The sequence below is a fragment of the Rana temporaria genome, chromosome 10 (genome assembly GCF_905171775.1).
Source record: "Rana temporaria chromosome 10, aRanTem1.1, whole genome shotgun sequence".
In the NCBI taxonomy this organism is placed as follows: domain Eukaryota; kingdom Metazoa; phylum Chordata; class Amphibia; order Anura; family Ranidae; genus Rana; species Rana temporaria.
Window position 1 is genome coordinate 7,736,505 of NC_053498.1, and position 65,604 is coordinate 7,802,108.

Below are 65,604 nucleotides of genomic sequence, written 5' to 3' on the forward strand. Positions count from 1 at the left end.
GCATAGCTACGACTGGCGAAACTCAGACATACGACGGCGTATCAGGAGATACGCCGTCGTATCTCTTTTGTGAATCTGGCCCATAGTTCCCTTGTTTGGGTGGAACTCCGCCTTAAGGCATAGAATGCGCCTTCTGCCTTTACAACCAACCACTTTAATCTCATGTCTGAACAAATTTTTAACAAAAATGCTACGTTGTATGTTTCCATCTCCGTTCTGATCATTGTTTATAAACAATGTAACTTTGTATCTTTCCATCTCCAGACTGATCAATGTTTCTGTTTAGTAAACAAACCCCATTGTTACTTTGTAGCTTTCGGCTGATCATAGTTTATAAACAATGTTACTTTCTTATCTCTCTGGAGTGTGAACAGTGTTTAACTGCTTTCTGCTTTACAGTAGTTGTAGTGTGGGCAAGCGGCCGCTCCAGGCTGGGTGACGTACCTGTACGTCAAAAACGTTCTCTCAGATCCAGGGCATGCATGCGTCCCCTACCTACCTGTGCTGTGATTTGACACAGCGGGGTGGATTCACGTACCTGCACTTTAGCTTACGGCGGCGCAGCGTATGGTATTTACGCTACGCCGCCGTAACTTACAGGAGCAAGTGCAGTATTCACAAAGCACTTGCTCCGTAAGTCGCGGCGGCGTAGCGTAAATGGGGCCGGCGTGAGCGCGCGTAATTTAAATGGGGAAGGGCGGCGTGTTTTATGCTAATATGTGATGACCTGACGTGATTGACGTGATTTACGAACGGCGCATGCGCTGTCCGTGTACATATGCCTGTGTGCATTGCTTCCAAGTACGGCGCAACAAAGTATTGGTTTCGACGTGAACGTAAATTACGTCCAGCCCTATTCGCGAACGACTTACGCAAACAACGTAAAAAATTCAAATTTCGAAGCGGGAACGACATCCAAACTTAACATTGGCTGCGCCTCCTAATAGCAGGAGCAACGTTACGACGAAAACGACTTACGCAAACGACGTAAAAAACTACCGCCGGGCGCACGTACGTTTGTGAATCGGCGTAACTAGGTAATTTGCATACTCTACGCTGAAAACGATGGGAGCGCCACCTAGCGGCCAGCGTGAGAATGCACCCTAAGATACGACGGCGTAAGAGACTTATGGCAGTCGTATCTTAGGCTAATGTCGGCGTATCTTGCTTTCTGAATACAGAAAGTAGATACGCCGGCGCAGATTTGAATTTACGCGGCGTATCTATGGATACGCCGGCGTAAATTCTCTCTGAATCTACCCCACCGTGTGTTTGACAGCTGATTTCAGCCAATTATTTTCAATGCCAATGATAATCTTGCATTACATTGTACTTGCCGACTGTCCCAGATTTGCCGGGACAGTCACTCTTTCTACTAAGCTGTCCTGGGATGACTGTGTCCGTGGAACCTGTACTGTGCCCTCCTGATCCCAATATTGTGCCCGCCTGACCCCCGCATCGTTCCCTTCTGCCTCCCTACCAGTACTGTGCCCTCCTGATCCCAATATGGTGCCTCAGGGTCCCTGGAAAGGTGGAAATACCGGTTCTTCTCTTGCCGCGACCTTCAGTTAGGATTTCCTTTAAAGACTTGCAAGCTCACGTGAAATGTATATCTACGTTTTAATTTTTTTTTTTCAGCTCAGCATTTAAAGATCTCATTCTGTTTTACAGACACGTTCCGCTAAAAGGCGCCGGGACTGGGATTTGGCGATGGAAAAATCCCACAAAGCTTTTCGCTTCAACGTGGCCGCCATCACTTTTACATGTTGCCTTGCTGCTTCTATCATACCTGCTGTGTACCGCCTAAACTACTACTCTTACACAAGTTACCATGGATAACTGCGCACTGATCTACACGAGGGCGACGCGCTCTTTGGGGGTTACAGGGTGAAAGGTTTTCCTTTTGTAGTATTTGGTGGATTAGGGAAGGGTTAAAACCTCCGTCAAGTTTTCTTCCCCTTTGAGATATCCTCTCGCTATCTGTTCTGGTAAGGCCCCAGTCACATCAGCGCGTCTCCAAAGTCGCGTGATTTCCAGTGCGACTTTGATGCCACTTTTGGTGCAACTTTGATGTGACTTTACACTCTCTGGATCAGTCGCATCAAAAGTCGCACCACAATATGCAGCATTTTTGAGCTTTGGCGGGTTTTTTTTATTAGCCAATAGGAAAAAAAACATCTGTTGCATCATTTGTTGCTAGGGTTTTAAGCTTTTTTATAGCTTTTCCATCAGCATTCATTTCTTGTTTTTAATTATTATTCATTTATTATAAAAAAAAATCCCCCGTTGGTGTAAGAGGAGTTAAAGTTAGATTAGGGTTAGGATTAGGGGTTAAGGTTTGGGTTAGGGGTTAATATTTTATTTTATGTATTATTATTATTATTATTATTATTATTATTATTATTATTATTATTTTTAAGAAAAATAACGCTTTGGCGTTTTTTTTTATTTGCCAATAGAAAAAAAAAATCCGTGGAGTTAAAGAGGAGTTAAAGTTAGATTAGGGGTTAAGGTTTGGGTTAGGGGTCAATATTTTATTTTATGTATTATTATTATTATGTATTATTATGTATTATTATTATTATTATTATTATTATTATTATTATTTTTGAAAATAATATTATTATTTTTTTGCTAGGGTAAGGGTGTTATTACTACTATTACTACTACTACTACTACTACTACTACTACTACTACTACTACTACTAATAATAATAATAAATGAATAAATAAACATAAAATAAATCCTCCATAAATGTAATGATAAATAAATAAAATAAATTAATGAATACTATGTAATAATATATAGATAGATAAACACATAAATAACACCTAGGATTAGGGGTTAAGGTTTGGGTTAGGGGTTAATATTTTATTTTTTATTATTTTTTATTATTATTATTTATTATTATTATTGTTATTTTTTGCTAGGGTAAGGGTGTTATTACTACTACTATTACTACTACTACTACTACTACTACTACTACTACTACTAATAATAATAATAATAATAATAATAATAATAATAATAATAAATTAATAAATAAACATAAAATAAGTCCTTTAAAAATGTTTATGATAAATAAATAAATAAATTAATACTATGTTATAATATATAGATAGATAGATAAATAAATAAATAAATAAATAACACCTAAGATTAGGGGTTAAGGTTTGGGTTATGGGATAATATATTATTTTATGTCTTATTAGTATTTATTATTATAATTATATTTTGCTAGGGTAAGGGTGTTATTACTACTAGTACTACTACTACTACTAATAATAATAATAATTAATAAATAAACGTAAAATAAATCCTCAATAACATTTATGATAAATGAATAATAAAATAAATGAATACTATGTAATCAATATATATATATATATATATATATATATATATATATATATATATATATATATATATATATATATATATATATATATATATAACCCCTAGGATTAGGGGTTATGGTTTGGGGTTAATATTTAATTCTATGTTTTATTATTATTTATTATTATTATTATTATTAATTTTTTTGTTAGGGGTAGGGGTGTTATTACTGCTATTACTACTATTACTAATAAATGAATAAATAAACATAAAATGAATCCACAAAAAAAAGTAATGATAAATAAATAATAAAATAAATGAATACTATGTAATAATATATAGATAGATAAATAAATAACCCTAACCGTAACCCTTAATCCTTTAAAAAAAATCTAATCAAATTATTAATAATGATAATAATAATCAAAATAATAATAAAATAATAATAAATAAAAATAACTAAAAATAAATAAATATATTTTTATTATTAATAATAATAATAATAATAATAATAATAATTATTATTATTTTTGTTATTATCATAATAATAATTATTATTATAGATAAAGAGAAGTTTTTTGGGGGGATTTTCTGGGTGCCAGCAAGTATTGAAGACGAAAATATATATGTAAAAATACAATTAGTTTTATTAATACAAAAAAAAAACAGTTAAAAAGTTTTTTGTAATTTTTAACAAACATAAACATTAAATACAGCTTGTCATGAAATGATCCATCAAAAGAAAGAACTGCTTTTATGATGAGAATGTTTTGATATTATTATTATTATTATTATTATGGCTATTTGTTTTCATGAACTGTTTCCTTTTTATATCTCTTTTCTGTTTTTGAAATGCATCCTGTTGATGTAAATCTTATGTTTTTGTTTCTGCCTTTTAAACCAATAAAAATTACAATTTAAAAAAAAAAAAAGAAAGAGTTGTCTTGTTACATAGAAGGTGACAGTTTGAAGGTTATCCCGACATGTTTCGCCACCATGGGCTTCCTCAGGGGATATATTATTGACAAGAAGTATGTCACTATATAAAAGATAGAAAAATTGTTTTAAGACATCTACATTGACAATTCACAGAACAAACATAGTGACATAAAAAGATAATATTTATAACAATTTATATAGTTATTATTACTATTATCTATATATTTTTTGGTCGGGTTTGGGTGTTTATTATTATTTTATTATTATTATTATTGAACTAATTCAGAAGCGCTGACATTAGACACCGCTCAAACCTGCCCAAGCTAATTAATGTAATCGGAATGTTGGAATCAGCCTCCAGTCCAGCCATGCTCCTTGACGCATTTCACCCCCGCCCAACAGGGCTTGGTCACAGAGGTCCTCTGTGACCAAGCCCCAGTGTCCGTGGGGTGAAACGCGTTGGGGACATTGGCTGGAGTGGCAGCTGAGGCCAACACCGATACTTTGCTTGGACTGGTTTGAGTGACGTCTATTTTTCTACAGAAAACGAAGGAGACATGGTCCCGGCAGAAACCCCGAAAGTGAAAATACCTGCCAGGGGCCGTCTCTCTTCTTTGCTTCATCCAGAATTTTAAAATTCGTGTTTAATGTTTATATATTTATATTTAATATGTAAGTTTCACAAATCTGAGTTTTTGTTGTTGTATATTTAATGGGGAATAACTGCATGTACTTTGGGCCAGATTCAGGTACAATAGCGCAGGTGTAACGTAAGCCATTTACGTTACACCGCCGCAAGTTTTCAGTTTTAGTGCCCGATCCACAAAGCACTTACCTGGAAACTTGCGGCGGTGTATCGTAAATACGTCCGGCGCAAGGCGGGCCAATTCAAATGGGCGTGTGCCATTTAAATTAGGCGCCGGACCTTAGGCTCCCGCGCCGGACCTACTGCACATGCTCCGTTTCGCAATTCCCGTCGTGCTTTGCACGCAGTGACGTCATTTTTTCGAACGGCGACGCACGTAGCGTAATTCCGTATTCCCGGACGGCTTACGCAAACGACGTTCATTTTTAAATTTCGACGCGGGAACGACGGCCATACTTTAGACAGCAATACGTTTGCTGACTAAAGTTAGGGCACCAAAAACGACGACTAACTTTGCGATGGGAAACTAGACTAGCGGCGATGTAGCGAACACGAAAATCCATCGTGGATCGCCGTAACTCCTAATTTGCATACCCGACGCTGGTTTACGACGCGAACTCCCCCCAGCCGTGGCCGCGGTATTGCATCCTAAGATCCGACTGTGTAAAACAATTACACCTGTCGGATCTTAGGGCTATCTATGCGTAACTGATTCTATGAATCAGTCGCATAGATAGGAACAGAGATACGACGGCGTATCACCGTCGTATCCCTTTTGTGAATCTGGCCCTTTGTGTCTTATCCTGTAATTCATTTTCTTACAGCCATCATTCAGCAAGAATGCTGCTTTCAAAATCTCCAATCACGTCACTTCCGGTGACTCTTCAGTAGCTGTAATTGGAGATTTTGACGAGTTACCTGTTTTCACAAAACACCGGCAGCGTATATACACTCTGGTACCCAACGAGCCGGCCATCTTGACAGAACACCAGGTAAGGAGGAAAAAATTTGTCGCCACCTTGGAGGCGGCCATTTTGTTGGTTATAAGCGGCCGAGGCTTAAAATGTTTACTCGCCGACGGTGGTTTGTGAAAATCTCAAAAATTTTGAAATCTCCAATTATTGATGCTGGAGAGTAACCGGAAGTGACATGGTTGGAGATTTTTGATGAGCTCTTTCGAGAGAACACCGGACACATTCACCCCCTTCCTGCCCAGGAAAATTTTCAGCTTTCAGCGCTGTCACACTTTGAATGACAATTGCGCGGTCATGCAACACTGCACCCATACGACATTTTCATTTCTAGAGGCCATAAAATGCCTAAAAACCTTAATAAATACATTTTAATAGGATAAGGTCACTTATTGAACTCAAACATATTTGATAAAGTAACATTTTAGAGAGTGGAGCTCTTCACCCATATTTGATGCGGGAAATGCTCTCAAGTTAACCTATGCTGGAAAGTTTTGGAACCCCCCCTACCCGATTCAGGGAAACTGCTCCATGAATTTGGTCATGTGCCATCGAGTGGCGGCTGGTGGTTTTTTATTTTAGGGGGCTGCAAACAACCACCTCCCGGCGGCTTCTGCCTTGCGTCTCCTCCCACCTCCTCTTTAGGTGTCCAAAAGGATTGCCTGTCCTTTCAGCCAATCGGGTGATGGGTCTCACGACCCCGCTTCCTGATTGGCCCAGGAGGAGAATCAGTGTGACAATAGTGAATATTGTCAGATATTTGTGAAGCTCTAGACTTTGGTCTTCAAGACAATCTCACACCATCCTTCCACATTGCCGAATTATGCCGAGAAGGCCCTTCCAGGGATGGACACCACACAGCCAACGTTCTTGAGATGCTTGATCGACATATTTTTTGTGCAACAATGATTTTCAGAAGGTGGAACAATTCCTTCGCTGTTCATCAACATTTTTTCACTGTGTGTGACGGGTGAGGAATGTATTCTTTACTGGAAATAAGGTGGCTGGGTCCGCCCAGTTCTCTCTTTAGGGAAGTTTATCGTAAATTATAAACTTCTGAGGGAAAATCACACAACTGGTTAAAAAGCCGAGGTGAAGTACCTGAAGAAGAAAGGAAGGGTGCCGGCAAATTTGTTGAACCCAATAGTCTTCAGAGGTCCATGGAGGGCGATTTTTGTGAAGCTCTAAACTTTGGTCTTCAAGACAATCTCACACCATCCTTCGTCATTGCCGAATTATGCCAAGAACAGGCCCTTCCGGGTATGGACACCTCAACATATTTTTGTGCAACAATAACTTTCAGAAGGTAGAACAATTCCTTTGCTGTTCATCAACATTTTTTCACTGTAAGTGACGGGTGAGAAATGTATTGTTTACTGGAAATAAGGGAAAATAAAGTTTCAGGTGGCTGGGTCCGCCCAGTTCTCTCTTTAGGGAAGTTTATCGTAAATTATAAACTGGCCAACTTCTGAGGGAAAGCCACACAACTGGTTACAAAGCCGTGGTGAAGTACCTGAAGAAAGTCAGGGTGCCAGAAAATTTGTTGAACCCAATAATATTCAAAGGGCGTCATGTCCTTAGAGGACAATTTGTATGAAGCTCCAGACTTTGGTCATCAGGACAATCCCCCATCATGCTACGAACAGGCCATTCCAGTGATGGACACCCAACAGCCAACATTCTACCCAGGTCCACCGGAATATGTTGAAGTACTTCCAGACTTGCCACCAAGAGGTATCGTCAATCCTCCTCCAAATCTAATCAACAACCCCAGTGAAGGAGCTTTCTCTAAGCCTACGGTGATCCCTTCTCAAAGATGGACTTATCCGCAAGAAGTGGGCATATCTCGTCAACAACCCAACAACAACCAGCAAATAATTCAAAGGCCTCCTCCAATGCATAACCCAGAATTCTTAACACAAACAGTGCCCAGGACGGTCTTTCTTCAACCCATGGTGTATCCTTCACCCCAATCTGCCATGACTCCCGGAATGATGCCACTACAGCAGTACCCTCAGAACTGTGCAGTTCCAGGCACAATGGTCATTAATACTGTCCAACCAACGATGGTGACCACACAAACTACAATGATCTCTACTCAAGGACAGGCACCCCCTTGCCGGGACTATTTGCCGTGGTCCATCGTGAACCTTATATTTTGTTGTTTAATTTTTGGGATAGTGGCTCTTGTCTTCAGCCTCCAGGTAAGAAGTGTTGGTGGGTTTGGTTACTGTTGACCTTAAATGTCCTTCAGTACTTATGAACATTAGTGCTATAGCATTCTCTTTGCTCATGACGTAGATTTCCACTGGTTGTTCACACGGCAGTGGAGAGCCAGCACCGTAACATCAATGCCAACAGGACCAGGTTGTGCCCATTTTAGCATGTGGCAGTAAGCAGATATTCAGTTGTTGTTTGTATGGAGCAAGGCCGCCATCAGGAATTATGGGGCCCCTTACACAGCTTCAGGCATGGGCCCACCTGGAGCGGAGAACCGGGGGGGGGGGGGGGGGTGTGCTGCCGCCTGAAATTGAGAAGCGGGGGGGGGGCCTTTACAAAAAAAGAAGAAATAAAAAATGGGGGGTAGCCATCCGGGGCCCTGGGGTCCTTTGGGCCCTTTAATAAAAAGAAATAAAAAAAAATATATTTTTTTTTAAAAAGGGGGTTGCCATCTGGGGCCCTGGGGACCCTTTAAAAAAAAAAAAAAGAAGAAATAAAGAAAAATATATATAAAAAAAAGGGGGGTAACCGTCCGGGGCCGTGGAGACCTCTGGGCCCTTTAATAATAATAATAAAAAAAAAAACTGGGCCCTTTAATAAAAAATAAATAATATATATATATATATATATATATATATATATATATATATATATATATATATATATATATATATATATATTTATATATATATATATAAAAAATAAACATTTATAAAAAATTTAATAAAAAGGGGGTTGTCATCCAGGGCCCTGGGGACCTCTGGGCCCTTTAATAAAATAAAATAAAATAAAAAAATAAAATATATAAACAAAAATTTAAAAAATAAACATTTATAAAAAAAGGGGGGTTTGCCACATGGGGCCCTGGGGACCTCAGAGCCCTTTAATAATAAAAAAAAAATATATATATATATATATATATATATATATATATATATATATATATATATATATATATATAAAAAGAAATAAAAAAAGGAAATAAAATAAAAAAAATATATATTTTTTTATAAAAAAAAGGGGGGTTGCCATCCGGGCCCCTGGGGACCTCTGGGCCCTTTAATAATAATAATAATAATAATAATAATATATATATATATATATATATATATATATATATATATATATGTGTGTGTGTGTATATATATATATATATATATATATATATATATATATACACACACACATATATATATATATATATATATATATATATATATATAAAAGAAATAAAAAAATATATAAAAAATGAATAAAAAAAGGGGGGGTTGCCATCTGGGGCCCTGGGGACCTCCGGGCCCCTTACAGGTGTACTGCCTGTACCCCCCTCCTGTTACTCTCTAATTACCATAGATAGATTCATGCATTCATGCAGGTGTCCGTCCCCTTTTCTGGGCACCTGAATTTTTTTTTCTGTTTTTGGAAGCACCTGATTAAAACCTTTGGCTCTAATAGGCATCCAAAAAAAGTCAGAAGCAGGGGTTGCCTTTTCACTCAGCTCAATGTTAGCAAAGCCGAAGGAATTCGATCTTAGCCAGCTGGAGTTGTCTGGGCGGGGGGGGGGGGGGGCTGTCTCCTTGGATTGTTTGGTGTCAGGATAAATGATCAGAATCGACTCATGCAGATAGCAGAGGGAGATAAGGAGATCTAGAAATCACGCCCAGTGCTCTGGATTGAGGCAAGCACACACTATAGAAGGAGGTGCCTTTTTTTTTTTCATTTTTCATTTCAAAGGTTTACAAAGACTTTAATTAACCACTTCAATACCGGGGGGCACTTACGCACCTTCCTGCCCAGGCCAGTTTTCAGCTTTTAACGCTGTCGCAATTTGAATGACAATTGCGCGGTCGTGCAACGCTGTACAAAACACATTTTTTAACATTTTTTTCCCACACATAGAGCTTTCTTTTGGTGGTGTTTGATCACCTCTGCGCTTTTTATTTTTTTGCGCAACAAATCAAAAAAGACAGATTTAAAAAAAAAAAAACGTTTTTATTTGTTTCTGTAATTTTTTTTGTAAATAAATGTTTTCTTCTTCAATGACGGGCACTGATATGGCTGCACTGATGGGCACTGATGAGGTGGCACTGATGGGCACTGATGAGGTGGCACTGATAAGCACTGATGATGGGCACTGATAGGTGGCACTGATGGGCACTGATAGGTGGCACTGGTATGCAGCACTGATGGGCACTCATAGGCAGCACTGATGGGTACTTATGAGTGGCACTAATGGTTACATATAGGTGGCACAGATGGGCACTGATAGGTGGGCACTGATGGCTGGCACTGAGGGACACTAATGAGTGGCACTGATTACTCTTGTGTGGCATTGCTGGGCATCCCTTTTTTATGTACTATTATGGTGCCAGTCAGTGCCCATTTGTGGGCACTGATTGGCATATGTTGGGCATGTTTTGGAACATGTGGATGGCCATGGGGGATGTACCTGGCCATCCACACGTTGAAGGCTTCCCTGGTGGTCCAGTGTGGGCATCCGAAGGGGGGCTGCTGATGAACAATCAGCACAGACCCCCCCCCATCAGGAGAGCCGCCGATTGGCTCTCCTCTACTAGCGTCTGTCAGACGCAAGTGAGGAAGTGCCGATCAACGGCTCTTTAGGGTGACCACATTTCCAAATTACCATTCAGGGACACCCTCCCTTCCAAAAAATCAGCTAGTGGTGTAACGAATCACAGCACAGTGATTGGACACAAGAGGCGGGATTTATGATTTCTCCAATCACAAGCAGGGGGCGGGGACTGTGCTCCTCCAGGCATTCCCTGCCAGGACAAGTACTGTCATTGAGTAAAGCGGTGATGGGGCGGCCTTTTTTGGGGCATTCGTTTGGCTTGGGGTGGTGGCTGTGTCAGTTTCATTTCATTGTCCTGGAATGAAGGTGCCCGGGACAGACCTGCAAAATGCGGGACTGTCCCGGGCAATCCGGGACACGTGGTCACCCTACGGCTCTTCCTGTTTACATCCTGATCAGCCGTGATTGGTCACGGCTGATCACATGGTAAAGAACCTCCGTCAGAGTAGAGGTGTGTCAGGCTGACACGCTGCACCACCGATCGCCGCGATGCGCGCCCCCCACGGGTGCGCGGCGGCTTGTTTCCTGGATAACAGAACCACTTCCCGGAAGTCAATTTGCTGTTGACTGGGCGAGAAGTGGTTAAAGACTGACAGGTTCTCTTTAACTGAATCTAAATTCTTACAGCATTGCAGCTCCACATTACAGACCTCATTCTGTTTTACAGACACGTTCCGCTAAGAAGTATCAGGACTGGGAATCAGCGCAGAGGAAATCCCGCGCCGCTCTCGGCTTCAACTTGGCCGCCATGTTGCTGGGAATTGCCTTGATTATTATTGTGCCTGCCGTGTACTTCACCCGCCCATACTACTACTACTATTACTATGGCTAACTGCACACCCATCTACACAAGGGTGGGGGCAATACTAACGCCAATTGGAATTTAACCACTTCAGCCCCGGAAGAATTTACCCCCTTCCTGACCAGGCCATTTTTTTTTGCGATTCGGCACTGCGTCGCTTTAACTGACAATTGCGCGGTCATGCGACGTGGCTCCCAAACAAAATTGACGTCCTTTTTTCCCCACAAATAAAGATTTCTTTTGGTGGTATTTGATCGCCTCTGCGGTTTTTATTTTTTTGCGCTATAAACAAACAAAAAAAAAAGCCGTACATTTTGGAAAAAAAGATTTTTTACTTTTTGCTATAATAAATATCCCCAAAAAATATATAAAAAAATAGTTTTTTCCTCAGTTTAGGCCGATACGTATTCTTCTGGTAAAAAAAAATCGCAGTAAGCGTTTATTGATTGGTTTGCGCAAAATTTATCGTGTCTACAAAATAGGGGATAGTTTTATGGAATTTTTATATATTTTTCTTCTTTTTACTAGTAATGGCGGCGATCTGTGATTTTTATCAGGAATGCGACATTGCGGCGGACACATCGGAAACTTTTGACAAATTTTTGAGACCATTTATACAGCGATCAGAGCTACAAATTGCCACTGATTACTGTATAAATGTCACTGCCAGGAAAGGGGTTAACACTAGGGGGCGATCAAGAGGATGAGTGTTTCTTAGGGAGGTGTTTCTAACTGTAGGGGGAGGGGACTGCCTGGGGGAGGAGACCGATCGTTGTTCCTATATACTAGAAACACACAATCTGTCTCCTCTCCCCTGCCAGAACGGGGATGTGTGTTCTGGCTCTGTCAGGAGTGATCGCGGGTGCCCGGCGGACAGGGCCGCCATCAGGGGGGTACAGGCATTACACCTGTAAGGGGCCCGATGGTCCCCAGGGGCCCGACCGCCCCCCGCTTTAAATTTGTTTTAATTAATTTTTTTCCGTTTGACCCTGCACCTTTAGAAACTTGCAAGAGGGGTCCACTCCCCCCCCCCCCGTTTTGTTTTTACAATTTTTTTGTCTGACCCCCCCCACCTTTAGCAACTCAACTCGCGGGAGGGATGTCGCCTCCTTTTTTTTTTTCGTCTGGCAACTCGCAACGGGAGAGAGAAGAGAAGACTTGACTTGACTATGTTTTGTTCGTTACTACAACCCCCCCCCCCCCCCCCCCGTTTTGTTTTTACAATTTTTTTTGTCTGACCCCCCCACCTTTAGCAACTCAACTCGCGTCAGGGATGCCGCCGCCCCCCTTTTTTTTCATCTGGCAACTTGTGTGGGAGAGAGAAGAGAAGATTTGACTTTGTTTTGGTCATTACCACAAACCCAAACCCCGTTTTGTTTTTACAATTTTTTTTTGTCTGCCCCCCCCACCTTTAGTGACTCAACTCGCGGCAGAGATGCCGCCGCCCCCTTTTTTCATCTGTCAACTCGCGGCAGGAGAGAGAAGAGAAGACTTGACTTTGTTTTGGTTCGTCAGCACAAACCCCCGTCCTGCTTATCATCTCGCGGCAGGAGAGAGGAGGGCCCCCCCCACACGTTCTCAGCTCCGGGGGCCCTGCCTAAAGCTGTGTAAGGGGCCCCAAAATTTGTGATGGCTGCCCTGCTGGTGGACATGCCCCCTATACCCCTTAAAGTGGCCGCCGTACAGCTACGGCGATTTACACAGGGCAGCCATTCTGCCACCGTGAAACCGTTTTACGGCGGTCGGCAAGAGGTTAATACATTTTTGAAGAATCTCTCTGTCAGTGTACTCATCTGAGTTCCCAACTCTGACTTTGTAGCATTGGGTGGAATAGGGGAGGAGCCACCGACCCACCGATCTACACAAGGGTGGTGGTGGTGGGGGGGGGGGAGAAACAATACTAACTTCAAATGTAATTTAATAAATTTTTTGAAGAATCTCTCTGTCAATATAAACAAAGTTCCCAACTCCGACTAGAGTTTTTTCTTTTTGTAGTTTTGGGTGGAATAGGGGAGGAGCCACCGTCCCGGCAGAACCTCAAACTGCAATAAATACCTGCCAGGGGTTCTCACTCTTTTCTGCTTCATCCATAATAAAAATTAAAAAAATAGCCGGGCTTTGTCAATAATCTTGTTTAATTTGTAAATAAAAATTATCTATTTAATTATTGTTTTTTTTATTGTATATTTAATGGGGAAATCACGTACTTTGTACTTAGTAAATTGTGCTCTCGTTGTGATAATTCTGCGGTCTGTCAATAAACTGAACACAATACGGTGTCTATGGGCCAGATTCACAGCAGAAATACGCCGGCGTATCTACTGATACGCCGGCGTATTTTCAAATTTGCCGCGTCGTATCTTTAGTTTGAATCCTCAAACCAAAATACGACGGCTTTTGGCATCGATCCGACAGGCGTACGCCTTCGGATCGTAGGTGTAATACTCCGGCGCCCGCTGGGTGGAGTTCGCGTCGTTTTCCGCGTCGGGTATGCTAATTAGCTGTTTACGGCGATCCACGGCGGTACGCGCATCCGTCGCATTCTCTTACGTCGTCACTAGTCGGCTTTTCCCGTCGTAAAGTTACACCTTCTATTTAGGTGGTGTAAAATTAGACTAGCCATGTTAAAGTATGGCCGTCGTTCCCGCGTCGAATTTCAAATTTTTTTTTTTTGCGTAAGTCGTCCGGGAATACGAAAGGACGTAACGCACGTCGCCGTTCAAAAAACACGTCGGGGCGCCGTAATTTCGCGCAAAGCACGGCAGGAAATTTCAAAACGGGAGCGCGCCTAATTTAAATGATACACGCCCCATTTGAATTAGGCGGGCTTGCGCCGGACGGATTTACGCTACGCCGCCGCAAGTTTACAGGCAAGTGCTTTGTGAATCAAGCACTTGCGCTTAAAACTTGCGGCGGTGTAACGTAAATGAGATACGTTACGCCGCCGCGCAGCTACGTGAATCTGGCCCTATGTGTCTTATCCTGTAATTCATTTTCTTACAGCAGTCATTCAGTAAGAATGCAGCTTTCACTATCTGAGAGTCAGATTACCAAGAGAAAGAACAATGACAACATTTCCAGAAACAGTGTAACATATTACATAGTTGTATAGTTACATATTGTTACATAGTTGGCAAGGCTGAAAAAAGACACAAGACAATCAAGTCCAACCTACTGTATATGTGTGATTATCTGTCAGTATTACATTGTATATCCTGCTGCAGTATTTGTAGCTGCTGACTTAAAAAAGAAAAGAAAAGAAAAAACAGTGGAGCTCCGCTTTAAGCAAACAAGTTGTAGTGGCTCTAAACCACCAGTAGGTGTCAGAATTCCTACAGAACAAGAATAACCTAATGCTGTTGAATACAACACAACACAAATACATAAAGGGGCAGATCCAGGTAGCTTTTACGGCGGCGTATCTCCAGATACGCCGCCGTCATTTGAAATCTGATACGCTAAAAAAATAGGCTTCCTCCGCCGACGTAACTTGAATGCGGCGGCGTATAATTGTGTGCAATATTACGTTGACCGCTAGGGGCGCTTCCGTTATTTTCGGCGTAGAATATGCAAATTACCTAGTTACGTCGATTCAGGAACGTACGTGCGCCCGGCGGTAGTTTTTTAGGTTGTTTGCGTTAAGGCATAACGTTGCTCCTGCTATTAGGAGGCGCAGCCAATGTTAAGTATGGACGCGTTCCCGCCTCGAAAATTTGAATTTTTTTTACGTCGTTTGCGTAAGTCGTTCGTGAATAGGGCTGGACGTAATTTACGTTCACGTCAAAAAACCAATACGTCGCTGCGGCGTACTTGAGAGCAATGCACACTGGGATATGTACACGGACGGCGCATGCGCCGTTCGTAAAACACGTCAATCACGTCAGGTCATCACACATTAGCATAAAACACGCCCCCCCTTCCACATTTGAATTACGCGGGCTAACGCCGGTCCCATTTACGCTACGCAGCCGAACCTTTACAACCCCTTTAAAGCCTTAACCACTTCAGCCCCGGACCATTTGGCTGGCCAGAGACCAGGCCACTTTTTGCGATTCGGCGCTGCTTCGCTTTAACTGACAATTGTGCGGTCGTGCGACGTGGCTCCCAAACACGTGGCGTCTTTATTTTCCCACAAGTAGAGCTTTTTCTTTTGGTGGTATTTGATCACCTCTGCGGTTTTAATTTTTGCGCTATAAACAAAAATAGAGCGACAATTTTTATAAAAATTCAATATTTTTTACTTTTTGCTATATTAAATATCCCCAAAAAATATATATAAACATATTTATTTTTCCTCAGTTTAGGCCGATACGTATTCTTCTACATATTTTTGTTAAAAAAAATCGCAATAAGCGTTTATTGATTGGTTTGCGCGAAAGTTATAGCGTTTACAAAATAGGGGATAGTTTTATAAAATTTTTACTACAAATTTTTTTTTTTTTACTAGTAATGGCGGCGATCAGCGATTTTTATCCTGACTGCGACATTATGACGGACACATCGGACACTTTTGACACCACTTTGGGGCCATTGTCATTTTTACAGCGAACAGGGCTATAAAAATGCACTGATTCCTGTAAAAATTACACTGGCAGCGAACGGTTAATCTGTAGGGGGTTCTGAAGGGGGCTAAGTGTGTCCTAGAGAGTGATTCTTACTGTTAGGGGGCTTGGCTTGCCGTGACATGTCACTAATCACTACTCCAGATGAGAGGGAGCAGACCTGTCACTAGGAAGAACGGGAAGATGCTGTGTTTACACTGAAATTTCACCGTTCTCCAGCTCCGTGACACGATCACGGGACACCGGCGGACATCGAGCCCGCGGGTCCCGCAGGCATGGTCACAGAGCTTGCGACGGGGTCGCGAGCACGCCCACAGGGCGGGCAAATTAAAGGGGAAGTACCTGTACGCCCATTTGCCTGTCCGTGCCGTTCTGTCGACGTAAATCTGCGTGCGGCGGTCCTTAACCACTTGGCGACCGCCGCATGTATATGTATGTCCACAGAATGGCACGTACAGGCATATGGGCGTACCTGTACGTCCCTGCCTAGACGTGGGTCGGGGGTCCAATCGGGACACCCCCTCTACATGCAGCGGTCGGATACCCACAGGGAGTGATCTGGGACGACGGCGCGGCTATTCGTTTATAGCCGCTCCGTCGCGATCGCTCCCCGGAGCTGAAGAACGGGGAGAGCCGTATGTAAACACTGTGGCGGCTGCATCGATCGAGTGATCCCTTTTATAGGGGGACTCGATCGATGACGTCAGACCTACAGCCACACCCCCTACAGTTGTAAACACACACTAGGTGAACCCTAACTCCTACAGCGCCCCCTGTGGTTAACTCCCAAACTGCAACTGTCATTTTCACAATAAACAATGCAATTTAAATGCATTTTTTGCTGTGAAAATGACAATGGTCCCAAAAATGTGTCAAAATTGTCCGACGTGTCCGCCATAATGTCGCAGTCACGAAAAAAATCGCTGATCGCCACCATTAGTAGTAAAAAAAAAAAATATTAATAAAAATGCAATAAAACTACCCCCTATTTTGTAAACGCTATAAATTTTACGCAAACCAATCGATAAACGCTTATTGCGATTTTTTTTTACCAAAAATAGGTAGAAGAATACGTATCGGCCTAAACTGAGGAAAAGAAATGTTATATATGTTTTTGGGGGATATTTATTATAGCAAAAACTAAAAAATTTTGCATTTTTTTCAAAATTGTCGCTCTATTTTTGTTTATAGCGCAAAAAATAAAAACCGCAGAGGTGATCAAATACCACCAAAAGAAAGCTCTATTTGTGGGGAAAAAAGGACGCCAATTTTGTTTGGGAGCCACGTCGCACGACCGCGCAATTGTCTGTTAAAGCGACGCAGTGCCGAATTGTAAAAACCCCTTGGATCATTTAGCAGCATATTGGTCCGGTCCTTAAGTGGTTAAGCGGTTAACCGGAAAAAGGAAACTTTAATCGTATATTTGAACCCAAACATGTTTGATAAAGTAGCATTTTAGAGAGTGGATATCTCTCCACCCACAATTGATGTGAAGAAAAGCTGCCAAGTTAATCTATGCTGGAAAGTTAGGGCCTCCTCCCCTATTCAAGGAATCTGCTCCAAGTGTTCCCGGGAATTTACCTTGGTCATGTGCCAAAACTCATCATCCGTTGTGCAACTATTTAACCACTTCCATACCGCGCCTATTCTGGCACTTCTCTCCTACATGTAAAAATCATAATTTTTTTTGCTAGAAAATTACTCAGAACCCCCAAACACTATATATGTTTTTTTTTTAGCAGACACCCTAGGGAATAAAGTGGCGGTCATTGCAACTTTTTATCTCGCACGGTATTTGCGCAATCATTTTTCAAACGCCTTTTTTTTGGGGGGGGGGGGACGGTTAAATGAATTAAAAAAATAACAAAACAGTAAAGTTAGACCATTTTTTTTGCATAATGTGAAAGATTATGTTGCGCCGAGTAAATGGATACCTAACTCGTCACGCTTTAAAATTGCGCACACTCATGGAATGGCGCCAAACTTCGTTACTTAAAAATCTCCATAGCCGACGCTTTAATTTTTTTCACAGGTTACCAGTTTAGAGTTACAGAGGAGGTCTAGTGTGGGGGGGGGGGGGGGGGGGCTGCCGCAAATTGAGAAGCGGGGGGCCCTTTACAAAAAAAAGAAGAAATAAAGAAAAATATATATTAAAAAAGGGGGTTAACCATCTGGGGCCCTGGGGACCTCTGGGCCCTTTAATAATAATAAAAAAAAGAAACCTCTGGGCCCTTTAATAAAAAAAAAAAAAAATATTTAAAAAAATAAATTAACATTTATAAAAAAAAAGGGGGTTGCCATCCAAGGCCCTGGGGACCTCTGGGCCCTTTAATAATAATAAAAAAAAATAATAATATATATACAAAAATTAAAAAAATAAAACATTTATGAAAAAAAAGGGGGTTTGCCACATGAACACAAAAAGAAATAAAAAAAATATATATAAAATAAAAAAATATTTTTTTTTTTTATAAAAAAAGGGGGGTTGCCATGCGGGGCCGTGGGGACCTCTGGGCCCTTTATTAATAATAATAATAATAATAATAATAATAATAATAATATAAATATATATATATATATATATATATATATATATATATATATATATATATATATATATATATATAAATAAATAAAAAATAAAATAAATATATTTTTTTTAAAAAATAAATAAAAAAAGGGGGTTGCCATCTGGGGCCCTGTGAACCTCTGGGCCCCTGGGAACCTCCGGACCCCTAAAAAATATATATATATATCTTTTTTTTAAAAGGGGTTGCCATCCGGGCCCCTCCGGGCCCCTTACAGGTGTTCTGCCTGCACCCCCTGATGACGGCCCTGGGTAGGGAAGTGGTTACATTTCCTCTCCATGTGGTCCATTCTGCATAATTGTTCATTATTTGCACTAGGGATAAGGCCGATGTTTGCGTCAAACATACGTTCGACTCGAACATCGGGTGTTCACCCGTTTGCCGAATAGCGAACAATTTGGGGTGTTTGCGGCAAATACGAAAGCCCCGGAACACCCTCTAAAAGTCTATGGGAGAAATTAAAAGGGCTAATTTTAAAGGCTTGCGTGCAAATTATTCTCTTAAAAAGTGTTTGGGGGGCCCGGGCCCTGCCCCAGGGGACATGTATCAAATTTTGCACTAATGATATGTGGAAGGGCAGGTTAAGGAACTAGTCCTAACGCCCCCGAGGAGCAGACACGCCATCGGTGGTCTCAATGCCAACTTGTACTTCTCCAAGATGCTTGACCACCATTTTTTATTGTGCAACACAAGTTTTAAGAAGTTAAAAAAGTCAAAAAATTCCTTCCTGTTCATCAACATTTTTCACCGTGAGGAATACATCCAAAAAAAAAAAAAAGGGAAGACAAAAAAAAAAGTTACAGGTGGCCGGTTCCGCCTAGTTCTATATTTAGGGAAATTAATTGTAAAGAAAACTGGACTACTCCTAAGGAAGAAAGTCACACAGCTGGTTACAAAGCGGAGGAGAAGTAGCTGCAGAAGAGTTCCCAGCACATTCACGGAACACAGTAATATTCAAAGGGCGTCATGTACGAAGAGGATAATTCGTATGAAACTCTAGACTTGGGTCATTGGGACAACCCCACACCATGCTACGACAACCCCACACCATGCTACGACCTGGCCCTTCCGGAGATGGACACCACAGAGCGAACATTCTACCCACCTGCACTGGAATATGTCGAAGTACTTCCAGACTTGCAACCAGGAGGGATGGTCAATCCTACTCCATATCACATCAACAACCCCAGTGAAGGAACTTTCTCTATGCCTACGGTGACCCCTTCTCCAGGACGGAGGCATCCGCAAGACGTGCGCCTTCCTTTTCGCCAACACAACAATAGCCATCAAATAATTCAGAAGCCTCCTCCAATGTATAACCCAGGATACTTACCACCACAGCAGTACCCTCAGAACTTTCCAGTTCCAGGCACAATGATGGGTAATACTGTCCAACCGACGGTGGTGACCACACAAACTACCGTGAGCTCTACTCCAACACCCCCTTGCCGGGACTATTTGCCGTGGTCCATCTTTAACCTTTTATGTTGTTGTTGTTGTTTCGGGATAGTGGCGCTTTTCTTCAGCCTTCAGGTAAGAAATGTCGGGGGGGACTTGGTTGCTGTTGACTTTAACCACTTCCATACAGGGCACCACTTCCATACAGGGCACCTTCCCGCCCAAGCCAATTTTCAGCTTTCAGCACTGTCGCACTTTGAATGGCAATTGCGCGGTCATGCTACACTGTACCCAAACAAAATTGGCGTCCTTTTTTTCCCCACAAATAGAGCTTTCTTTTGGTGGTATTTGATCACCTCTGCGATTTTTTTTTTTTGCGCAACAACTAAAAAAAGACTGAAAATTTTGAAAAAAAATACGTTTTTATTTTTTTCTGTTAATTTTTTTGTAAATAAGTACGTTTTCTCTTTCAATTACGGGCACTGATATGGCGGCACTGATGGGCACCGATGAGATGGCACTGATGGACATCGATGAGGTAGTACTGACGGGCACAGATGAGGTGGCACTGATTGGCGGCGCTTGTATGCGGCACTGATGGGCACACATAGGCGGCACTGATGGGCACACATAGGCGGCACTGATGGGCACACATAGGCGGCACTGATGGGCACACATAGGCGGCACTGATGGACACTCATGGGCGGCACTGATGGGCACTCATGGGTGGCACTGGGCACTCATAGGCGGCACAGATGGGCACTCATGGGCGGCACTTATGGGTGGCACTGATGGCTTCTTATGGGTGGCACAGATGGGCACTGATAGGTGGGCACTGGGCATTGATGGGCACTGTGGGGTGGCACTGATGTACACTGTAGGGTGGCACTGATGGACAATGTGGGGTGGCACTGATGGACACTGGGGCGGCACTGATTTAGCTATGTTGCCAGTCAGTGCCCATTTGTGGGCACTGATTGGCATCTTTTTTTTTTTTAAATGCTTTTTTTTTTTTTTTTACAGACTTTTTTTTTTTTTTTCAGACTTTTTTTTTTTTATCTGCCCTACCCTGGTCCAGGGTGGGCTTCCCTGGTGGTCCATGTGGCGATCCAAGGGGGGGGCTGCGCTGATAAACAATCAGCGCGAACCCCCCCCTGTCAGGAGAGCCGCTGATCGGCTCTCCTATACTCGCGTCTGTCAGACGCGAGTGAGGAAGAGCCATCAACGGCTCTTCCTGTTTACATCGTGAACAGCCGTGATTCGACACGGCTGATCACGTGGTAAAGAGTCTCCGTGAGAGACTCTTTACCGAGATCGGTGTTGCGGGGTGTCAGACTGACACCCCGCAACAACGATCGCCGCGATGCGCGCCCCCGGGGGCGCGCAGCGGCTCAGAATCCTGAGGACGTCATATGACGTCCAGTCAGGATTCTACAACCACTTTGCCGCCGTCAATATGTCATTGGCGGGCGGCAAGTGGTTAAACGTCATTCAGGGTTTATTTTTTATTTTTTTAATTTCTTTATTAATTTTTTTTCCCCAACTTTACAAACAAATAAATACATAAAAACACATTATTTAAAAAACACACATTATACAAACATACATACACGGTCTCAATATAACCCCTTCATAAAATCTAACTAACATTTATTGTATATTAATTATTATTCTCATAGGCGTGCGCACAGGGTGTGCCAGGTGTGCCTGGGCACACCCTAATCACCCTGTGTGGTGCAGATTCCCCCGAAATATACTGCGTTAAACCTGCACTAATGCACAGAAATATACTGCATTAAACGGCACATAACACACTGAAATATACAACGTTAAACGTGCACTAACGCACAGAAATATGCTGCATTAAACGTGCAGTAACACACTGGAATATACTGCGTTAAAAATGCAGTAATGCACAGAAATATACTGCGTTAAGCGTGCAGTAACGCACAGAAATAGACCCCTGATATTTCACCAAAGCTCCCTAATGGGGCTCCTAAAATAAAGTAAATATATAATAAAAATAAAAAACTACTGACACTGCCCACTGCCCTACTGACACCATCAGTATAGTAGGATACTATGGAAAGAGGGAACTGGATGAAAAAATGCCTGGTGGGAGAGACCTATCCCCCTCAAGATAGAAAAAAAAATGGAATAAGTGTTATTTACTTTGGGGAGGTTTTCCCTCCTAAACCTATTTTCTATCTCTCTATATATATATATATATATATATATATATATATATATATATATATATATATATAAAATATCTCGAGTGCCGAAATATAAGAAGGAAGTGAGTAAAGTAGAGGGGAGACATAAAACCCTTTGGGGGGGCTTTCCCTCCCAAACCTATATATATATATATATATATATATATATATATAAAGAAAATTCTCAATAAGAGTGCCGAAATATAAGAAGGAAGGGCCAGATTCACGTAGAAGTGCGGCGGTGTAACGTAACGTTACACCGCCGCAAGTTTTCATCGCAAGTGCCTGATTCACAAAGCACTTGCAATGAAAACCTACGCCGGCGGCCTCCGGCGTAAGCCCGCGTAATTCAAAGGGGCGTGTGCCATTTAAATTAAGCGCGCTCGCCCGCGCCGGACCTACTGCGCATGCTCACTTTTGAATTTCCCGCCGTGCTTTGCGCGAAGTGACGTCATTTTTTCGAACGGCGACGTGCGTAGCGTACTTTCGTATTCCCGGACGTCTTACGCAAGAAAAAAAAAATTTGAATTTCGACGCGGGAACGACGGCCATACTTTAGCTGTGTAAAGTTAGGGCAGCTAAAACGACGACTAACTTTGCTACGGGAAACTAGACTAGCAGCGACGTAGCGAACGCCAAAAAACGTCCGTGGATCGCCGTAAGTACTAATTTGCATACCCGACGCTGGTTTACGACGCAAACTCCCCCCAGCGGCGGCCGAAGTATTGCATCCTAAGATCCGATAGTGTAATTCAATTACACCTGTCGGATCTTAGGGCAAACTATGCGTAACTGATTCTATGAATCAGTCGCATAGTTAGGAAGCCCCTAAAACAGAGATACGACGGCGTATCAGGAGATATGCCATTGTATCTCTTTTGTGAATCTGGCCCGAATGTGAGTAAAGTAGAGGGGAGACATACAGCCCTCTAAAAGATTCCTATCAAGTCAACTCTATAATGTGTTAAAGAGAAAAAAAAAAAGAAAACATTTTTAGAGGGGGGCATTTGCTCCCCTCTGGTAACATCCTAGCCAAGTGTACACTCTAAGGCCGCGTACACACGATCGGTCAAACCGATGAGAACGGTCTGATGGACCGTTTTCATCAGACCAAACCGATCGTGTGTGGGCGCCATCGGTTATTTATCCATCGGTTAAAAAAATTTAAACTTGGCGATACCTCACATGTGGGGTTTGAACGGCGTTTACCTATGTGGGCGGGACTTACATGCATGTTCGCTTCTGAGCGCAAGCTACCTGGAACAGGGGCGTAAACATCCCTTGTAATAGGAATGGTGTGTGACAGGTCCTCTTTATGGAGAGATGCGGGGTCAATAAGACCTCACATCTCTCCTCCAGGCTTGAAAGCATGAGATTGTAAAAAAAAAAAAATTCACTGATCTCATGCCGACAGTCGCGATTGCGGCTTTGTTTACTTCCGGGTACCCGGGCGTGACGTCCCAACGTCGCGCCTGGGCCTCCGATGGTCATAGAGATGACGTATCTCTATGCCTCCCATCCGGCGCCGGCCGTTTCGTTCTCCGGGCCCCCGATGGTTCCTGGAGAGCCCGGAGAAGCACCGGATGGCGGCAGAACTGCCGCTATGATCATTCTTATGGTGCACAGGATCGCCGGCAGAAGACGGTGATATCTGAATGATGCCTGTAGCTGCACCAATCATTCAGATATCACCGCACAAAGTCGAGGACGTCATATGACGTCCTCGGTTGCCAAGTGGTTAAATGTATCAAAATGTTTATAACATTGCGGCTCAGCATTTTAAGATCTCATTCTGTTTTACAGACACAATCCGCTAAGAAGAACCGGGACTTGGAATCAGCGCAGAGGAAATCCCGCGTCGCTCTCGGCTTCAACTTGGCCGCCATGTTGCTGGGAATTTCATTGATTATTATCGTGCCGTCCGTGTACTACTCCTTGTACCGCTCCTCCTACTACTACCCTTCCTATTACTATGGCTAACTGCGCACAGATCTACACCAGGGGGACGAGCTCCATTGGGGGAACTCCAAGTGTAATTTATACATTTTTTAAAGTTCTCTGGCCCAGATTCTCAAAAGAGATACGACGGCGTATCTCCAGATACGCCGTCGTATCTCTGAGTCACGCCGTCGTATCTCTGAGTCACGCCGTCGTATCTATGCTCCTGATTCTTAGAATCAGTTACGCATAGATATCTATTCGATCCAACAGGCGTAAGTCTCTTACGCCGTCGGATCTAAACTGCATTTTTTTGACCGCTAGGTGGCGCTTCCGTCGAATTCCGCGTAGAGTATGCAAATTAGCTAGATACGCGAATTCCCGAACGTACGCGCGGCCGACGCAGTAAAGTTACAACGTTTACGTTAGGCTTTTCCCGGCGTATAGTTGCCCCTGCTATATGGTGGCAAAAGTGCAGCGTAACAATGTTAAGTATGGCCGTCGTTCCCGCGTCGAAATTAGAAAATTTCGCGTCTTTTGCGTAACTCGTCCGTAAATGGGGCTGGACGTAATTTACGTCCACGTCAAAACCAATACGTCCTTGCGGCGTATTAGGAGCAATGCACACTGGGAGATTTCCACGGACGGCGCATGCGCCGTTCGTGAAAAACGTCAATCACGTCGGGTCACAGTATATTTACATAAAACACGCCCCCCTGATCCAAATTTGAATTAGGCGGGCTTGCGCCGGCCGATTTACGCTACGCCGTCGCAACTTACGGAGCAAGTGCTTTGAGAATACAGCACTTGCCCGTCTAAGTTGCAGCGGCGTAACGTAAATTGGATACGTTACGCCGCCGCAGAGATGCGCCGATCTACGTGAATCTGGGCCTCTATGTCAATGTCTTACTTCCTGACTTCCGACTAGAGGGTTTTCCTTTTGTAGTTTTGGGTGGGATAGGCAAAGAGGTGACCACCTCGGAAGTAACCCAATCTGCAATAAATACCTGCCAGGGGCTCTCAATCTTCCAAAAAAAAAATTCTTTAAAAATGTTTTGCAAATAAATATGTGAAAAGTGTGTGTGTGTGTGTGGGGGAGGGGGGGAATTTGTATGTAGCCCCCTTTACTCCGAAACCCCTAACTAAAATCTAGTGGAACCAATTGCCTTCAGAAGTCACCTAATTAGTAAATAGAGTCCACTTGTGTGTAATTTAATCTCAGTATAAGTACAGCTGTTCTGTGAAGCCTTCAGAGGTTTGTTAGAGACCCTTAGTGAACAAACCGCAACATGAAGGTCCAAGGAACACACCAGACAGGTCAGGGATAAAGTTGTGGAGAAGTATAAAGCAGGGTTAGGTTATAAAAAAAAATCTCCCAAGCTTTGAACATCTCACGGAGCTTCTGTTCAATCCATCATCGGAAAATGGAAAGAGTATGGCACAACTGCAAACCTACCAAGACATGGCCGTCCACCTAAACTGACCGGGCCGGGCAAGGAGAGCATTCATCAGAGAAGCAGCCAAGAGGCCCGTGGTAACTCTGGAGGAGCTGCCGAGATCCACAGCTCAGGGGGGAGAATCTGTCCACAGGACAACTATTAGTGGTCTCTCCACAAATCTGCCCTTTATGGAAGAGTGACGAGAAGAAAGACATTGGTGAAAGAAAAACATAAGAAATCCTGTTTGCAGTTTGTGAGAAGCCATGTGGGGGAGGGGACACAGCAAACGTGGAAGAAGGTGCTCTGGTCACATGACACCGAAATTGATCTTTTTGGCCTAAAAGCAAAACGCTAAGGCCCAGATCCACAAAGAACTTACGCCGGCGTATCTATTGATACGCCGCGTAAGTTCTAGGATGCCCCGGCGTATCTTTGTTTTGTATCCACAAAACAAGATACGACTGAATGGGGGCTAGATCTGACTGGCGTACGTCTTAGTACGCCAACGGATCTTAGGTGCATATTTCCGCTGGCCGCTAGGTGGCACGTCCGTTGATTTCAGCGTAGAGTATGCAAATTAGCTAGATACGGCAATCCTCAAACGTACGTCCGCCCGGCGCATTTTTTTACGTTGTTTACGTAAGGCTTTTTTCGGCGTAACGTTACCCCTGGGTCTATGAGGCGTACGCAATGTTAAGTATGGATGTCGGGACAGCGTTGAAAATTTCCGTCGTTTACGTTGTTTGCGTAAAACGTTCGCGAATAGAGCTTTGCGTAAATTCCGTTCACGTCGAAAGCATTGACTATTTGCGACGTGATTTCGAGCATGCACACTGGGATACCCCCACAGACGGCGCATGCGCCGTTAAAAAAACCCGTAATTTACGTGGGGTCAAGTAGAATTAACATAAAACACGCCCACATCTTATCCATTTGAATTGCGCGCCCTTATGCCGACACAGTTACACTACGCCGCCGTAACTTACGGCGCAAATTCTTTCAGGATACGGAAACGACGCTCTAAGTTACGGCGGCGTAGTGTATCTTAGATACACTACGCCTGCCTAAAGATAGGCAGATCTTTTTGGATCTGGCCCTATGTGTGGGGTAAACTAACACTGCACATCACCCTGAACACACCATCCCCACTGTGAAACATGGTGGTGGCAGCTTCATGCTGGGGAGGGATGCTTTTCTTCAGCAGCTACAGGGAAGCTGGTCAGAGAATCTGTGGCAAGACTTGAGAATTGCTGATCACAGACGCTCTCCATCCAATCAGACAGAGCTTGAGATATTTTACAAAGAAGAAGAATGGGCAGAAATGTCCCTCTCTAGATGTGCAAAGCTGGTAGAGACACCCCCAAAAAGACTTGCAGCTGTAATTGCAGTGAAAGGAGGTTCTACAAAGTATTGACTCCGGGGGGCGCCATACAAATGTACCCCCCCCACACTTTTCACAGATTTATTTGTAAAAAGAAAAAAAATGGTCCATCACATAAAATCCCAATAAAATGGGCCAGATCCACAGACGAAGTACGCCGGCGTATCTACTGATACGCCGGCGTACTTTCAAATTTCCTGCGTCGTATCTTTAGTTTGAATCCTCAAACCAAGATACGACGGCATCTGGGTAAGATCCGACAGGCGTACGCCTTCGGATCTAAGATGCAATACTTCGACGCCCACTGGGTGGAGTTCGCGTCGTTTTCCGCGTCGGGTATGCAAATTTGCGATTTACGACGATCCACGATCGTACGCGCGGCCGTCGCATTTTCTAACATCGTCTGTAGTCGGCTTTTTCCGGCGTATAGTTAAAGCTGGTATTTTGCGGCGTATAGATAGACTTGCCATGTTAAGTATGGCCGTCGTTCCCACGTCGAAATTTTAAGTTTTTTTTTTGCGTCAGTCGTCCGTGAATAGGGATGGACGTAACTCACGTCTAAGTTAAAAAAAAATGATGTCCTAGCGACGTCATTTAGCACAATGCACGGCGGGAAATTTCGGGACGACGCATGCGCAGTTCATTCGGCACGGGGACGCGCTTCATTTAAATGAAACCCGCCCCCAACCCGCCCAATTTGAAATCCGCCGCCAGAAATACACTACGCCGCCGTAACTTACGGCGCGAACTCGCTGAGGATTCGAATATTCGCCAGGTAAGGTACGGCGGCGTAGTGTATCTCTGATACCCTGCGCCGATCGAAATGTATGTGGATCTGGCCCGATACATTTATGTTTTTTGGATGTAACATGACAACATGTGGAAAACTTCAAGGGGTATGAATACTTTTTCAAGTCACTGTATATATAAGTTAAAATGTAACCATTTTTAAATTTATGTTCAATAAAAAATATTTATTAAAACCATAACTCTCAAAAACTTTGTGTCCTCCCTGTGGTCACCTATTCAGCGGCCCTCGCCATCGGGCTCCAGTTTTTGCTATAAACATTGCCATTATTTAATTCAGAATTTTTTTATGATCCATCAGGTATGTAATTCAATTTTAGAAAGAGCCAGCATGTTACTAGATGTGTAGCACAAGTGTAAAAAATGCAGACTATTTTTATGAGACGGCTACAGCGTGGATCTGCTTTGCCGGGAGGCTCTCAATAGACATCCTCCCCTCCTTCGCACGCTCCCCGCGGCACCTTACCACGTGATCAGCTGTCAGCCAATGACAGCTGATCACGTGATGTAAGCAAAAGCTTTTTTTTATATATATCCCCAGGACTCTGCATTCACTATATCTGGTCTCCCCAGGACTCTGCATTCACTATATCTGATCTCCCCAAGAACCTGCATTCACTAAATCTGGTCTCCCCAGGAGCCTGAATCACTATATCTGGTCTCCCCAGTAGGGTTGAGCGAACCCGAACTGTAAAGTTCGGGTTCGGTACGGACTTTGGGTTTTTCCCGAACCCGGACCCGAACCCGAATAATTGAAAAAAGTTCGGGTCCGGGATCGGAGTTCGGGAAAAAAAAATGTGCGGAGGTCCCCGCAAATTCAATAACCAGACCCTTTAGGTCTGGTATGGATATTAAGGGGAACCCCGCCGTCAATTAAAAAAAAAATGACGTGCGGTTCCCCCCAAATATCCATAACCAGACCCATTATCCGAGCACGTTGACCTGGCCGGCCGCAGAAAAGAGGGGGGGACAGAGTGCGCCCCCCCCCTCTCCTGAACCGCACCAGGCCACATGCCCTCAACATGGGGAGGATGTCCCCATGTTGATGGGGACAAGGGTCTCATCCCCACAACCCTTGCCCGGTGGTTGTGGGGGTCTGCGGGCGGGAGGTTTATCAGAATCTGGAAGACCCCTTTAACAAAGGGGACCCCCAGATCCTGACCCCCCCCCGTGTGAAATGGTAATGGGGTACATTGTACCTCTACCATTTCACGAAGGTAGAATTTCCTGCCTAAGTGCCCGATCCACAAAGTACTTACCTGGAAATTTGCAGCGGTGTAACTTAAATCCATCCGGCGCAAGGCGGGCCCAATCGAATGGGGCGAGTCCCATTTAAATTAGGCACGCTCCCGCGCCGGACGTACTGCGCATGCTCCGTCGGGTAAATTACCCAAAGTGCATTGCGCTAACTGACGTCGCACCGACGTCATTTGCTTAGACGTTAACGTAAATGGCGTCCATTTACGTTAATACGCTGAATTTGTAAATACGTTGTGACCCGACGTAAACTACGTTTTTTTTGAACGGCGCATGCGCCGTCCGTGGGGGTATCCCAGTGCGCATGCTCGAAATTAAACCGGAACAAGCCAATGCTTACGACGGTGCTGTCATTCTACGCAAATCCCTATTCGCGAACGACTTACGCAAACGACGTAAAAAATTCAAAATTCGACGCGGGAACGACGGCCATACTTAACATTGAGTACGCCTCATAATAGCAGCTTTAACGATACGCCGGAAAAAGCCGAACGCAAACTAAGTAAAAAAATGCGCCGGCCGGACGGACGTTCGTGGATCGCCGTAACTAGCTAATTTGCTTACTTGACTCTGAATTTGACGGAGACGCCACCTAGCGGCCGGCGGAAAAATGCACTTAAGATCCGACGGCGTACTAAGACGTACGCCTGTCGGATCGATCCCAGATGCAGTCGTATCTTTGTTTTGCGGATACAAAACAAAGATACGACGCGGGAACTTTAAAATTACGCGGCGTATCAATAGATACGCCGGCGTAATTCTTTTGTGGATCTGCCCCAGTATTGTTATAATATCTTTATAACCTGTTTGGTCACAATTGATACTTTATTATTTGCATAAATTCTACACAAAGCCTTGAAGTGGGTGGCTCTGCCGAGCTTTCAGATGTCAACTCCTAAGGTCAAAGTGGAAAGTCCCCGCTGGTAACCCAACAACACGGGTCATTAGAGGACTGCAGGTGACTAGTTATGTCCCGAAAACAAAAAAATGTACTGAAAATATTTATTTTTTTCCTGGTTTCTTAGCTTAGGTATTTGAAGAAATAGCTGTTTGTTTCACGATGTCCTGTGCGGACTGATTCTAAATGGGGGGGGGGGGGGGGAGTCTGGTTCATTATAATCACCTGGTTCTACTAAGTACATCTGCATCCCTTTAGAAGTATTTAAAGAAAGGGGGAAATATATCACCATAAATGAAATGCTCCCCATTGCAGGGTGTGCCTAAACGGATATCTTAGTGGGGACTTCTGGGCAAAGCAGGGAGTCATTCACACACTGGAAATTCAATTTTTGGACAAATTCTGCACATCGAATGTACAAAAACTTTATTGTTATAATATCTTTATAACCTGTTCTACACAACACATTGGAGTGGTTGGCTCTGCCGGGCTTTCAGATGTCAATTCCTGAGGTCAAAGTCGTTCGCTTCAAAGTGGAAAGTCCCTGCTGGTAACCCAACACCGGTCATTAGAGGACTGTAGGTGACTATCCCGGAAACAAAAAAATTTACTGAAAATATTTTTTTTTTCCTGTTTTTTTTAGCTTAGGTATTTAAAAGCAAAATGTAAGAAACAATTAAAAGATAGATAGATAGATAATTATACACATATATATATATATATATATATATATATATATATATATATATATATATATATATATATATATATATATATATATATATATATATATAAAAGATAAATAAAGACAGATCACTAAGGATATTACATTGAAAGCATATCTCAAAAAAATAAAATAAACAAAGATACTTTTAGAAAACAAATAAATAAAGACAGATATCTAAGGACGTGTTACGCAAACAACGTTAAATTTTAAATTTCGTCGCGGGAACGACGGCCATACTTTATACAGCAATACGATTGCTGTGTAAAGTTAAGGCACCAAAAAAAACGACTAACTTTGCGACGGGTAACTAGACTAGCGGCGACGTAGCGAACGCGAAAAACCGTTGTGGATCGCCGTAACTCCTAATTTGCATACCCGACGCTGGTTTACGACGCAAACTCCCCCCAGCGGCGGCCGCGGTATTGCATCTTAAGATCCGACGGTGTAAAACAATTACACCTGTCGGATTTTATGGCTATCTATGCGTAACTGATTCTATGAATCAGTCGCATAGATAGAAACAGAGATACGACGGCGTATCAGGAGATACGCTGTCGTATCTGCTCTGTGAATCTGGCCCACAATGTCTGGTTCTAAATGGGGGGGAGACTGGTTCATTATAATCACCTCGTGCACTCTCAGTGTTCTACTAAGAAAATCTGCATCCCCTGAAGCCTCGTACACACGTCCGAGGAACTGGACGGGCGAAACACATCGTTTTGCTCGTCGAGTTCCTTGTGAAGCCGCCGAGGATCTCGGCGAGCCGAATTTTCCCATTCCCGTCGAGGAAAAAGAAGACATGCTTTCTTTTTGGCCCGACGAGATCCTCGTCGAAAAGTGTACACACGACCGGTTTCCTCGGCCTCGTGTGTACGAGGCCTCAGTATTTAACCCAGGGGGAAATATCTCACCGTAAATGAAACACCCATTGCAGGGTGTGCCTAAATGTATATCTTATTGCAGACTTCTGGGCAAAGCAGAGAGACATTCACACACTGGAAATTACATTTTTGGACAAATTCTGCACACCTGGAATGTACAAAAACGCAATTGTTATAATATCTTTATAACCTGTTTGGTCACAAATTCACAATTGATACTTTATTATTTGCATAAATTCTACACAACGCCTTGGATTGGTTGGCTCTGCCGGGCTTTCAGAGGTCAACTCCTGCAGGTGACTATCCAGGAAACAAAAAAAATACTGAAAATATTTGGGTTTTTCCTTTCTTAGCTTAGGTATTTGAGTGCAGAATGTAAGAAACAATTAGATAGATAATTATAGAAAAAAAAATCAAGATAAATAAAGATAGATAACTAAGGGTATTACATTGAAAGCATAGTTCAAACAAAATTAAACAAAAACATTTTGTTGAAAAAAAAAATAAAGATAAATAAATAAAGAATATTACAATAAAAGCATAGTTTAAAAAAATTAAACAAAACGTTTTTTTAGAAAAAAAAAATAAGATAAATAAAGATAGATAAGGATATTACAATAAAAGCATAGTTTAAAAAAAAAATAATAAATAAAGATAGATATTAAGGATATGACATTGAAAGCATATCTGAACAAAAATTAAACACAACATTTTTTAGAAATAAAAAAAATGAAAGATAAATAAAGATAGATAACTAAAGATATTACATTGAAAGCATATCTCAACAAAAATTAGACAAAAACATTTTTAGAAAAAAAAAATGAAAGATACATAAAGATAGATAACTAAGGATATTACAATAAAAGCATAGTTTAAAAAAAAATGAAAGATAAATAAAGATAGATATTAAGGATATGACATTGAAAGCATATCAAAAATTAAACACAACATTTTTTAGAAATAAAAAAAATGAAAGATAAATAAAGATAGATAACTAAGGATATTACATTGAAAGCATATCTAAACAAAAATTAGACAAAAGCATTTTTAGAAAAAAAAATTAAGTTAAATAAAGATAGATAACAAAGGATATTACATTGAAAGCATAGTTTAATAAAAAAAATAAACAAAAACATTTTTAGAAAAAAATAAAATAAAGATAGATAACTAAGGATATGACATTAAAAGTATATCTTAACAAAAATTAAACAAAACTATTTTTAGAAAAAAAAAGTAAAAATAAATAAAGATAGATAACTAAGGATGTTACAATAAAAGCATAGTTTAAAAACATAATTAAACAAAAAGATTTTTAGAAAAATATAAATAAAGATAGATAACTAAGGATATTACATTGAAAGCATACGTTAACAAAAAATAAACAAACATTGTTTTACCATATGAAAATATGTTTTAAGAAATATTTGAAAACAATTCAGATTTTTTTAACTATAGTAATATTGAAAAGAAATTGTAAATGCTGGCTTCAAAGTGGAAAGTCCCCGCTGGTAACCCAACACCGGTCATTAGAGGACTGCAGGTGACTATCCAGGAAACAACACAAATTATTGAAAATATTTTGTTTTTTTCCTGGTATTTTAGCTTTGGTATTTGAATGCAGAATGTAAGAAATAACTAAAAGATATATATATATATATATATATATATATATATATATATATATATATATATATATATATATATATATATATATAGATATATATAGATATAGATAGATAGATAGATAGATAGATAGATAGATAGATAATTATAGAAAAAAATAATAATAAAGATATATAACTAAGGCTATTACATTGAAAGCATAGTTTAAAAAAGGATTAAACAAAAACATTTTTAGAAAAAATTAAAATAAAAGATAGATAACTAAGGATATTACATTGAAAGCATATCTGAACAAAAATCAAACAAAAACATTTTTAGAAAAAAAAAATGAAAGATAAATAAAGATAGATAACTAAGGATATTACATTGAAAGCATATCTGAACAAAAATTAAACAAAAACATTTTTAGAAAAAAAAATGGAAGATAAATAAAGACAGATAACTAAGGATATTACATTGAAAGCATACTTAAAAAAAATAAAAATAAACAAACATTGTTTTACCAATCTAGTTTACCTATGAAAATATGTTTAAGAAATATTTGAAAACAATTCTGATTTTTTTTTTTAACTATAGTAATATTGCAAAAAATAAATAAAAAAAATCACTAAATTAATGTGTAAATTATTTACATTAGCTGTATAACTTCACTTTAAATGTATTTGTAATTATTAATATTATTATTATTATTATTATTATTATTAATAATACAAATAATAATAATAATAATACTGTGACCGTTGCATTCTCATATTTCTAAATATCCCCTTTCTTTCTAGGGGATATTTCTAGTTCTTCCTCCACAACACTTCCATTTACTCGTTTGAAACATCCATCTTTCCCCTCATTTATATCCTCTATTGTATATGCAGTTGATACATCCCTACTATGACGATGCACCAAGTTACTGTATAAGGAATTCTGAGAAACTGTCAGATACTTTAATTTTATAGTACCTTAAAAGATGTATGAATAAAGAAATATTTGAACTAATAATACTAATGTTATTTAGATATTATAATTTATATATATATATATATATATATATATATATATATATATATATATATATATATATATATATATATATATATATATATATATATATATATATATATATATATACACACACAATAATCGTGTAAAAGCCACATCATTATTAATCAATAATGAAATTGCAACACAATCAGGGAGAATGATTTGTATATTTACTAAACATAGTACAAGGAAGTAAACAAGGGACTTTCTCGCAGGGAATGGTTCAGGCCGTGACCCAAAACATTTAGAATACCAATGCTATATAATTACATTGTATAATGAGTCCATCACACCCTGGGAAAAAATCTTCTTCCTCCTTCTGTCATAGTTATGTAAATCATTTCAACTTTCTAGTGAAGCAATTTTCTTTAAATATAGACATTGGCCGCAGCTGATGCCATTGGCGACTCCCACCTAGTGATGTTAATAGAGAGGTGCATAGGTAGAGGGGGAGGGGAATAAAATATTTACAAAAATGTGAGGGCTGTGTACTCACTTTTGTGAGATATTGTATTATATATATATATATATATATATATATATATATATTTATATATATATATATATATATATATATATATATATATATATATATATATATATATATATATATAATTTACAAGACAAATAATAGAGAATATTATGCATATGCATATTAAAAAATATATTTTAGCTTTTTCAGGAGACAAAAAATACTAAAGTAAAAAGAATAAAGCAAATAAGGAACCACTCATATATATAATTTATAAGAAAAATAATAGAGAATATTATGCATATATATTATTAAAAACATTTTTTTTTAGCTTTTTTAGGAGACAACAAATATTAAAGTAAAAAGAATAAAGAAAATAAGGCTATTTTTTCTGCACCTTAAAAAAAAAAAAAAGAACACCCTGCACCTTTTGTGAAGTACAAAACACGTTTAAAGCGGGGGTTCACCCTATAATTTTTTTTTTCTTCTACCATAAAATCAGGCATTGTAGCGCGAGCTACAGTATGCCTGTCCCGATTTTTTTATCCCCGTACTCACCGTGTACTCGTACATCGAAGATACTGACTCCCCTCTGGGAATGGGCGTGCCTATGGAGACGGAGGATGATTGACGGCCGGCTCTGGCGCGTCACGCTTCTCCGGAAATAGCCGAAATAGGCTTGGCTCTTCACGACGCCTGCGCATAGCCTGTGCGCAGGCGCCGTGAAGAGCCGAGACCTACTCCGGCTGTCTTCGGGGAGAGTGACGTGCCAGGGCCGGCCGTCAATCATCCTCCCTCTCCATAGGCACGCCCATTCCCCGCGGGAGCCGAAATCTATAATGTACGAGTACACGGTGAGTACGGGGGTAAAAAAATCGGGACAGGCATACTGTAGCTCGCGCTACAATGCCTGTCTCGATGGTAAAATCGTGTCACTGAGGGTGAACCACCGCTTTAACTACTTATTTAGAGCAAAGAAAATTTGGAAAAAATCATGACAATTTATTCCTTGAAAAAAACAAGCTACATTTGTTATTCATGAGGTGTAAAAATGTTTAATTATTTACAAAAATGTGGGGGCTGTGCTCACTTTTGTGAGATATTGTATTATATATATATATATATATATATATATATATAATATACAAGACAAATAATAGAGAATATTATGCATATATATTATTATAAAAAAAATATTTTAGCTTTTTCAGGATACAAAAAATACTAAAGTAAAAAGAATAAAGCAAATAAGGAAACACTCATATATATAATGTATAAGAAAAATAATAGAGAATATTATGCATATATATTATCATTTTTTTTTTTTTTAAATAAGGTTAACATCAGTCCGTCGGCATGTAGATGTCCTGTGAAGGGAACTATCACACCTCCCAGTGGATGGTTGTAGAGTCCCAGGTTGATAGAGGGAAGTGATAGAGGGAAATGTAACAGCCCTTGCGTGTGGCAGATAGTAAGATCCCGCCGGCATGCAGATATGAAGGCACAGCAAAGGAGCCCTTCAGATGGACACGGCAACCCCCGCCGGTGCCCGTGACGTTACCGGATATCCGACGGAACTCCCTGGAGGCCCGGAAGCCGGTGGAGAGGTGAGTACCAATCAAAAGAATTTTGATCGATCAAAAAAAATTAAAGATTAATCGATGAATTAATAGTTAATTTCCACAGCCCTAATATTTATTATTATAAAAAAAAAAAAAGAATAAATAAAAAAAAAAGAATAAAGCAAATAAGGAAACACTCACATATATATAATTTACAAGAAAAATAATAGAGAATATTATGCATATATATTATTCTAAAAAAAAAAATACTTTTAGCTTTTTCAGGAGACAAAAAATATTACAATAAAAAGAATAAAGCAAATAAGGAAACACTCATATATATATATAATTTACAATAAAAATAATAGAGAATATTATGCATATATATTATTCTAAAAAAAAACATTACTTTTAGGTTTTTCAGGAGACAACAAATATTACAATAAAAAGACTAAAGCAAATAAGGAAACACACAAAGCAATTTTTTCTGCACCTTAAAAAAAAAAAAAAAAAAGAATAACCTTCACTCAAGTGTAAATTTTTTTAATTATTCAAGGCAAACATAAACATAAATAAAAGTAAAAAGAGTAAAGAAAATAAGGAAAAAATCAAGACAGTTTAATAATCCACACCTTAAATAAAAAGTAATGTGTGCCCACTACTCAAGTTGGTAAAGAACGCCCCCCCCCCCAAAAAATAAATAAATAAATAAATAAATAAATAAAACAAATAATAAAAGAAGTCAAGGCAATTTAATCAGAACCATAAAAAATAATAATAATAACTTGCTATTAGACAGGAAAAAAAATATATGTTCATCCATAAGAAAAGTTTATAAGTTGTCAGTCGGATGGTTTGGCGATGGAATCGGACACTCCTCAGCCTGAAGACACTCCTGCTCTTTGGTGTGTTCGGTTTCTCTGACACCAACATACATTGTCACATGTTAATAAATTATTCTCTGCTTTTGTTCCGTGTCAGTTTCAGAAATGTGACCATTTGTTGCCATTGTGTATTTCCAGTCTGTGTGCTGTATCCTGGTGTACGGTACAGGGGCCTGTTTTTTTTTTTTTTTTTGTGTAAATAGATATTAATGGAGCAAAGTGCAATGCAAACTATAATGAGAATTTAATGAATTCAGCAATAGAGTCCAATTTGGTTTTCCCGTAAAACTCTTGCTGGTCTCAGGACACTTTTGCCATCATAAATATGTAATTGTACTACACTCAGATTGCGCCCCCTCCTGTCCCTTTATCTCTAGCTGGTAAGTGTGCTGGGAAATGTATTTTTTGTTTGGAATGTGCAAAGCCCATTTATGTGCACCTTACCGCGAAGGCCAGTTATAGGTTGGGGCGGTTGCCATTTTTTTGTGTAGCTTGCTCGCTGGATTTGGCGCGGGGGGATTACATTGGATGCCTTCCGCTGCCATTAAGCTCTTACTGGGCTTCTAGTGTGTCCCTGTGCCTTTAACCACTTCAGCCCCCAGGAAGAATTTACCTCCAGGCCATTTTTTGCGATTCATCATTGCGCCGCTTTAACCACTTAACCCCCTGGACCATATTGCTGGTCAAAGACCAGAGCACTTTTTGCGATTCGGGCACTGCATCGCTTTAACTGACAATTGCGCGTCGCTCTCAGCTTCAACTTGGCCGCCATGTTGCTGGGAATTGCCTTGATTATTATCGTGCCCGCCGTGTACTTCACCCGCCCATACTACTACTTACTATGGCTAACTGCACACCCATCTACACAAGGGTGGGGGGGGGAACAATACTAACTCCAAATGTCATTTAACCACTTCAGCCCCGGAAGAATTTACACCCTTCCTGACCGGGCCATTTTTTGCGAATTCGGCACTGCGTCGCTTTAACTGACAATTGCGCGGTCGTGCAACTTTGTACCAAAACAAAATGTATGTCCTTTTTTCCCCCACAAATAGAGCTTTCTTTTGGTGGTATTTGATCACCTCTGCGGTTTTTAGTTTTTGCTCTATAAACAAAAATAGAGCGCCAATTTCGAAAAAAAATGAATATTTTTTACTTTTTGCTATAATAAATATCCCCCCAAAATATATATAAAAAACATTTTTTTCCCTCAGTTTAGGCCGATACGTATTCTTCTACCTATTTTTCGTAAAAAATAAAAATCGCAATAAACGTTTATTGATTGGTTTGCGCAAAAGTTATAGCGTTTACAAAATAGGGGGTATTTTTTTGTGGCATTTTTATTAATATTTTTTTTTTACTAGTAATGGTGGTGATCAGCGATTTTTTTTCGGTACTGCGACATTATGGCGGACACTTTAACACATTTTTGGGACCATTGGCATTTTTATAGCGATCAGTGCTTAAAAATGCATTGGATTACTGTAAAAATGCCACTGGCAGTGAAGGGGTTAACACTAGGGGGCGGGGAAGGGGTTACGTATGTTCCCTGGGTGTGTTCTAATTGTAGGGGGGGTGGCCTCACTAGGGGAAATGACTGATCGCTGTTCATACATTGTATAAACAGAAGATCAGCATTTCCCCCCCCTGACAGGACCGGGAGCTGTGTGTTTACACACACAGCTCCAGGTCCCCACTCTGTAAGGAGCTATCGCGTGTGCCCGGCGGCGATCGCGGGAGTCGGGGGCGAGCGGGCGGCGCGCACGCGCCCCTAGTGGCCTGCGCGAGAGCCAACGTATAGCTAAGGGCTCTCGCGCGGGGGAACCTGTATAACTGTGGCGGCTGGTTGGCAAGCAGTTAATTTAAAATTGCGCGGTCGTGCGACGTTGTCCCCAAACAAAATTTACGTCCTTTTTTTCCCCACAAATAGAGCTTTCTTTTGGCGGTATATGATCACCCCTGTCACTCGGCCACCTACTGACTTGACCGCCTGCCCACTCACCCTGATCTGAATCATTTACGTGTGAGAAATATACATACATTTAAAATTCAGAAAGGGGGCAAATACTTTTTCACAACACTGTTAATGTTAAATTACTGCGATACATTTTATGTTTTTTTTTGTGTTTACAAAGTTTCCAAACAAAGTTTCTACAGTGATGGACATTTTCCGATGTCGTATGTTGACCAAAGAGGGAAGGGACTGAGGCGGAGGTGTATATAATACATGTCAATCAACGCTTTCCACTCTTGACCAAACACAACACCCTCCCGGTGAAAGAAAACTTGCTTCCTGTGATCTGAAGACATAAGACCTCCGGAGTCAAGACGGGACGTCCCATCTACCGGGAAGTGACATGACTTCCAACTATGAGATGAATAAGACAGAGGGATATCCTCCCAACCCAGCTTACTCTGCCAGTTATCCCACCTATCCTCCTGGCCCACCAGCTTACCCTCCCAATCCACCAGGCTACTCTTCCAATCCGGTTTATCCTCCTAATCAGGGTCTCACCTATAGCAACGTTCCACCGCCATACTATGGTGGCCAACCTCAGCCTGGAGCCATTGTGACAACTCAACCCAACGTGATGGTCTTTCCTCAGCCGGCGTACAAGGACTATCTTGCCTGGTCTGTTGTGAACCTGATTTTCTTCAACCTCATTTTCGGCATTGTGGCCCTTGTTTACTCCCATAAGGTAGGTAGGCAGGGAGACCTTCTTTATAAAGCAAACAATTATTTTGAAGGATTGTAAATACAGTGGAACCTCGGATTACGAGAATAATACGTTCCAGGAGAATGCTCGTAATCCACAGTACTCGCATATCAAAGCGAGTTTGCCCATAGTCAATGAAAGTCAATAGAAACGAAAATAATTTGTTCCGCATTGACTTCAATGGCATGTGGCCAGAGGTGGGGGGGGGGGGGCGGAGAGCCTCGGAAACACCCAGAAAGGCCCTCAGAAAGGCTTGGGAACAGAGAATTTCCGAGCTTTTCCAAATGGCTCTGAACGACTCGGATCGGGTCCGCTCAGCTCTGCTTGGCTCTGGCGCCCTCCCTCAGGCCAAACGTGGTACTGCACACCGCGTTGACTTGAATCCTGCTCATTTTGCGAGACAACACTCGCAAGATACACAGCACTCGTATTGCGAAACGCTCGTTAACCGCGTTACTTGCAATCCAAGGTTTCACTGTATCCTATTTTCTCATTTGTTACAGTGTATCAATGTGGATTTGCGTGGGACTTTAGGGGTGCTTGTATACAATGTCAATCATGAAGAGGAAAGATTCATAAAAATATATACATTTTATTCATGTAAATAGATAACATTAAAAAATATGAAAAAAGATACAACGCGGTGTACTCATTCATAACATGTTTCGCCTAACTTAGGCTTCCTCAGGGACGCGTAAGGACTTTATTTCATCTGGAATAGATATACACATTTTATAGATACAATATTGATGTATATGACCTTCTCTGACTCTGGGGTGGCCTGAACTCCACTGTGAGGACTGAGCATCTCTGAGCCTTCTCAAGCTTTTCTTATTACCTCCTGAAGAAGCCATTTGGGCGAAACACCTATCAAGACCTGTGACCCAGCTCTCTGCCCCCCTACCCTCGGCACTTTGCATCACATTGTTGCCTTAGGGCTCTTTCACACATGCGGACCGTATGTCCGCTTTTTCATCCATCCGTTTACGAATGAAAAAGGGATATACATTGATCCCTATGAGATTGCGGATCGAATCGGATGAACACGGACAGTCCGTGTTCATCCGATCCCCCCCCATATGGGAGAGTGGAGATCTGACAGGGCAGTCCCTGCACAGTGTGTGGGGACCGCCCTGTCGATCCCCGCTGAGCAAGCAGAGGTTCACGGGGCGAATCATCAAGGATCTGTCCTGTGTGAAAGAGCCCTTACACAGACTCATCAAGTATTGGGATTCCTGTCTATGTTCCCATAGGGAATGTTCACTTTATTTTCTTTCCTGGTGAAACCTGTAAAAAAATTAGGGGAATTCTCTCCAGTGGGAATAAGAATAACAATAAAGCTTCCTGTCCTGGTGACACAACAGGAAGTATGGGAACATTCCATAGTAGGGACAGAAATAGCAATAAAAACTCTACTTCATGGGCACTATGTACATTTTTTTTCTTTTGGAGTTGTGCTTTGAATGTGAAGCTTGGTATGCAATATATATGAATTAAGTTTCCTCTTTACAGACGCGGGACGCCGTGAGACGCGGAGACTCCTTTGCGGCAGGAAGTTATTCCCGAACAGCGTTCAGCTTAAATGTTACAGCCCTCGTCCTAGGCATAATAGCCCACATCTGCTGGATATCCTGGGTCATCTACGGGTCTGTGACCAATCCCTACAAATACAACTATAGCTACTACTACGATAATGGATACGATAATGGATACTACGGCTAAGAACTAACTAATGTATCGGACACATAGGCCGTCATGTGTAACCTTTGTTTTTTGCATATTGGTTTTCACTAATAAAAGATAATTGCTTTTTTATTATTATTATTTTTTTTCTTTTATTAAATACTCTGGAAGTCTGAGCGCTACCTATTCTTACTCCTGTCAATAGATGCTGAGAAAGCATTTGACAGGGTAGACTGGGGATTTATGATGGACACGCTTCACCATTTGGGAATGGGACCTAAAATCAGACATTGGATACAAAATCTGTACAGTAGACCAACGGCAATGGTCAAGGTTATTGGTGAGATGTCATTGCCCTTTGAAATGCACAACGGGACTAGACAAGGGTGCCCGCTCTCGCCACTTCTATATGTATTAACGCTGGAACCTTTTCTGGCAACGTTGCGAAATAGCCGAAATATAGAGGGGGCGAGAATAGGCAAAGAACACAAAGTAGCGGCATACGCCGATGCAGGGGTGGACTGACAACTCATGGGGCCCCCGGGCAATAGAAGATTATGGGGCCCCCGGGCTTACAGATGGCCACCACGCCAGGAGGCAGTGCAGAGGCAAGGCAGCTAAAATCTCAGGCATTTCACATCAAAAGCATGTCGGTTTCGGACATATCAGGGACAGATGTAAAAAAAACACAGATTTTGACATACTGCCCCTGGTTTTATTGAGCCTGGCAACCCTGATGGGGCCCCCTAGTGGCATGGGGCCCTCGGGCAGTGCCCGAGAGTCCCAATGGTCAGTCCGCCCCTGCGCCGATGATATCTTAATGTATATAACTGAGCTATAGGATTGCTGACCAATGAGCATGTGTGGTGAGACCCAGTAACAAAAATATGTAGTGCAACCCTAGAAGGCCAACCAGTGCTGGGACAAGGTCATTTATAGCCCAGGGTGAACATGCCAGACCCCCCCCCCCCCACACACATATACAATGGAACCTCGGTTACAGAGTAACTTGGTTTAAGAGTGTTTTGATTTGCGAGCAGAATTCAAGCTAAACAGGCCTGCAGTACCTCATTTGGCCTGATGTACGGGGGCGCAGGAGCCAAGAAAAGCCAAACATTGGCCTGCAGTACCTCATTTGGCCTGATGTACGGGGGCGCAGGAGCCAAGAAAAGCCAAACATTGGCCTGCAGTACCTCATTTGGCCTGAGGTACGGGGGGCGCAGAAGCCAAGCAGAGCTGAAAATAGGCCTGCAGTACCTCATTTGGCCTGAGGTACGGGGGAGCGGGAAACAAGCCGAAGTGTCCTCAGGCGTTTTCGGCGCTCTCTGGCGCCCCGCCGTCCTAGTTTTCTGCTCACTGATTGGTTGATAGAGGTTACAGCACATCATCTCTTCACTGCAGAGGGATATGATATACATATGAATGCCGCCTTTATTTACATATGACTGCAGCCGGCCTCAGCTATTTACATATGAATGACTGTTATTTACATGTAAACACAGGGTCTGCAGGTGAGTCATCTGTACACAACAATAGGGCAGAGCTGGGCAGCATTAGTAGCAGCACTTCACACTGAGATATCAGGACACAGCACAGGGCTAAAACTTCAAGGGACAAGGGAATGTAAACTGGGATAGTTGGCAAGTATGAGGCAGCTGCTTTGGGCCCCCACAACAATGACAGGGCCCAGGGCAGCTTCCCCTTTTGCCCTGCCTTAAAGACGGCCCTGCTTCAACCCTCCTCCTGCCTGAACCCATACTGTAGAGCTCAATACAAACAGAGTTTTTGTCTGTTCAATACATGTGCTTGTGTTATTATCCTTTGACTGTTTTTCACTTGTTGCAGAAACTCTTCAACAAGTGTCAACTGTAAGTTACTGAGTTTGCATCACTAAAAATCCTTCAGCAAAGAAAGATTCGTGTTCACTGCTGCTTGTGTCCATAACGTGTTTGCTAGGTGGGCCAGAAGTGCTGAGACGGTTGAAAGGCAGAACAATGAACTTAATATACTCAAGCGGCTCTTGGGGGTGGGGGTTGGGTGACGCTACATGTTTATACTTGATTATATTCATTTTGATCAATACATTGCCAACGACTTCGTTGGCAGTTTAGGGCATCAGGCCAAGCTTCTGGCGACAATCTGTAGTAATACCATAGAGACGCCTGTAATTTCCGCTACAGTTCACTCGGTTTCTCTGATATTGAAATAACAGTTACGTATTCCCCAATTAAGCCCTTCTTTTGTTCTCTTCTTTTTTTTCTGTGCCAGTTTCCTTCCAAGTAAAGTTTCTACAGTGATAGGTGTTTGGCAATGCATTGACCAAGGAGAGGTGGGGCTGAGGATTAGGTGTATATAATACAATAGATATATATATACATGAATCCGTGTTATCCACTCTTGACCAGAACTCCGGCAGTGAAAGAAGACTTGCGCCCGTGATCTGAAGACCTTTGGGGGTCAATACCAGATCTATTGGAAAGAGACATCTTTGAAATGAATAAGGAAGAGGGACAACCTGCCACCCCGGCTGACTCTACCGGCTATCCTCTAAAACCATCTGCTCAACCAGGCAACGCTCCCAATCCACCGGGCTACTCTACTTATCCGTCCAATTACTCTCCCAGTCCTCCTGGCTACCCTCCCAATCCACAGGGTTCCCCTCCCAATCCACAGGGTTCCCCTCCCAATCCACAGGGCTACTCTCCTTATCCGTCCAATTACTCTTCCAGTCCTCCTGGCTACCCTCCCAATCCACAGGGTTCCCCTCCCAATCCACAGGGCTACCCTTCCTTTCCACCTGGCCAAGGGGTCAATGCTCCCAATACAGTTTCCAGCTATGGCATTGTTCAAACAACATACTATGGTGGCCAACCTCAACATGGAGTCATTGTAACGACCCAACCCAACGTGATAGTCCTTCCTCAGCCGGTGTACATGGACTACCTTGCCTGGTCTATCCTGAACCTGATTTTCTGCAACCTCATTCTTGGCATCCTGGCCGTAGTATTCTCCTCCAAGGTAGGCATAAGACACAGTACTCATTCTTTATAAAATAAAATGTACCGTATATACTCGAGTATAAGCCAAGTTCTTCAGCACATTTTTTTGTGCTGAAAATGCCCCCCTCGGCTTATACTCCAGTCATCTTTTTGTGCCTGATCTCCTGGACTTTGGGGACCCGGTACCAGCCGGCTGGACCCAAAACTTGGCACACATGTGGCCCAACTCTTCCTCTACAAGTGTGCAAAATTTTTTGTCCGGGGGACCTACGTACGATTTTTCAAACCGGGCACCCCTTGCATAGACTCCCATGTTAAATGGTAATTTCTCCCATAACTTTGGGGACCCGGTACTGGCCAGTCGTAGGTCCTCTGGATCCGGAACTGGACCCCTTACAATATATATATATAAATAAAATTATATTAAAAAAAAGGGGGGTAGCCATCCAGGCACCTGGGGACCTTCGGGCCCTTTAATATAACGAAAGAAAGAAAGAAAAAAAATATTTAAAATAAAAATAATTTTTTTTTTATAAAAAAAAAGGGGGGGGGGGGGTTGCCATCCGGGGCCCGGGGACCTCTAGGCCCTTTAATAAAAAAATAAAAATAAATAAAAAATAAAATATATATATATATATATATATATATATATATATTTATAAGAAAAAAAATAGGGGGGTTGCCATCCGGGGCCCTGGGGACCTCTAGGCCCTTTAATAAAAAAATAAAAATAAATAAAAAATAAAATATATATAGATATATATATATATATATATATATATATATATATATATATATTTATAAGAAAAAAAATAGGGGGGTTGCCATCCGGGGCCCTGGGGACCTCTGGGCCCTTTAATTAAAAAAATAAATAAATATATATATATATATATATATATATATATATATATATAACATTTTTTTTTTTTTTTTTATAAAAAAAAAGTGGGGGGTTGCCCCTTACAGGTGTACTGCCTGTACCCTCTGATGGCGGCCCTGAGGAAGGGTTTACAACCATTTTAAGAAATAAATATAAAATCTTCCTTCCTCGGTGTACAATTTCTGAATTGAATTTCCTCTTTACAGACGCGGGATGCCGCGAGACGCGGAGACTCCACCTCGGCCGCAAGTCACTCCCGAACGACCTTCAGCTTCAACGTGGCGGCCCTCGTCTTGGGTCTAGCGGGCCACATCTGCTGGATAGTCCTGTGTGTGATATATTTTCCACGTAACTACCACTACTACTCCAACTACCAATACTACGGCTAAGGACAAAGGACTTCGTATCGCATGCATAGGCCGTCATGTGTAACCTTTGTCTGTTGCATAATGATTTTTTTTACTACAAAAAAAAAAAAATGGTGGCTTCCTCCTTATGCGTTCTTCTTTCATAAAATACTCTGGAAACCTGAGAGCTTCCTATAGGGGGTGCTGCTGACCAAAGAGCATGTGTGGTGCGCCCCCTAGTGGCCATAATTGCTTGTCAAAAGTCATGTCTTCCTTTCTTACTAATTAGAGCGTCTCTAAATCCAAAAACAAATAAATAAATATATTGCAGCTCACCAGTTTTACTCTCTTTCTTTTCTTTTTACGAAACAGCAGAGGGGGCTAACTGAGTGCAGTATATAGGGAATAAATACCTTATTTAAAAAAAATCACTACACTCCCTCACCGTACAGTACTGCAGGGGTTGACAAATTTGCTTGGAATCTAGGAGCCAGCTAAAAAAGTTAGGAGCCAGAAAACGCGCCCCGTCCCGACGAGCTTGCGCGCAAGAGAGAACACATACGTGAGCAGCGCCCGCAAATGTAAACGGTGTTTAAACCACACATGTGAGGTATCGCCGCGATTGGTAGAGCGAGAGCAATAATTCTAGCCCTAGAACTCCTCTGTAACTCAAAACACGCAATCTGTAGATTTTTTTAAACGTCGCCTATGAAGATTTTAAAGGGTAAAAGTTTGCCGGCATTCCACGAGCGGACGCAATTTTAAAGCGTGACATGTTGGGTATGAATTTACTCGGCGTAACATTATCTTTCACAATATTAAAAAAAATGGGGATAACTTTACTGTTTTATTTTTTAATTAAAAAAAGTGTAATTTTTTCCCCAAAAAGTGCGCTTGTAAGACCGCTGCGCAAATACGGCGCGACAGAAAGTATTGCAACGATCGCCATTTTATTCTCTAGGGTGTTAAGATAAAAAATATATATAAATGTTTGGGGGTTCTAATTAGAGGGAAGAAGATGGCAGTGAAAATAGTGAAAAATAGTGAAAAATTACATTAGAATTGCTGTTTAACTTGTAATGCTTAACTTGTAATACCAACGGCCACCACCAGATGGCGCCAGCTCACATCTGGTGGTAATAACTTGTAATACCAACGGCTCACCACCAGATGGCGCCAGCTCACATCTGGTGGTAATAACTTGTAATACCAACGGCTCACCACCAGATGGAGCCAGCTCACAAGCCAAGTCGCCAGGACCCTATTTCTAGTCGCCATGGCGCCCGGGATTTGTCGAGCCCTGCGAGTACTGTATTCATAAATGAACAGTACTATCACCTTAGGACAGTGTGTTAGGAGTACATAATGCCTACCCTTATCCTCTTCTCCATAATATATGCATATGGGGGAGGTGTTCTATAGTCCGCAATTCCTGTCCTTAGGTGACATTCACTCTCTGTACTGTATGGAGGTGCAGCATTGTCACTTTATGTTGCCTACCTGGTTTGGGCAATATATAAAAGAATGCAGCAGCAGAGGGCGCCAAATAAGAGCAGTATATAAGAAAATACTTTTAATATATATATATTTTTTTAGCAGACACCCTAGGAAATAAAATGGCGTTCAGTGCAACTTTTTTTCTCGCACGGTATTTGCGCAATCATTTTTCAAACGCCTTTTTTTTTAGGGAAAAAAACACTTTCATGAATAAAAAAATAACAAAACAGTAATGTTAGTCCAATTTTTTTGTATAATATGAAAGACGATGTTACGCCGAGTAAATAGATACCTAACATGTCACGCTTTAAAATTGCGCACACTCATGGAATGGCGCCAAACTTCGGTACTTAAAAATCTCCATAGGCGCCGATTTTAATTTTTTTAACAGGTTATTATTTTCGAGTTACAGAGGAGAAAAATGTTTTCATTTTGTTTATATTTTACTTAATTTTTTTCTTTTTACACTTTTTTTTAGATTTTTTTTTGGATCACCTTTATTCCTATTACAAGGAATGTAAACATCCCTTGTAATAGGAATGTGTGTGACAGGTCCTCTTTATGGAGAGATGTGGGGTCAATAGACCCCACATCTCTCCTCCAGGCTTACAAGCATGAGATCGTGAAAAAAAATCACCGATCACATGCCGACAGCCGCGATTGCGGCTTTGTTTACTTCCGGGTACCGGGCGTGATGTCATAACGTCGCGCCCGGGCCTCCGACGGTCATAGAGATGACTGGTGACCATCTGGTCACCAGTCATCTCTATGCTTCCCAGGCGGCGCCGGCCGATTCGCCCCCTCCCGCTGCCTATAAGAACGATCAAGCGGCGGAACTGCCGCTTTGATCGTTCTTATCCTGCAGAGAATCGGCGGCTGAAGACAGTGGGGTAGATTCAGGTACCGCTGCGCACTCCTTACGGAGGCGCAGCGTCCCGTTTTTGCCCTGCTCCCCCGCAAATGAACTGCGCTACGCTTCATTCACGAAGCAGTAGCCACGTAATTTGCGTGGGCGCTCCTCAAAAATGCCCGGCGTAAGGGCGCCTAATGTAAATGATCCCGTAGGGGGGTGGGAATCATTTAAATTAGGCGCGTTCCCGCGCCGAGCGTAGGGCGCATGCTCCGTCGGGAAACTTTCCCGACGTTCATTGCGGCAAATGACATCGCAAGGACGTCATTTGCTTCAAAGTGAACGTAAATGGCGTCCAGCGCCATTCACGATTCACTTACGCAAACGAAAATTTAAACTTCGCGACGCGGGAACGACGGGTAAACGTAACATTGGCTGCCCCTGCTATTAGAAGGAGCAGCCTTACGCGAAACCCGACGGACGGAAACAACGTAAACTGCGTACGCAGGGCTCGCGTGACGTTGTGAATCGGCGTTAGTATGCAATTTGCATACTATACGCTGACCACAATGGGAACGCCCCCTAGCGGCCAACGTAAGAATGCAGCCTAGATATGCGGGCATAAGAGCCTTATGCCGCGCATATCTTAGGCTGCCGTCGGCGTAACGAGGTTCCTGAATCAGGAGCATTCGTAACGCCGGCGCAAGTAAGCAATTGCGCTGCGTAACTATGGTTACGCAGACGCAATTGCTTCTTGAATCTAGGCCACTGATATCTGAATGATGCCTGGAGCTGCACCCATCATTCAGATATCAAGTGGTTAATGCCAAAGCGTTTGAAAAACGCCCCAGCGTAAGAGGGGTCTTAGCGGAGCTTTACCAGCGTTTTTCGGGCGCTGGCAGCGTGAAAGGGCTCTGAAAGCACTTGGGGCTTTCACAATTGGGATTGCAGATGAGGCTTCTTTCAGGCGCTTTTTTTTTAATGCCAAAGCGCCTGAAGAACGCCCCGGTGTGAACGGGGTCTAAAATGTCAGAAAGGGTTAATCAAAGAATAAAGGAATGAAGGTCATTGAAGGGCAGTTGTAGAAAATGAATGAACCAATGAAAGGCCAAACGAATGAAGGCATCACCGGAGAAATCTTACGTTATATGCGGACAGGGCCGATCCTAGAAGGGTGCACCGGGTGCACTGCACCCAGGCGCCGCAGATGTGGGGGCGCCGAAGTGCTACCCTCCCTCCTCCTCTCCTTGCGTGTCGGCACAACCGCCCAGGGACGAACTGACCGGCAGCACCGCGCCCTGCTCAGAAAATATCATCCTCGGCCCCTACTGAAGCCTGCCCAATCTACCATCCCAGCGTCTGTATCGCGGCTCCTCCCCCATGGTTGCCTAGAAGTGGGAGACGCTGTAGACAGCGGAGTGGTGGGCGAAGGTACCATGGTGCCTAAGTAGGAGGGAATAAAGGGCCAGATTCACGTAGAATCGCGGCGGCGTAACGTATCCTAGATTCGTTACACCGCTGCAATTTTTCATCGCAAGTGCCTGATTCACCAAGCACTTGCGATGAAAACTACGCCGGCGGCCTCCGGCGCAAAGCGGGCCAATTTAAATGGGCGTGTGCCATTTAAATTTGGCGCGCTCCCGCGCCGGACCTACTGCGCATGCTCCGTTTCTTAACTCCCGCCGTGCTTTGCGCGCCGTGACATCATTTTTTTTAACGGCGACGCGCGTAGCGTGCTTCCGTATTCCCGGACGGCTTACGCAAACGACGTTAAATTTCGAATTTTCGACGCGGGAACGACGGCCATACTTTAGACAGCAATACACTTGCTGACTAAAGTTAGGGCACCAAAAAAAAATGACTAACTTTGCGACGGGAAACTAGACTAGCGGCGACGTAGCGAACGCGAAAAACCGTTGTGGATCCGCCGCAACTCCTAATTTGCATACCCGACGCTGGTTTACGTCGCAAACTCCCCCCAGCCGCGGCCGCGGTACTGCATCCTAAGATCCGACAGTGTAAAACTATTACACCTGTCGGATCTTATGGATATCTATGCGTAACTGATTCTATGAACCAGCCGCATAGATAGAAACAGAGATACGACGGAGTATCAGGAGAAACGCCATAGTATCTCATATGTGAATCTGGCCCAAAGAGCGTGGGTAGGAAGAAGGAGATGGTGGCAGATGAGAGGACCAGAGGGGAGCCCGTCACAGAGTCACTGGTAGGCTGCATTGGATGGGCACTGATGAGGCTGCAATTGATGCATAGATCTTGTATCATTTTCGTAGTCTCTGACCATCTTCTGTATCATGTCTGCAGTCTCTGACCATCTTCTGTATCATGTCTGCAGTCTCTGACCATCTTCTGTATCATGTCTGCAGTCTCTGACCATCTTCTGTATCATGTCTGCAGTCTCTGACCATCTTCTGTATCATGTCTGCAGTCTCTGACTATCTTCTGTATCATGTCTGCAGTCTCTGGCCATCTTCTGTATCATGTCTGCAGTCTCTGACCATCTTCTGTATCATGTCTGCAGTCTCTGACTATCTTCTGTATCATGTCTGCAGTCTCTGACCATCTTCTGTATCATGTCTGCAGTCTCTGGCCATCTTCTGTATCATGTCTGCAGTCTCTGACCATCTTCTGTATCATGTCTGCAGTCTCTGACCGTCTCCTGCAGTATGTCTGGAGGCTTTCTCTAACAGACTCTCTATCAGGAGCCCTCTCTAGGTGTACTTACTGTTAAGAGATCATGGGAGGATCCCAGGGTAACAAAGACTCCTTAGGCCCCGTACACACGACCGAGTTTCTCGGCAGAATTCAGCCAGAAACTCGATCGGAGCCGTATTCTGCCGAGAAACCCGGTCGCGTGTACACTTTCGGCCGAGGAAACCGACGAGGACCTCGTCGGGCCAAATAGAGAACATGTTCTCTATTTCCTCGTTAGTCAACGGAAAAACTTGGCTCGCCGAGATCCTCGGCGGCTTCACAAGGAACTCGACGGAGCAAAACGATGTGTTTTGCCCGTCGAGTTTCTCGGACGTGTGTACGGGGCCTAAGGGGAGCATCTCTGAGTTGGGTCATTGCCATAGAAACATCTGTAAAAGGAAGGAGTTATTAAGATGACCACGCCCAAGCGGGGGGGGGGGGGGGGCGCCAGAAATATTTCTGCACCCAGGCGTCTGTGACCCTAGGATCGGCCCTGTATGCGGATCCAGCGCACCCAATGGAGTCACTTCCGTTTCAGGCGACAGGTTCTCTTTTATAAGAAAGGACAGAGATCCCACAGAATAAAGGGGCATATTCTTAAATATCTGAGGCGGCGAACGTATGTCCTTTCGGTTACGCCGCCGCAAGTTCAAGTGGCAAGTGCCTGATTCCCAAACCACTTACCTGTAAACTTGCGGCGGCGTCGCGTAAAGTCCACCCGCGCAAGCCCTCCTAATTCAAATGACCCTGGTAGGGGGCGTGGATCATTTAAATTAGGCGCGCTCCCGCGCCGATCATAATGCGCATGCTCCGTCGGGTAAATTACCCGACGTGCATTGCGCTAAATGACGTCTCACGGACGTCATTTGTTTCGACTGTAACTTAATGGCGTCCAGCGCCATTCACGGACGACTTACGCAAACAACGTTAAATTTTCAAATTTCGACGCGGGATCGACGGCCATACTTAACATTGAGTACGCCACCTAGGGGGCATCTTTATCTTTACGCCGCGTGTCGCTTACGGAAACGACGTTAAAACACTACGGCGGGCAAGCGTACGTTAGAGAATCGGCGTGACTAGTCATTTGCATATTCTACGCTGACCGCCACCTAGCGGTCAGCGTAAATATTGCAGCCTAAGATACAACGGCGCAGGCCGTCGTATCTTAGGCATGTTTGGGCCAGATTCACAAAGGTTAGCGGATCTTTAGATCCGTGTAACCTATGTGTTTTAAGATCCACCCTCGCAAGTTTGTGAGGAAAGTGTCAAATTCACAACACACTTACCTCCAAACTTGCGACGGCGGATCCTAACTCCCCCGGCGGAATTCTAATTCAGCGGCTGGGGGAGAGTACTATTTAAATCAGGCGCGCTCCCGCGCCGATTTAAATACGCATGCGCCGTCCGGGGAATTTCCCGGCGTGCATTGCTCCCACTGACGTCAATAGGACGTCAGTGGTTGCGACGTGAGCGGGACTTGCGACGCGCGTGTTCGTGAATCGGCGTACGCAAACGACGTAGGAAATTTCAAATTCGACGCGGGAACGACGGCCATACTTAACAATACTTACCCCTGCTTTTAGAAAGGGTAAGTATACGACGGGTACCGCGCTACGGAAACGACGTAAGAACACAGCGTCGGGTCCGCGTACGTTCGTGAATTTCGCGTATCTCGCTGATTTACATATTATTCAGTGTAAATCAGCGGGAACGCCCCCGGCGCCATTTTTAAATCCAAAAAAAGATCCGACTGTGTAACACAGTGTGACACTGTCGGATCTCAGCCCTATCTATGCGTAACTGATTCTATGAATCAGGCGCATAGATAGGACCAGTAAAAATCAGAGATACGATGGGGGATCTGTAGATACACCGTCGTATCTCTTTGTGAATCTGGCCCTCAAAGTGTATCTCAGTTTGAGAATACACTTAAACATAGGATCGGACTTACGTCTGCGTATCTGCTGAAGTATTTGAGAATATGGCCCAAAGTTACAATAATAGCGTAAAAGCAACATAGAAGAAAATCATCAACAATGAAATTGCAACACAATCAGGGAGAATTTGTATATTTACTAAACATAGAAGAAGGAAGTAAAGGAGGGAATCTCTCGCAGGGAATGGTTCAGGCCGTGACCCAAAACATTTAGAATACCAATGCGATGTAATTAAGTTGTATAATCAATTCAAGAAGAGTCCATCACACCCTGGGAAGACATCTTCTTCCTCCTCCTGGGATATTAATTATGGAAATCATTTCAAATTCCAAGTGAAACAATTTTCTTTTAAATATAGACATCGGTGGCAGCTGATGCCATTGGCGGCTCCCACCTAGTGATGTTAATAGGGAGGTGCATAGGTAGAGGGGGAGGGGGGGGGTCATCAAGATCTGCAACCAGTTGTAACCAACTTGTACCATTTTCCATCCTTGTATGTAGGTCACACCCACAGCCAATCGGTTGCATATTTTGGTGGATTTCCTAGAATATGGGTTCGGCCGTACTGGGATTATGCAATACTCAGTATAAAAACAAGCGGCGTCCTTCTTAGAGCTCCTCAGTGTAAGAGAAGCTTCACCTTTTGTGAGTTATTGGACGCAACTCAATCCTGCGTTTTTTTTTATGCCACTTTTGGCGAGGAGTTCGATCTTCCAGGAATTCTGGCAGCACCGTAAAGACGTCACAAAGCTATTTTACGACGCCGATCCAACGCTATTTATTACCGTCATTGCGAGGTAGCTCCGTATTTGGAATCGCCGCGTTGGTCCTTCTGGGTAAGTGTGAGGATAAACAGGAAATATTATTATCCTGCTGATAACGCAATGGGGGAGATCAGGGGCGGACTGACAACTCATGGGGTCCCCGGGCAATAGAAGATTATGGGGCCCCCGGGCTTACAGATGGCCACCACGCCAGGAGGCAGTGCTGAGGCGGGCAGCTAAAATCTCAGGATTTTCACATCAAAAGCATGTCGGTTTCGGACATATCAGGGACAGATTTTTACATACTGTCCCTTGAGCCTGGCAACCCTGATGGGGCCCCCTAGTGGCATGGGGCCCTTGGGCAGTGCCCGAGAGCCCCAATGGTCAGTCCGCCCCTGGGGGAGATTTACCAAAACTGGAGAGAGAAAAATCTGATGCAGCCCTGCATGGTAGCCAATCAGATTCCAGTTTTTATTGTCAAAGCTTAATAGAACAAGCTGAAGTTAGAAGCTGATTGGCTACCATACACGCCTGCACCAGATTTGGCACCCTCCAGTTTTAGTAAATCAACCCGACTTTGTCTGCTAGGTCTTGAGATAACAACAGGCCAGGGAAATGTAAACTACTATGGTGATCAGGGGCCGGGACAAGGGGCTGGGCAGGAGGGGTGGATGCCCTGGGCAGTGTGGTAACCTGAGAGATGGGAGGGGGGCTGCAAGGAGATTAGTGGAGGGCACTGATGGGTGGCAGTAATGGGCACTGATTGGCAGCACTGATGAGGCACTAATTGGCACCACTGGTGGGCATTAATAGGTGGCACTTGTGGGCATTGATAGGTGGCACTGGTGGGCATTGATAGGTGGCACTTGTGGGCATTCATAGGTGGCACTGGTGGGCACTGTGGGAACTTGCAGGTGGCACTAGCAGGGGTACTGGCAGGGGTTACTGGCGGCACAGAGGAGGCCTCCTTCCTCTTTGGGACCGATGTCCCTTTAACTATTTGCCGACCTGCCGCCGTCGTTTTTCGGAGGGAGGTTGGCTCCCCTGCGCGAGAGCCCGTAGCTCTACGTCGGCTCTCTCGCAGGCCACTAGAGGCGCGCGCGCCGCCGGAGGAACGCGCCCGAGTCCCGTGCGCGTGCCCGGCGGGCGCGATCGCTGCCGGGCACCCGCGATTGCTCGTTACAGAGCGGAGACCGGGAGCTGTGTGTGTAAACACACAGCTCCCGGTCCTGTCAGGGGGGGAAATGCTGATCTTCTGTTCATACAATGTAAAAACTGCAGAGGTGATCAAATACCACCAAAAGAAAGCTCTATTTGTGGGGAAAAAAGGACGCCAATTTTGTTTGGGAGCCACGTCGCACGACCGCGCAATTGTCAGTTAAAGCGACGCAGTGCCGAATCGCAAAAAGTGCTCTGGTCTTTGGGCAGCAATATGGTCCGGGGGTTAAGTGGTTAACATAAGCCGGTGACCGGCTATTTAAAAAAAAAAACGATTACTGGCTTATGTTTACATCACGTGATCAGCTGTCATTGGCTGACAGCTGATCACGTGGTAAGGGGCCGGGACCAGTCCCCTTACTCGGATCTATGACCACCTGAGTCTCAGTAAATCGGGTGATCACAGCGCGCGCTGCGCACGCCCTGCAGCGGCGCGCGGGGAGCGTGCAAAGGGGAGGACGTCTATTGAAATCCTCCCAGCATTTGGGGTCCGCACTGTAGCCGTCGTTCAGCTATAGCGCGGGCGCCAAGTGGTTAAGATCAATAACATATTTAGGCAATTAAAGCGGCATTTAAAAAAAAAAAATTTGGGTGGACCTCCGCTTTAATATAGCTGAACAAAACCCCTTGCATTAAATTGGAGATTCTACAACACCCCAAAAATGCAGCCGATCTGGCAGTTCTTAATCCGAGGTTCTACTTTTTTGCATCCCAACTACAGTACTTTGTTGGATGGGAGTCCGAGCGGACACTTCTTCCTGCCTAATGATTATTTTCTTATGCATTTAAGGGTCAGTTACCACTCTATGTCCTAGATGGTGCAAGAGGGGGGGGGGGGGCTCGATATGTCTACAGTACCTGCACATTAATATGTAAAATATGGGATAAAGTTAAAAATAAAAATGTTTTTTTTTTTTGTTTGTTTTTTGGGTTGTGTTTTGTTTAATGTGATTTTGTTTGTATCATTTGTCTGTATTGTCTTAATGTTGTTTGCATATAAAAAAAAGAACTGATTATTAACCACTTGCTTACTATACCCCCTTCCTGCCCAGGCAAAATTTCAGCTTTCAGCACTGCGTCGCTTTAAATTAAAATTGCGCGGTCGTGCGACGTGCCTCCCTAACAAAATTTACGTATTTTTTTCCCACAAATAGAGCCTTCTTTTGGTGGTATTTGATCACCTCTGCGTTTTTTATTTTTTGCGCTATAAACAAAAAAAGAGCGACAATTTTGAAAAAAAAACCACAATGCCCCGGATTTGTCTATCTATCGGCGGGCGTACGCCGCCGTAACTTAGGGCTCAAGTTCCGTATGCAGAAAGAACTTGCGCCCTTAGTTACGGCGGCGTAACGTATGTCGTCCGGCGTAAGCCCGCCTAATTCAAATGGGGATGATGTGGGCGTGTTTTATGCAAATTCACTGTGACCCCACGTATTTGACGTATTTTACAAACGGCGCATGCGCCGTTCGTGAAAAAATCCCAGTGTGCATGCTCGAAATTACGCCGCAAGTCGTCATTGCTTTAGACGTGAACGTAACTTACGTACAGCCCTATTCGCGAACGACTTACGCAAACAACGTAAAATTTTCAAAACTCGACGCAGGAACGATGTCCATACTTAACATTGGCTATGCCTCATATAGCAGGGCTAACTTTACGCCAAAAAAAGCCTAACGTAAACGACGTAAAAAAATGCGCCGGCCAGACGTACGTTTCTGAATCGGCGTATCTACCTAATTAGCATATTCCTTGCGTAACTATACGGAAGCGCCACCTAGCGGCCAGCGTAAATATGCAGCCTAAGATACGACGGTGTAAGAGACTTACGCCGGTCGGGTCTTAGGGAAATCTATGAGTAACTGATTCTCTGAATCAGTCGCATAGTTACGACCACGAACACTCAGAGATACGACGGCGTATCCGGAGATACGCCGTCGTATCTCCTTTCTGAATCCGGGCCAATATTTTTTACTTTTTACTATAACAAATATCCAATGTAAAAAAACTCAGTTTAGGCCGATATGTTTTCTACATATTTTTGGTTAAAAAAAAAATCGCAATAAGCGTATAGTGATTGGTTTGCGCAAAAGTCATAGTGGCTACAAAATAGGGGATAGAATTCTGACATTTTTTTTATTATTTTTTTTTACTAGTAATACGGCGATCTGCCATTTTTGTCAGGCCTGCGATATTGCGGCGGACACATCGGACACTTTTGACACATTTTTGGGACCATTCACATTTATACAGCGATTAGTGCTATAAAAATGCATTGATTACTGTATAAATGTGACTGGCAGGGAAGGGGTTAACACTAGGGGGCGAGGAAGGGGTTAAATGTGTATCCTGGGAGTGATTCTAACTGTGGGGGGAGGGGACTGACTGGGGGAGGTGACCGATGCTGTGTCCCTATGTACAAGGGACACAGCATCTGCTTCCTCTCCCTGACAGGACGTGGAGCTCTGTGTTTACACACAGAGCTCCACGTCCCTGCTCTGTCATTGGCGATCGCGGGCAGCTGGCGGACATCGCGGCCGCCAGGCACGCGCATCGGCATTTTGGGGACGCGCCGGGTGCGTGCGCGCCCCCCCAATGGCCGGAGGATGCGAGGCCGTAAAAGGATGACCTCCCGGATTTATGGACCCACCTGGAGGCCACCTATGGCCCGGGTCTAAAGTAGTTAAAAAAAAGAAGATTTTTTCACCAGCAAATTTCCCTTGGATAATCTTTCTTTTTGCCCCCTTTTAGCTGGAGAAATGTGTGTCAATGCTGCGTAGCATCGTTCTATGTACCAATTCCAAAGACATAATATCTTTGGGGGCAGGACAAGGCCTTCCACCTATTGAAAAATAGAAATGATCTACAGCAATGAAATGGTTGACCAAGAGGGATATACGTCTTCATCATCCTATCAGTCTGCTCCACCTACCAGCATTTACAGACCTTCTGTTCAACCACCCCTACCACCCCTACCACCCCTACCACCCCTACCGACCAATCCACCTGTCATTTATGAAATGCCCATGGACGCCATGGATTCTGTATCTAAACACCACTATGACACCCCGCCTAAGCCCGATGTTGTGATAACTCAACCCACCACAATGGCCTTTGCGCAACCGCCCTGTAAGGATTATATTGTATGGTCCATAGTGAACCTGGTCTTCTGCAACATTATTTTTGGCATCGTGGCTACTGTATTCTCCTGTAAGGTAGGTATAAGCACCACTACTTTATAATAAAATTTACTTTTTATGTGACTTAAATACTTAAAACTTAGCTAAATTTATCAAGACACCGTAGGGTTTAAAAAACACAATTCCTGTCTATCACTTTTAATCAGAGGAGGACATAGGAGCAAACCTTTTTTTTATTAATTGCATACAACGGGCTTCCTATTTAAGATGTACTGCACAATGGATGTCAGGCCCCGTACACACGACTCGATGGCAGACGTATTCTGCCGAGAAAACCGGTCGTGTGTACACTTTTCGACGAGGAAACCGAACGAGGATCTCGTCGGGCCAAAAAGAGAACATGTTCTTTATTTCCTCGTTAGTCAATGGGAAAAGTTGGCTCGGCGAGATCCTCGGCGGCTTCACAAGGAACTCGATGAGCAAAACGATGTGTTTTGCCCATCGAGTTTCTCCGACGTGTATGGGGCCTGAGACTCCTATCTCAGATAACTTCTTGACTAGTCTGGATCTATAGTTATTATTGAAACCAGGAGTGCTACCGTGTTTCCCCGAAAATAAGACCTAGCGTCATTTTCCAGGGGGGCTGCAATATAAATTTGGCCCAATTTTTTTATATATTGTGAAAGATAATGTTACGCTGAGTAAAATGATACCCTTAAAAATTGCGCCCGCTCGTGGCATGGCGTCAAACTTTTACCCATAAAAATCTCGATAGGCGACGTTTAAAAAATTCTATAGGTTGCATTTTTTGAGCTACAGAGTAGGTCTAGGGCTAGAATTATTGCTCTCACTCTAACGATCGCGGCGATACCTCACTTGTGTGGTTTGAACACCGTTTTCATATGCGGGCGCTACTCGCGTATGCGTTCGCTTCTGCGCGCGAGCTCGTCGGGACGGGGCGCTTTAAAATAATTTTTTTTGTTTTCTTATTTATTATTATTGATTTTATAATTTTTTACACTGAAATAATAAAAAAAAATGTATCACTTTTATTCCTATTACAAGGAATGTAAACATCCCTTGTAATAGAAAAAAGCATGACAGGTCCTCTTAAATATGAGATCTGGGGTCAAAAAGACCTCAGATCTCATATTTAGACTTAAATGTAAGAAAAAAAAAAAAAAAAGGAAAATTTGTCATTTAAAAAAATGACAACAAAAAAATTGTCTCTTTAAGACGCTGGGCGGGACTGACGTTTTGACGTCACTTCCGCCCAGCAAAGCTATGAGGACGGGTGGGGGCCATCTTGCCCTCACTCGAGTCCTCACTGAAGAGCCAGCAGCATCCGATCTCTTCCGCCGCTACCGACGGCTTCGGTAAGCGGCGGAGGGCGCGGAAGAGCGGCGGGAGGGGGGGGGGCCCTCTCCCGCCACCGATAACTGCGATCTCGCGGTGAATTCGCCACGGAGACCGCTGTTATCGTTTACACGCCCGCCCACAGAAGAGATGGATACCCCGGTTGTGGCAGCAGCTGCTGTCGTTACCGAGATATCCATCTTTAAAAAGAGGACGTATATATACAGTGGGCGGGCGTTAAGTGGTTTTTAAGAGTGTTCTATTTTTTGCAGTGTCATTGGAACTGTATTGCTTTCTATACCCCAATAAAAGCATTTGTATTGGGAAAAAAAAAGAAAAAAGAAAGCGAGGTCCTGGTGGGGCTGTAAAAGTACAATTTAGTCTTATATAGGCTGAAACATCCATTTTTTTTTTTTTTTTGCACTGTTTGGTCGTAAAAGTTAGGAGCATCAGCCTACAAAAGGGCCCCAACAGTGGCCAGCATGGAGCGGTTGTCCTTAGGAATAAGGCCCATTTTTTTGTATAAAAATAAGTCTGCATGTCTTGGACACGAAGTGTAATAAGAGATATGTTGTTCAATTCCTCATTTTAGACGCGGGATTCTGTCAGAAGTGGGGACTCTGTCTCGGCAGCGAGTAACTCCAGAAGAGCGTTCCTCTTCAACGTGACTGCACTCATCTTGGGCATTTTACTGCATGTTGCTTGGATAGCGGTGGTCATCCATCAGTCTGTGTCTGATCAAAAACCTACTAATGTCATTTTTGCCCCTGTTATTCATGTAAGCGATAATAGACCCTTTTAATGTTGTATAATTATATATATATATATTTTTTTTGTTAAACAAATAAATAATGAAATCACCATTCCTTATTCTTTTTCTACTGCTCATGAGAATATTGTTTTTGTACCTACTTTACAATATATCTGCACTGTTGCGCTATGTGTTTATACTTTCTTATACTTTCTCCCTTTTTAGTGTGTCCTCCCTTTTTTTTTTTTTATTTGAGAACATGTACACTATGGCCCGGATTCACATACATTGGCGCATAGTTATGCCGGGGTCACGTATCGAATATACGCTACGCCGACGCAGCGCACAGAGGCAAGCACAGTGGGGTAGATTCAGGTACAGCTGCGCGCTCCTTACGGAGGCGCAGTGTACCCTTTTTACCCTGCGCCTACAAAAAAAAATTATTTGCGCTACGCTTCATTCATGAAGCAGTAGCCACGTAATTTGCGTGGGCGCTCTTCAAAAATTCCCTGCGTAAGGGCGCCTAATGTAAATGATCCCGTAGGGGGCGGGAATCATTTAAATTAGGCGCGTTCCCGCGCCGAGCGTAGAGAGCATGCTCCGTCGGGAAACTTTCCCGACGTGCATTGCGGTAAATGACGTCGCAAGGACGTCATTTGCTTCAAAGTGAACGTGAATGGCGTCCAGCGCCATTCACGATTCACTTACGCAAACTACGTAAATTTCAAACCTCGCGACGCGGGAACGACGGGTATCCTTAGCATTGGCTGCCCCTGCTTTTAGCATGTGCAGCCTTACGTGAAACCCGACGTACGCAAACAACGTAAACTGCGTACGCAGGGCTCGCGTAACGTTGTGAATCGGCGTTAGTATGCAATTTGCATACTATACGCTGACCACAACGGGAACGCCACCTAGCGGCCAACGTAAGAATGCAGCATAATATATGAGGGCGTAAGAGCCTTATGCCACGCATATCTTAGGCTGTAGTCGGCGTAACGAGCTTTCTGAATCAGGAGAACTCGTTACGCCGGGGCAAGTAAGCAATTGCGCTGCGTAACTATGGTTATGCAGACGCAATTGCTACCTGAATCTGGGCCAGTATTCACAAAGCACTCGCCCCCAGATGCTGTTAAAGATACGCTTGGTTTCCTCAGCGTAACCCAGCGTAGGTGGAAGTGGGCGTGAGCCATGCTAATGAGGCGTGACCCCAGGTAAATTAAGGACCGAGCATCATAAAGTTACGAATAACGTACGGCGCATGCGCCGTCCCGTGGACGCATCCCAGTGCGCATGCTCAGAATCACATCGAAATAACTGCCTAAGATACGTTGAATCACTGCCTACGAGCGTGAACGTAACCTACGCCTAGCCTTATTCACGTACTATGTAAACGACGTAAAATACGACGGCTGTGTTCCCTGGTCCATACCTTTGCATGAGTTGCGCCTCCTATATGGGGAATAACTTAACGCCGGACGTACGACTTACGCAAACCGCGTATATTATGCGCCGGGCGCAAGTACGTTCGTGAATCGGCGTATCTACCTCATTTGCATAGCTGAATAGGAAATCAATGGGGAGTACCACTTGGGCCCAGTGTAAATATGCGCCAACGATACGCCGGCGTAGGAAAGTTACGTCGGTCGGATGAAGCCTATTTTCAGGCGTATCTAGATTTGTGGGTACGGCGCACAGATACGACGGCGCACATTTACACTTCCGCGGCATATCTCGAGATACGTCGGTGTAAGTGCTTTGTGAATCCGGGCCTATGCATCTAGGTTACATAGCCTTTCAGTCTCTTTTTCCTGGTTGTTTTTGTTTTATTTCCCCTGAGATTCTTTCACCTCCCTCTTTCCTTTTTCTGTTTTCGTGTTTGTACAAATTGTATCAATGCTAACTATTTGACACTCACTGTGTGTCTTTGTTTTTCTGCCCTCCCTCTTTTTCATTTATTTTTTATTTGAGAACATGTACACTGTGCATCTAGGTTAGAATTTAGCCATTCAGGCCCAGATTCACGTAGGGAGCGCATATTTGTGAGCGGGCGTAACGTATCCTATTTACGCTACGCCTCCGCAACTTTGACATGCAAGTGTTCACAAAGCAAAGTTGCGGCGGCGTAGCGTAAATAGGCCATGCGTAAGCCCGCCCAATTCAAATATGGAACATTTGGGCGTGTTTTAGGTTAATTTATTGTGACCCCACGTAAATGACGCTTTTTACGAACCGTCCGTGAAAGTATCCCAGTGCGCATGCTCCAAATTAACCCGCAAAAAGCCAATGCTTTACGTGAACGTAAATGACGCCCAGCCCTATTCGCAAACGACTTCCGCAAACGACGTAATCGACGGAAAATTAGACGCTGGCCCGACGTCCATACTTAACATTGGCTGCGCCTCATATAGCAGGGGTAACTTTATGCCGGAAAAAGCCTTAGGTAAACGGCGTATCTGTACTGCGACGGCCGGCGTACGTTCGTGAATAGGTGTATCTAGCTGATTTACATATTCTAGGCGTAAATCAGCGTACACGCCCCTAGAGGCCAGCGTAAATATGCAGTTAAGATACGACGGCGTAGGAGACTTACGCTGGTCGTATCTTAGAGAAATTCTGGCGTATCTGATTCTTTGAATCAGGCGCCAAGATACGACGCCTCAGACTCAGAGATACGCCGTTGTATCTCCTACGTGAATCTGGGCCTCAGTCTCTTTTTCCTGGTTGTTTTTGTTTTATTTCTCCTGAGATTCTTTCACCTCCCTCTTTCCTTTTTCTGTTTTCGTGTTTGTACAAATTGTATCAATGCTAACTATCTGACACTCACTGTGTGTCTTTGTTTTTTTTGCTCTGTATGTGAAATACTAATTTTTTTTTTTGTGAAACAAATGTTTCTTTTTTTTATTTATAAATTATTTTAACAGTGGACCAAATGCTACTTACATAAGAAATAATGTTTAACTACTTCCAGTCCGGGATAATTCTGACACTCCTCTCCTGCATGTAAAAAAAAAAAAAAATACATTTTATTAGAAAAACTACCCAAGCATTATGGGCCAGATTCACGTAGCTCAGCGGATCTATAGATCCGCTCGATCTACGTGAATTAAGATCCGCTCCCGCAAGTTTAGGAGGCAAGTGGCTAATTCACAAACCACTTACCTCCAAACTTGCGACGGCGGATCCTAAATCCCCCGGCGGAATTCAAATTCCGCGGCTAGGGGAGTGTACTATTTAAATCAGGCGCGTTCCCGCGCCGATTAAAATGCGCATGCGCCGTCCGCGAAATTTCCCGCCGTGCATTGCTCCCACTGACGTCGCTAGGACGTCAGTGGTTTCGACGCTTACGTAAACGATGTCCGTCCGTATTCGAGAACGACTTACGCAAACGACGTTAAAAAATTCAAATTCGACGCGGGAACGCCGGCTATACTTAACATTGGCTGCGCCTGATAAAAGAAGGGGTAAGTATACGACGGGTACGCCGCTACGGAAACGTCGTAAGAAGACTGCGTCGGGTCCGCGTACATTCGTGAATTTGCGTATCTCGCTGATTTACATATTATTTATCGTAAATCAGCGGGAACGCCCCCGGCGCCATTTTTAAATTGAAAAAAAGATCCGACAGTGTAACACATTGTAACACTGTCAGATCTTAGTCCTATCTATGCGTATCTGATTCTATGAATCAGGCGCATAGATAGGACCAGTGTAAGTCAGAGATACGATGGTGTATCTGTAGATACACCGTCGTATCTCTTTGTGAATCTGGCCCAAAATAGTGCAATTTTTGGGGGGGGAAAAAAATATTTTCATGAATTTTAATGCACAAAAACACAATTTAATTCCCAGCTGTTTGGTAAAATATAAAAGAGGATGTTACGCTGAGTAAATAAATACCAAACATGCCACGCTTTAAAAATCTGTGGAAGAGCTAACAATCTATTACAGTATAATGTAGGATATGGATGGTAGAAGAGCTAACAATCTATTACAGTATAAAGTAGGATATGGATGGTAGAAGAGCTAACAATCTATTACAGTATAAGGTAGGATATGGATGGTAGAAAAACTGTCAATCCATAGGCAGGCAGGGCCGCCATCAGGGGGGTACAGGCAGTACACCTGTAAGGGGCCCGGAGGTCCCCAGCGGCCTGGATGGCAACCCCCTTTTTTTTGTAAGGGGCCCGGAGGTCCCCATTATTATTTTTTTTATAAAAAAAAATTTTTTTTTTTTATTATTATTATTAAAGGGCCCAGAGGTCCCCAGGGCCCCGGATGGCAACCCCCCTTTTATTTTAATTACATTTGTATAAAAAACATTATATATTTTTTTATTATTAAAGGGCCCGGAGGTCCCCAGGGCCCAGGATGGCAACCCCCCCTTTTTTTTTATTATATTTTTTTATATTTTTTTTATTTTATTAAAGGGCCCTTTTTTGTATAATTATTTTTTATATATTTTTTTTTTGTGAGGGGCCCAGAGATCCCCAGGGCAACCCCCCCTTTTTTTTCGTCAGCACCCAAAGCCCCCCGACCACAATTTGCGGTGGCAGCACCCCCCGCTTCTCAATTTATGGCACCCCCGATTCTCAATTCACGCCCCCCCCCCCCGCTTAGCGGCGGCACCCCCCGCTTCTCAATCACCCCCCCCCCAGGTTCTCTGCTCCAGGGGGCCAATGCCTGAAGCTGTGTAAGGGGCCCCATAATTCCTGATGGTGGACCTGTCCATAGGTATGCCCACAGGGTGTGCCGGGTGTGCCAAGGCACACCTTAATCATCCCTGTGCTCTCACTGCTACAATCAGTTACAGTATAATGTAGGATATGGATGGTCGAATAGCTAACAATCTATTACAGTATAGAGTAAGGATATGGATGGTAGAAGAGCTAACAATCTATTACAGTATAAAGTAGGATATGGCTGGTAGAAGAGCTAACAATCTATTACAGTATAAAGTAAGATATGGATGGTAGTATAAGGAAGTGTTCAGAGAATGGAAGAGCTTACAATCTTTAAGGGCATAAACGAGGATATAGAAGATAGAGGGCGCTTACAATCTATTATGAAATAAGGAAGAGACACAAAAGGCAGAAGAGCTTACAATCTATTAGTGTAAAATGAACCAAGGCCCAGATTCTCAAAGGACTTACGACGGCACAGCACCATGTACGCCGTCGTAAGTCCTAATCTGGGCCGTCGTATCTATGCGACTTATTCTTAGAATCAGTTACGCATAGATATCCATTTGATCCGACAGGCGTAAGTCTCTTACACCGTCGGATCGTAACTGCAAATTTTTTTTCCCCGCTAGGTGGCGCTTCCGTCGATTTCTGCGTTGAGTATGCAAATTAGCTAGATACGCGAATTCCCGAACGTACGCGCGGCCAACGCAGTAAAGTTACAATGTTTACGTTAGGCTTTTCCCAGCGTAAAGTTGCCCCTGCTATATGAGGCGCAGCCAATGTTAATTATGGCCGTCGTTCCCGCGTCGAAAATGTAAAAACTTACGTCGTTTGCGTAAGTCGTCCGTGAATGGGGCTGGACGTTCAGGTCGAAACCAATGACGT

General features: G+C 43.1%; 5 protein-coding genes across 6 annotated transcripts in view; all 5 read left to right on the top strand.

The window, feature by feature from the left end:
- LOC120915962 (extensin-like) overlaps positions 1-2,373 on the top strand; it is a 4,254-nt gene extending 1,881 nt beyond the window's left edge. Inside the window, exon 2 of the mRNA XM_040326804.1 lies at positions 1,672-2,373. Within this exon, the coding sequence (XP_040182738.1) occupies positions 1,672-1,839 (168 nt within the window). The 3' untranslated portion in view covers positions 1,840-2,373. The remainder of the gene's footprint in view (positions 1-1,671) is intronic.
- Positions 2,374-6,952: 4,579 nt separating this feature from the next.
- LOC120916245 (interferon-induced transmembrane protein 10-like) lies at positions 6,953-11,662 on the top strand. Its single transcript, XM_040327116.1, has 2 exons — positions 6,953-8,097; positions 11,374-11,662. The coding sequence occupies exons 1-2, from the start codon at positions 7,465-7,467 to the stop codon at positions 11,536-11,538; spliced, it is 798 nt and encodes a 265-aa protein (XP_040183050.1). The 5' UTR covers positions 6,953-7,464; the 3' UTR covers positions 11,539-11,662.
- A 7,794-nt stretch (positions 11,663-19,456) lies between these two features.
- Positions 19,457-24,375, top strand: LOC120916247 (proline-rich transmembrane protein 1-like). The gene is made up of 2 exons (XM_040327117.1): positions 19,457-20,191; positions 24,076-24,375. Exons 1-2 carry the CDS (start codon positions 19,625-19,627, stop codon positions 24,250-24,252), a joined length of 744 nt encoding a protein of 247 aa, XP_040183051.1. The 5' UTR covers positions 19,457-19,624; the 3' UTR covers positions 24,253-24,375.
- Positions 24,376-39,408: 15,033 nt separating this feature from the next.
- On the top strand, positions 39,409-41,714 carry LOC120915963 (interferon-induced transmembrane protein 1-like). The gene is made up of 2 exons (XM_040326805.1): positions 39,409-39,878; positions 41,409-41,714. The coding sequence occupies exons 1-2, from the start codon at positions 39,537-39,539 to the stop codon at positions 41,616-41,618; spliced, it is 552 nt and encodes a 183-aa protein (XP_040182739.1). The 5' UTR covers positions 39,409-39,536; the 3' UTR covers positions 41,619-41,714.
- Positions 41,715-43,941: 2,227 nt separating this feature from the next.
- LOC120915964 (nascent polypeptide-associated complex subunit alpha, muscle-specific form-like) lies at positions 43,942-46,143 on the top strand. Of its 2 annotated transcripts, XM_040326807.1 has the most exons (3): positions 43,942-44,168; positions 44,274-44,597; positions 45,665-46,143. In XM_040326807.1, exons 1-3 carry the CDS (start codon positions 44,073-44,075, stop codon positions 45,845-45,847), a joined length of 603 nt encoding a protein of 200 aa, XP_040182741.1. In that variant the 5' UTR covers positions 43,942-44,072; the 3' UTR covers positions 45,848-46,143. The 2 variants fall into 2 exon arrangements, with proteins under 2 accessions (XP_040182741.1, XP_040182740.1); XM_040326806.1 differs by having other exon boundaries at positions 43,944-44,597.
- The last annotated feature ends 19,461 nt before the right edge of the window (positions 46,144-65,604 follow it).

Excerpts from the sequence above, each read along its gene's own strand:
- LOC120916245 (XM_040327116.1), top strand. The coding sequence starts at position 7,465 with ATGTCCTTAGAGGACAATTTGTATGAAGCTCCAGACTTTGGTCATCAG. Across the intron at positions 8,098-11,373 it reads CTCTTGTCTTCAGCCTCCAG|ACACGTTCCGCTAAGAAGTA; the intron begins GTAAGAAGTGTT and ends TCTGTTTTACAG.
- LOC120916247 (XM_040327117.1), top strand. The coding sequence starts at position 19,625 with ATGTACGAAGAGGATAATTCGTATGAAACTCTAGACTTGGGTCATTGG. Across the intron at positions 20,192-24,075 it reads CGCTTTTCTTCAGCCTTCAG|ACACAATCCGCTAAGAAGAA; the intron begins GTAAGAAATGTC and ends TCTGTTTTACAG.
- LOC120915963 (XM_040326805.1), top strand. The coding sequence starts at position 39,537 with ATGACTTCCAACTATGAGATGAATAAGACAGAGGGATATCCTCCCAAC. Across the intron at positions 39,879-41,408 it reads CCCTTGTTTACTCCCATAAG|ACGCGGGACGCCGTGAGACG; the intron begins GTAGGTAGGCAG and ends TCCTCTTTACAG.
- LOC120915964 (XM_040326806.1), top strand. The coding sequence starts at position 44,073 with ATGAATAAGGAAGAGGGACAACCTGCCACCCCGGCTGACTCTACCGGC. Across the intron at positions 44,598-45,664 it reads CCGTAGTATTCTCCTCCAAG|ACGCGGGATGCCGCGAGACG; the intron begins GTAGGCATAAGA and ends TCCTCTTTACAG.